Consider the following 72,089-nt stretch of genomic DNA (forward strand, 5'->3'; position numbering starts at 1 on the left):
TCTTCACAAGGCAAACAAAATCCTCCTTTGTGCTCTACCACCTCATGAATGTAGAAGCAAGAAGAGAAAGTACAAGAAAAAATCTAAATGTGGCTGAATACTTCAGAAATCTGTTAAGATATTTTCTTAGAAGATATCATCCTCTTTTTCCTCTTTACCTCTGACAAACACAATGATTATTTAATGAAGTGTATCAGGCATGAAATTTTAAATAAAGTTTAATTCACATCTTCCTTTGATAACCCAGAGGTTCTTCGATTTTATGAACACTGTCGCTTGCTAATTCTAAAAATCCAGATTAATATTTTAAAAGTTTATCAAATGGAAGAGAATGAATGTTCACACCAGGGATTAAACTATTCATATTTAAAATGTGTGCATTAAAAGATGCTTTTTTCAATCAACACCATAGGTTGAAAAGTACAAAATAAAAAATGGTACAAATGGAGCTTCAGGTTTTCAGAGCCTTCCCTGGAGAAATTTCCAGCTAAAATGAAAGCTACTCTCAGTAAATACCTGCAGTGCAAATAATGTTTAACAGGATTAAGGAATAGGAGTTGAAAAGTGTATATAAAATGCCTAATCACAGAAATCCACATGTGCCCAGATTGCTTTCTCTTTCTCCTACTTTTCAAGCTTTTCAGGATAGAAATGAGAACAAATTATGAAAATGTCAGACCTTTTCTTCTTAGATTCCTTACTTGAATGGGGCTTCTTTATGCATTCTGTGTAAAGAAATGTTTCCCAGGAGGTGACCAGGATCATTTGTAAAAGCAGAATGATTTTGCTGTATTGAGACACTTCATTGATGATTATGAAAATGAAATTAGTTTGGAAAAACACAAATCCTTCACAAAATGCTTAAGGTCCACAGAAAGATTGCCATTCAATTTTGCTGAAGATGTTGCTCATGAATGCACTTTACAGCAGTCAGTCCCTTCTGGCAATTGGAAATCACTCAGTGAATAAGAGACTAATCTTGCCCTCACAGATTGAGCTATTGTGCTATTACTGCTTTATTCCTTATCACAGAAAGCTGTTTTTCAAAACCTATGAGAATTTTGGTAAGGTGGATACAGCAATTCTGACAAAAAGCTCAGGTTTTGTGTAAATAGAAGCAGCTAGATTTAATACTGACACAAACTAAACTTCTGAATTGCCCCTTGATATATTCAGAAATTGTATGTAACTTATATTTAGTACCCTATGTTATTCTGTGAGATCCTGCGACAAAAAAATTGCAAATTAGCTCCAAATAATGTTGTTTGGGGGGGAAAAGAGTGACTTTCATAATATAGTCGAAAGGTGGAATTTTTTTTCTTCATATCAATGATATCACTTGGTTATTGATTCCTGGAAAAACATAGGGTTAGCCTAAAAACTAAACCTTAATCTAAACCCATTTTTCTTAATAATAAGTCAGCTCTTACTAACTGAAAGTGGCTTTGCTTCAGGCCTCATGTAAATAAAATATAACTAATTTGAGATCTGAGAAGAAATTAAAGTCACAAAAAGTTTTCCAGTTCTTTTAATTTGATGTGACATAAACCCATACACAGTATAGCAGCAGGGAATTGCAAGCAAAAGCATAAGAAAACACAGAAATTACACAAATTGGAGTATTTTATATAAGACAATTAGTCATGGATAATTTTGAGATTAAAATGCCAATGGAAATCAATTGGCAAAATTATTTTTTATTATGTTATTGTTGTAATGTTGTTTCAAAGTGAGACATATCATATAATGCTACTCACAGTCTCAGGGTTGTTGAAGACTTACAGCAATATATATCAAATTTTGTTTTCTCCTACGCTATATATAGCTTTGAGCTTGCATCATATATAGATTCTTATACTGAGAATTCTGACTATACAATTACATACTTTAAATTTACTAAGTTTAAAAATGGGAGGAAGATTCTCATAACCTAATATGTAGTTATTAATGAGATCCCTAGAGACTGGTCAAGAGTAAAAAACATTGGAAATAGATTGATGAAATTTAAGTTAATTGTCTGAAGAATACCCCTAAGAAAAAGTTTCACAGGGTATCTTTTCCTTGATAATGTGACATATTTGTGCAATTTCAGCCTAGGAGGAAAACTACTATTAAACAGATTCTTTCTGACCAAAATATGCAGCTTTCAGAGTAACTACAAGTTGGATCATAAATCATACCTTTTAAACAAAGGCTAGTTAATATTTTAACCCGTTCATTATCAGTTTTTAGCCTTGCAGGCAAAATGGAAGCATGCAAATATTTGACATAATTCAGGAGTGGAAATGTTCAATATGGAAAGAAATACCTAAACAGCTATAGGGAGGAATGGTACAGGAATACCCAAAACAGCAATTGAAAAGTGAATTAATGTCACCTAAGAAAATTATGTTGATGAATTCTTTGCTATGCAACGTTTTCTTTATTTTTGCTGAACCGCTGGCTTTTTATAAAGCACAGGCACAAACAGGAAAAAAACCTGAAAAAACCAAACTCAGACCAGAATTTTCTGTGCAAAATTTCTGAACAGTTGTAACTTCTGTGGATGGGTAGCAATCTCAGGATATGCTCAGTTTTTTACATAATCTGTCAAAAGGGCTGGATTATAGCATGCAGTAGAATACTGCATTAATTCTGAACCCTGATGAGCATCTTTGGAGTTATAAATGGGTTTTCTATATCAGCCTATATAAATATGTTTATTATATTAGTACCAAAGATGAGTGCCTCGGGTACTGGCATGATCAGCAGCAGGGCATTCTAGCATGGTGCTCTCAGGGGGTTTCCTGAGGTGGGAGAACCTCAGGAGGAGCCATGGGAGCTGTCAGGAGCCACATGCTAACATGCTGGATGAGACCTGGCTGGAGCCAGCAGCAGCCGAGCCTCCCACATGCATAGAAGGAGGCCTGAGGTGTTTAGCTACCAGGAGTGCCACCCACAGGGTGAGCAAACAGGGCATGTCATGGCACTGTGCCCAGCTGGGCAGGAGCTGTGCCCTGCCAGCCCCAGCAGTGAGCAGTGGTGCCCACTCAGGAGAAATCCACGGCACCTCGGGGCTCTGCAGCAGTACAGGCACCATGTGCACTGTGTGGCTGTGCTGCCAGGACCTGCTGGCTGCAGTCAGCACAGAGTGGGGGTGAGCCCATGTAAAGGGGCTCCTCTGCCCCAGGAGGAGGTGAGTGGGAATACTGGGGACAGTGAGAGACAGACCCTATTCCCCGGGGTCCAGAACTGGGCTCTGTTCTGTTTAACATCTTGCTATGGTACAGATCAGGAGTTGAATGCACTTTCAGTCAGTTCACATTAAATTGGGTGGAAGTGTTGATCTGCTGGAGGGTAGGAAGGCACAACACAGTGACATGGACAGGCTGGATCAACGGGCCAAGGCCACTTGCATGAGGTTATAAATATGGTTATGTGTAAATACTACATTCATTTCTGACCCCTCAAGTCACTGAGGTGCTGGAGCATATCCCAGGAAGGGCAATGAAGGTGGCAAAGTCTGGAGCACAAATCTCATGAAGAGCATCTGTGGGAGCTGGGGTTGTTTAGCCTGGAGAAAACCAGCCTGAAGGGAGACCCTCATGTTCTCTACAGCCACCTGAAAGGAGGTCATAGGCAGGTAAGGGTCACTCCCTTCTCCCAAGTAACAAGTGATGGGACAAGAGGAAAGTGCCTCAAGTCAAGCAAGGGAAGGTTTAGATTGGATATTAGGAAAAATTTATTCACCCATAAAATGGTCAATTATTGGCTATTTGTCAAGTCTAGTTCAATGCAGTAAACAAAGTTCATATGTACTTTTATCATACTGAAATCATTAGAGGATCTCAGAATTTGTGGAGGTGTTTTGGTTTTTGTAATCTACCCACTGAAGAGTTAATGTTTCAATTGTTTAGAAATCCAAAATCATCAAATACTAAATAGTCTCACTCTTCTTTAGATACCATAGAAAATAGAGATCTTTCCTCTTAACAGTGAATGGAAATAAAGTCATTTATATTAGTCAAATAGGCTAATGAGTTCTAGAAAGTTTCTTCTACAGTATGTGATTATTAAAGATAGAGAGCTTTATTAACAGATTTAAATAGTGTAATATTTTTCATGGTCTAGAATGAAAAATCTGAAATGTGAAGACTGCCTATTGCAGATGACCCAGTAGCTGCAATACAAAATAGTTTTCAAGACAAAGACCAACCATTTTGCTTTATGATGTTTTATTATTCTGTCATGTATCTGATCTCTCAACATGGGCTTAGTTTCTAAAATTGTTTCCTGAAAACTTAAATAAACTTTGTGAGAGTTATTGTTGAAACTGCAGTGTTGCAGCCAATTTTTTACTGTTAAGAATTCTAAATGAGAAAAGCTGGATTAAGCCCTGCAGATACATTCTACAGCGTTTGTTGAACAGTTTAGATTTAATATGTGAGTTAGCAATAGATACATCACAGCACACTGGGGACACTTTTAAGAATTGTTATTATTCCTGTTTATTGGTGTGGTTTTTCTGCAGTTTAATGTACTGCACAGTGGAGTAATTGCTTTCAAGAAAACAGTAAGTATTAACCCCCAGTGAGGGTGTTCTATGGAAAAATATGTTGTCTAAAATTAACAGGCAATGATATATTTTTCCTCTAGGTTCACTTAGCTATGTCATTTTATCACATTTTATCCTTTTTATGCTTGAAGAAATCTTTTGTATTAACTTTGCTACTTGAACAGGCCCAAGCCATAAACTCAGGTAGATTTATTACTTCCTTCACCATTACATTTATCTGGCTTTTGTTAAGGGGAACAGCAAATATACACAAATATCTTATTACCTTACTTCCAAGAGGTGCAAGAACATCAAGTGGAATTCTTATCATATAATGAAATAAATATGGTGCCATTTAAAAAGCAATTGATTTTTTCAGCAGAAAAACCGGGCTAGGATGGAGTGCTTGTATCCAAAAGGCCATGGAATCGGCTCATGGAAAACTGAAGTGATACTTGTTCCTCATAACCAATAGTGTACAGGATGACTTGCATCATAATCTGCTGATTTTAACTTCCCTACACAAATTACTACATGCCAGCTGGATCATTGGGAAACCAGGCAAAGGTTGAAGTCATCCAGAGAAGTTCCTCTTTAACTGCTTTGTTAAGACAACTTCAAAGTATGATTAGTGCCTAAAACTACTTATTAACTAACTTTGCATCATTACTTGGAAAAGTAAAAAGCTTACCATAAATAAAATAAATAAATAAAAAGACCTTTTTGACAGTACAAAATTGCATCAACTGGTATTATCAACAGCATTATTTGATAAAAAGTAGTTTGACATTTCTGAGAAAGATGATATGTCAAAGAGTTTTGAATTATCTTTAATATTATATATTATGCTATTATAGAATATATATAATAGCATAATAATTATATAATATATTATGCTATATATATTAATAAAATGGTTGCTATTATTATTATGAGTATTACATCATGGAACTTTACATGGTATTGCTCATATAATGGTCTTTCACCACTATAAATTCAGCTCCTAAATTCCTTCCTATCTGTCAGATGATGCTTCCCACATAAAGACTCAGAAAACTCTGTGAAAGTTTAAATTTTGATTTGTTAGATGACCACATAGGTTATTCACAGACTATATTTACTTTGAAGACTGGATATCTAGCAACTAGGTTGTAAAAGAATAAAACAAATAATTGAAAACCTTTAATAAGCATCTGCTTATCTAGTTAAAAAAATGCCTTGTCAACAAGATCCTTAAGTGAGGTCACTTCAAGAGTGATTGTTAAATTTGATATTGAAAATCTAGAAACACATTCAGAGATTAAAAAATAATAATCTAAATATAGAACATTTGACAATTTAATGTATCTTAGAATTCAGGCACCCATTTACTCTTACTATCCAGTATCTTAACTCATTATTTAGAAAGAGTTTATCCTAAAATGTAAGATCTTTTAGTTGGAGATATTCTTATTTTATTTTCCAAAACTTTTTGAAATCAAATGCATCCAAATTTAAAAGAAAAGAAATGTTAAATTGTAGAAGAAAAATCTGTTTCGGGCAGCAAACAAACCAGAATATTTATATTTTCTTTCCAAAGTGGAACTGGTAATTTTAAAATCTATTTAATTTTTCACTTATCTTCAGTTTACCTAATTTTTATAAAAAAGAAAAACTTTACTAACTGGTATATATATATATATATATATATATATATATATATATATATATAAAACTGATATAATCTCTGCCTATTTTATGTCATTCATGCTTTTATTTTCCTTCACTGACAGCTACCTGAAAAGGGCAGTGCACACCATCACATTTTTAACAAACACACTAATACTTCATCTACTGAAATATATGCTTCAGTGATAATAGCTCTAAAATACTATCTGCAAGACTTCCCCCAGGAAATAGTTTAAAGGTTTACCAGTAACTTCACTTTCTTAGTTTTATTTTTAAAAAACATAAATTTGGTATGCCAAAATCCAAACATATAATAATAAAAGAACAGTTCAGGATGCATAAAAGAATTCATTAGGCAAATTGGGTTTTTTTAAACTATTGTGGTTAAGGTTTCAGTTTAGAAGCAGAACTACAAATCAGTCAATGAGGCCCAGACACTTACATTTTTTAAAAATTACTTTTATGGGATCAGCCAAAACTTTTTTTCCTCATGCAAGAAAAAGTTTTTGCAGTGAACAGTTTAGGACTGTTATGTTACATCTATTTAATTAAAGGAAGCTTTTTTGAAGAGTCTTAAAGGATCAGGAATTTAAGAATTACTCTTTTGTGTTTAGCTTAAGCCATTTCCCCAATTCCTTTAAGTAAAAATCAGTAAAAGTGTCTTCAGCTATTTTTTAGGATTTAAATATAATTTTCACTTTTAATTCAGTTGCTAACTCTCATCAAAAGGAAGAGGATATCTCTATTATAGCAAATCACTAACTTCAGTTACTTTAGGAAAACAGAAGTACAGAATTATTTTATTGTACTACACACAGGCAGAAAAATAGACAACTATTGCAGAATACATATTGATTTTGTATGCTCAATATTCCTAATGTGAAAGTATCCCAATAATTACTTCCATTAGATAAAATGCAAGTATGTCTCATTTGTCCATGACTAGAACAATGAAGACACCTCTCAAGAAACACAACTCCTGCTGCCTCTAAGACCAGAGATCCCTAAACCCAGAAACTCAAAACGATTAAACAGAAATATTTCCCATAAATCTACTGATAGCTATTACTGCTGCTTCATAACTAAATAAATACAACAACTTGCTCTAGTATGTCATCTCGTGCAAAATAATCAGCTAGGACAGTACTAGGGCACAAAGAAACACATAATAAATATTAAAATGTATTCCCTCAGACTGAAACATTGCATAAAATTTTCATAGACAACATAGAAACCAAATGATCAGATAAGTTCATGGCTTGAACATCTGCCAAAAGTGGATATTTAAAAGTATTCAGAGACTCTTCAGATCTGAGGATAATTTAATACACACTTTACACCAGGCAGAGGCAGCCCACAATCTGCCATCCTGTTGCCACTTGTTTTTGAAAGGTTCTTTACTTAGATTGTTTTTATTCACTGAACTTTGTAGCTGGGCTGCAGATGTTACTGTCACTACTTGCTATTTTCCTGCTATTGAAACTGTGAAGTTCCTCAGCCACACAGCAGGTGAACAGGGAAGGCATTGTGGATGAAAAAGCATGTAATGAAATAAATAATAATGGAAAAAAATTAAATATATAATACTATCACATAATAAAGATATGGGCTGTACTGTGCAGTAGGAGCACATTCATTGTGAAGTAAGGTGACTACAGAAGTCAAGGTGAGGTGACTTGCAGCTAACTAGGTGTGATCACATCTTGCAGTCACTTTTAGCTAATGAGAAATGAGGAAGGATGAAAATAATAATTTTGTATGCTGAGATTGCCATGTGATTCTACAGAAATAAATTTATGAAAAATTCGGATCAGGAGATTTTTGAGGTGCGCAAAAAAAAAATATAAGGATTTGACAGTACAAAATGCAGAAAATTTTAAGGCAACAGTAAGTGGAAGAATATTAATTGAAATATCATCTTCTAAAAAGAATACCAAATTCCCCTCATGCTGTGTATGAGTTGAGAGTCCTCAACAAAAGCACTTAGCATGGACAGATAATAAATGAGGCAAAAAGTTGGAAAGAGAATCCAGATTAATCACACAAATTCTCTATATTCTTTGAATGAAGAGGAAAAACCTCTATATTCTTTACAAATGATCCACTAATGAAATGGAACTAAGTTCATTACAAATGCAGAATCTATAAAAACATTACTTTATTAAAATCTCCTGTGATTATGTACCCTAGAGGAGTGAGAAAGATTTGGCATATGGAAGAAAATCAAGAATAGTACTGAAAAGAGGTAAAAGGGTCACTGCTTGAAAAATTAAAACAGCTCAGGTTTCTTACTCAGTTTTGTGAGCGTGTGAACAACACTGGAAGCAGCACAGCCAGAGTGTGTAATTCTCCAAGGGCTAGACTGAACTTGTGTTCCCCAGTAATCTTGCTTTGTATCTACTCTGTCTGGATATAAATTGATGCTAGGAACAGCTTCAAGGAGTGAGCTCCCTTCAGTTTAAAGCTGATACTTCCCTGGATCATGATCTTTTGTTAGAGTACCTTATCAGTATGGAATGAATGGCTGCACTAGAAATATCCGCTACTTTCAATCTCATTCACACATGCAGCACCAATATAGAAAGCAGAAACGTCCTGCAGCTTTGCAGCAATTGAAACCATGATGTTATAAGACCTTTTTAATGAATACAATTGTTCACAGATAGTTCCCTATTCAGCCCATCAGATTAACGATGGGTTGACAGGGTCTGCTTTTCTCAAAGTATATGACTAAAACGAGCTAATGAAGTGATAAAGACCCTAAATAATGTTGACTGCATCAAAACAGATAAAAAACCATACAATACTTTTATGGCCCTGATATGAGCTCAAGGACACTGTCAATTTCTTACATATACTAAATTGCTCCTTTTTATTATTCCTTCTTGTGTGGATTACCAGAATTTTATCAGTCACTTCTCAACTCTCCTGTTTATTTTCACTGAATATATTTACCTGAATATATAAGGTACAGTGAGCTAAATGAATACACATTGTATAAATTCTTTTGACTTGAATCTTGAAATTTTTTCCCATTTTGAAGACACTTTCTTTATGTTTTGCCAATGCATATTTATGCAATGTCTTTTTAGAAATCTTCCAGAATGCTTAGAAATTTCCACTTCATGACAGTTATCTGAACCTACTCCAGTGTTTCATTATCTTTCTTTTGGAAAGATTTTCCCAATAGCTTGAATTTCTTCTTCATTGAAACCTGCAGCTTTTTGTCTTAGCCATAGCAAATTATTGTTTCTTACTGTAGCATCAGCAATGCTGGAATGCATTCCTCATGTGATTTAAGTCAAATCATTGACGAAAAGCAATTAACCAACAATCTCTGAATTATACATACAGAATCAATTTGGGACATCACAAATTGTTTGTAAACATCTACAGATTTCATTATAAGTAATCCCCAGAAATCCTCACCCTCTTCTGCTCCCTCACTCACTAAATATTCTTGGTTATGTGCCCTTCTCTGTTACTGTCTCACAGGACCTGGATTACTAATTCTACCCACCACTTCCAGGAGTACCTTCTCTTATTTATCTACACTTTTTGTTGGAGATGGAAGGGCGGCTTCTAACTTTGTGTGCAGCCATGCTGCTCCCCACAACCCACTAATCCACACACCAGGGAGGAAGCACCCTGTGAGGTCACATACACAAGCCTGATTTGTGAGCCCCTGCTTGTTCCCTTCCTTAGCCTCAAAAGCACATTTAGATTTAAACACATCATGGCATTCAAAGGGAAATATGTTCAGACAGACCTAGGAAAACGCTCACATGGAGCCCAGACAGATTACTGTGCTGTTGAGCAATATCCACTATCACAAATTTCTGTGCTTCTTTTATGAGTCTTTTTAAGATGAATTATTTTCTCAGAAGTCTCAACCTACGAACCCTACTTTCCCTTCAGAGATTGTAATTAAATTTCTTTGACCTGGATATTTTTTTGAAAAACTCAACGCGACTCTTCCTGATCCATTTTTCCTATTTGGTTACATATAGCTATTTGATTATATCCTTCTTTAAAGCATGTTTGAATTTTCCATTACTCATAGATGTTATAGTCAAAGTCTTGTTATGGGTAAAAGAAAAGACATGGCATTAAGAATCATTATTTGGCCAATTATGGCCTAATTAAACATATCAAAATTTTCTGATATAATATGAAGGAGTCCTATACAACTGTAAAAGTTGTATAAACACTTCCAGCTATATACCCCCTTTCTCTGGTGTAAAAGTCATTCTCCCAAAAATTGTCTGGTCCTAATTCTGTCACTTCGGTTTTGTTCAAAGAGAAGGAAGAAGAAGTCACTAAAAGCAATTAGTATGCTAAGAAGACTGCTGTGACCTCATGGTGATGACTTCTCCCTCCTCTCTCTGGGAGGAGTGTGATATAGAAGTTCCTTTCATATCACTTGTACCCTGCCTGGATTTCCCTCTTTCCCTGTTTTTGTCCTGAGGGAAAAGGTGCTGAAGAGCATGCTTCTTAGAGTTACAGCTCTAACTCATATGTGACACATATACATATGTGCTAGCCCATCTGAACACTACTTGCTCCTCAGATTCATAAATCTGAACTCTATTGAACAATGTTAAATTGCAGCAATTTGAAAATATTTAGCCCCTGTGTTAGGCTGTGTAGAAAATAGGGCGGCATCAAAAAAGGGGTGATATTTTTCTAGGTCACAGTCATTAATAAAGAGGAAAGTCTATACTTCATGAAGGGTAGTTTATGTGGCATGAAGAGCTACATGTGTGCACGCTATATGATACTGTGTTCATTAGGCTATGCTGTCTCACTACTTGGGAAAAATTCTTCAGAGTAATTGGTTTATTTTAGGACAACATGAAGGAACCTTAAACCAGTCTCTTCCCTATAAAAAGGCCAGACCCAGGAGAAATCAGTAGTGTTATTGAAAAGAACTGCACAGGATACTGAAGAATCACAGAAATCTTCTATTGAGAAATGATAAATAAATTTTACTCTCCAAAGCATAAATCTAAAGAGTGTGTCAGCTGTTTATATGACTCCTACATGCTCCATTTCTTACTAATATTTAAGCACCAACACACCTGAAGAAATATTTAGGATTAGGAAACACATTTTAACTAATAACAAGGGAAATAATTAAGTTGAATGGTGGAACAAATTTACAGACAGTGAGATTCCCTTGCGTGTGGACTCCCTTAAAGAGCACTGCAGGAGCACCAATGTCTTTGGAAACTTAAAACTAGTGAAGACAAAGAATTTAAAATTGTGTTTAGGGAATAATTTTTCATTATTAGTAAGATGAGCTGCATTAGACCTTGATGGAATTCTTCCATCTATGATTCAAATTATCCTAAAAACACTCCCTGCAGGTATCATGTGCATATAAAATATCACTAAGTGTTGAAGAGTATTTGTATATACGATGCAGGATCTTAGTTTCTCTTGGTTTACTTTTTATTCTATTCTATATAAACAGAACTCTTATTTTACAGTCTATCCATAAGGACAAAACTGCAGTTTTTAATTAAATTCAATCCAATAAATTCTTCTTTCCCTGTCAGAATATAATTTTTTATTTTGAACTCGCTGTTAAAATTTGTTGTTACTTAAAAAATAGAATCTCAGTTTATGACTAAGTTAAGTTTATAATTCGAGATACAAGACCCACTTTTCTAGTAGAATATATTATTAATATTTTATTAGCTTTTCCAAGTGTCTGGCAACAGACCAGGGAGCATTTCTATATAAATTATAGTTTCTGGCATTCAGACAGTTTTGCCTATTGTCTTTTGAGCAATGATTATAAGCAGAGTGCGAGATGAGAACAAACCTGTTTAGCTGCTAGAAATAACTACCAACTCATATTTGTAAATTAGGGACTATATTTTTTGTTCTGAACTAAACCATAGAGGCATGGAATAACAGAGTATTTTAAGTTGATTTATTAATCTGAAATGTGGACTTAATTGACTCTTAATCTATCTGTAAAGCACTCTACAAAGACCTTTCCCTCAAGAATCTTAAAGTAACATTATCAGTAGCAGATAGTAGCAATGTACACACATGGTTAAGATAATAAACTAGTTTGACTTTATCAGAGGAAAAAGTATTGCTTTAGCACTGGTCACTGAAACATGCACTCCTACAGGCTATGACATAATTGCATTTATGCAGCTGGACAGATTTTCTTATCGTTAGCCCCTGTTTACAATTGTAATAAATTTTCCTTCACTCAGCCAAATCTTGCAGCACATGGAAGGACTAGAGGTATTGTCTATGACCTGACTGGAAAAAATAGTTACCATAGAGCAACAAAAATCTTACCAATTAGAATAAATTATTTTTAAAAGGGTAGCCTTTTGGGAGCTTGAACAGACGTCCTGTTATTCAGAGGTGACTTATTGTAGTAAATGAAAAAAATCTAAATTTTCTAAATAGATGGGGATTTCTGAAATTTTGCAAACCACTTTCTGAACTACAGGATTTTGAAACCATGTATGCCTTCCTTCAGAGGGAAAAAATTATTCTACAAAAAACAAGGCATGGTGCAGAGTGAAGGGAGAATCTTTTTGGTTGCTCTACCAGCTCTCCCTGCATTGCACAGAACCTAAAGATGCTCTCTCCTTATAGATAAAGAGAGATCTCTCTCTGTCCATAACCAAGGAGACTTTTCTTGCATTTTCTGTCCTTTGTCCAGCTGAGGAGGGGAAGGATAGAGCAGCTTTGTTGGGCATTTGGATCCCATCTGGGGCAAACCCACCACCGGCCTTTCAGTAGCCCCAATTCCTTGAACTCATATAGTCATTTACTACATCCCTGTAGATTCTAGTATTAGATGTGAACCAGATTATACTTTTTTAGCACACTATTTATATTCCATAAGGCTGCAAAATTTTTCCATAGCTAAACAGCTAAGTATTCTCTTTGTAGTTCTTTCCAGAATATGTTTCATATTGGACATTCAGTCAGGGACAATAGATTCTTCAGTTTGTTTTTATTTGCTCTGTCCTCTCCTCAGCTTCTGACATTTTTAGCTTCTAAGTTTATGTATTAGTAACAAAACCAAGATGTCAAAAGTACATTTCAGTCTAGAACAGGCACAACTAGAAACATTTCCATTGTTATGGGTTTTTTTTCAAATGGAAGGAAAAAATCTTCTCAAGATGGGATTAAAAAACCAACAACAAACTTTGGACATTAATTTTTGCTTTTAGAGAATTTGCAATAAAATCAAAGCAGTCATAGAATCGCAGAGTGTCTAGGGTTGACAGCAACCTTAAAGATCAACCACCCTGCTGTGAGCAGAGACACCTTTCATTAGATCATCTTACTCAGAGCTCCATCCAACATAGCTTTGGATAATTCTGAGACTGGGACACTCACAGCCCTGAGCAGAAGTGGTGAGCTGTAATTTTTTCCCTCATATGAGAAGAAAGTATTGTTAGACTGTTTTCACATAAGTTTTTTATTTAAGAAAAGTGGAAAAGGAATTTCTTCTGCATTTGGGGACATGCCAGAGCATCTTAACCACATACATCCCTAGTTTGTTGTATGAATATTGCATGGGTAGATGATAGCTTTTTAAAAGATTTTTGAGAACTCTGTAAATAGGGAAATCTTGGCTTAAAATTTTGTTTACTGCAAGAAAATGAACTGAATTCCTTATGTCAGGTAAGTTCCTTATACATTATGTTACCTCAAAAAATTTTACCTAGTTTGAAGAAAAACAGTATTTATTCTATTCCTTCTCCTCTGTACTACTCCTTCTGTCTGTTTGTACTACTCTTTCTGTACTTCTTTATCTACCTTCAGATTTTGTTTTCTCCACAGGACAATTAGTATCCCTAATAATATATGAACTGGAAAACAGTGTCTAGATTTGGAGTCAGTATGCATAGTTTGCTGGGTTCTTTAGTGATAAATCTGTGCACATATTTTGTCACAGAAATTACTATGAAGTGATTGTTTCCAGTGGACCTTGCTAATCTTCAGAACATCTGCTCTTTTCATAATTCCCACATAAAATTCTGTAATGAACAAAGAAATCTGTATGATATATAAGTTACATAGGAATACTATTCATTTTAGTGTGTTTCTGTGCTTCTTCATTTTGGGTAGAAACAAAGACAACCACAGCAGCAGACATTCGGTGTCCTTGCAGTCTCATTCCACCCAAGATCACACTTGCATGATCCATTCAGATGTGTGAAAGGTAAGCTCTTCCTCGTCACTCTTGCGCTTCCCACAGGAGAGCAAAAATTTAAACAACATTATACAAAATCATTCTCTATTATCTCATCTTTATCCCTCTGATCAGTCCTGCATATACTTTATGTCTCCCAACATGAAAATCTTAATCGCTGCTCAAAAAACCCCATGTTTGATGCACTATAAGGTATCTAATTTGCATTTTTTCCAGACACAGTGCATTGGTAGCTCATGGTCAACTAATAAGCCGAGGTTTCTGTCTTCCTCTCTTTACAAATAGTAGAAACTGTTCTTAGTCCCCAAGTGAATGACCCTGCCCCTTGTGCTATTGCGTTATATTCTACCTCTGCTTCTTCTATCCTCATTTATATCAATAGCAATGTGCTGAAAATATTTCCCTATGGAGACTTGGTTTCCTTTTGTGTTATTAACTTTATCAAAACCAAGGAAATACTTACAAAATTTGCTTTGGTTTACATATCAAAATTAATTTGATATCACATTTGTCAATTTCCTCTATGCATAATTCCAAATTTTGCAAGGATCATATAGACATTATAAGTTTTTGGATTCATTTAATTATCTCGACTCACAAAACCCCATATCCTCTCTGCCTCCCACTAAAAGCCTGGTGCTTGCATAAAACACTTATCTAAGGAGTTTCAGGCTATAAAAAAGACCATTCACATCTGATGTGCTAATTTATGTACTTTATTTCCCTTGTTCTGCTCATCTGTTCACCAAAAAGCAGGAAGAAAATCAGCTTCATTTGATGCCTTAATAACGTCATTTAGGACCAGACAATAAATATTTTCCCATCCAAATGCATGCTGATATGAAATTAATTTTCAGCTGTTGTTATTTAATGAATGAAAGAAATGAGACCTTTAGAGGGAAACAGACAAAAACCCGAAAGAGATTCGTGTTTATGTTTACATTATTATATGTCTGACTAATTGCTGAACAACAAATGAATTTTTCATTCAGGTGATATAACCCAGCTGAAGCAGTCCAAAGCAGAGAGCAGTACTAGTGAACAGTCAGCAGGAACTGCTCCTGTAGGCTCTGCAATGGTTACCCAGGTGCTTTAGCATGCTCTTTAGGACAGTAGCAGCAGGCACTGTGCATGGGTCCAAGGATGCTGCTCAACAGCAGCTGAACATGAGCCAGCTGCGCCCAGGTGGCCAAGAAGGCCGGTGGCATCCCAGCCTGCGTCAGCAACAGTGTGGCCAGCAGGAGCAGGGCAGGGATTGTGTCCCTGTACTCACCACTGGTAGGGCTGCTGCAGCGAGCTGGCCTTTGGCAGAGAGTCCAGCTAGCAGGAGGGGCGGCCAACTGCCCACTGCAACTGGACGAGCGCCCCTCGGCGTCTGTGGCCTCGGGCTGCACCCATGGCGGACAGGATCGCTGCTGTGTTGACGAGAGGAAAGAGTCTGGACACTCACTGGGGACCGTCAGATTCATTGAACCTAACTATGCCAGCCAGGGAGTGATCCCGAACAAGGGGCACAGCAGGGTTATGAAGGGGGGAGGGATTCAAGGGAGGGGTTTACAAGGAACCAATAGGGGAAGGCAAGGGAGTGGACTTAAGATAATAAGCATAAGGGAATACCCAATAGATACAATGTAAGGGAGGGGCCCCGGTGCCACAGCCTATCATGTCTCCCTGAGTGTAGAAGATTCTGGCAAAGAAGGAGGAGAAGGGAGTGATAGACTGGGCCCAGAGAGGAGAAACAAATCTACATAAAAGGGAATGAGGGGAGGGGAAATTACATAACAGAGGGGATTGGCATAACAAGTGGCGGGAGTCGCCATGGGAACAGAATAATTGACAGGGCTAAGGCGGGAAAACTGGGAGGGCCGAACCATTACAGAACAAAAGGGAGAGAAAGTGAACAAACTAACAAAACACACTACAACAGGCTGCACCTTGAGTGATGGGTCCAGCTCTGGGCTACTCACTTCAGGAACATTCAGGGGTCCAGAGAAGGGCAAGGGACCTAGGGAAGGGTGTGGGGCACAAGTCTTATGAGAAGCAGCTGATGGGATGTTTAGCCTGGAAAAAAGGAGCTTGGGGGGGACCCAATCACTCTCTACAACTCCCAGAAAGGAGGGTGTAGCCAGGTGGGGGTGGGCTGGTCTCCCAGGTAGCAAGTAACAGTACGAGAGAACACAGTCCTAAGTCATGCCAGGGAATGATTAAGTTGGACATTAGGAGGAATTTCTTCAGAGAAGGGATGATGAGACATTGGAATGGGCTGCCCAGGGAGGTGGTGGAGTCACTGTCCCTGGAGGTGTTTAAAAAAGACTGGATGTGGCACTCAGTACCATGATCTAGTTGACAAGGTGGTGCAATGTCACAAGTGGGACTCAATGATGTCAATTTTTTTTCCCATCTCATTGATCCTGTAATTCCAAGTGGTCCGCTACCTATATAGGCAGATTTGCAGGGAGATTCATCCTATCCAGTCTGAGAAACCTTTGTGACTGCCCTTCAACACACAGATTGGGACACACAACCCTGTTCAAAGATTCAGTTCTGTGCAAAAGTTTCACCTTTATGCAAAGAAGTCCATTAAACTGGAATGCTTGGGTTTGGGTTTTCTTTACTGATCTCCTGTAGCATCTCTGTAGTAAGGCTGGTACACTTAGCTAGTATCTCCTAACCAGTTTTGAGAACACTTTACCTCAGTTAATGTTACCAGAGAGCAAAATAGGTAGTTAATGCAGATTTTGAATGAAACAGAGAGGAGAGTACTCCTGTGGTCTGAATTCAGTCTGGCCCACTTTTGCCTAGGTGTCTTAGGCTAATATATCTATATCAAACTGGTTCTGTTCAGGGTTGGGTTTTTTTTTTTTTTTTTTTTTTTTTTTTTTGTTTTGTTTTGTTTTGTTTTTTTTTGGTTTTTTTTTTGGTTTTTTTGGTTTTTTTTTGTTTTTTGGTTTTTTTTGTTGTTGTTGTTGGGTTTTTTTTGTTTTGTTTTGTTTTTTTGTTTTTTTTTTTTAATTTTTTTAGTCTGGATAAAATTAATCTGATTCAGCAAGGAATCTGGCAGTATATCTAGGAAAAAATATATATGCAAATATGTATACCATGGAAAAATTATCAGCAAATGCCACATTCTGGAATAAGATGTTTTTTTTCCTAGGACTAGTTTCAGAAATATGTCTTTGAGAGGTTAGCTTAATCCATATCATATTGAGGATGCTGTCCGCAGCAGTTAGGAGTGGTCCAGTGTAAATGAAGCTGAGTTGCAGATTGTGGAACAATTTTGTCAGAAATTTAAAACTAAAGACTTGAATTTTTACTACACACAGTGATTCATAATAACCCCCTATAACCTTTAAATATTTTGTTGGCTTTTAGAAACAACAGAAGTCAAAATTAAGTAGCTCCTTCATCTACTCTAAATTGTTAATAATTTGTAACTGATTTGTCAGGGAGGCAGATAATTTGCTAGTGTTATCCACAGAGTGAAATTATACATTTCATTTCCCTTAAGTTCCAAAGCTATAATAGAGTCCATTAAAAATAATAGTTTAATATATTGCTTATTTACAACTAGAAAATATACATAGAGGGAAAACTCTGCATCAGGGAGCAGAATGCATATAGGACTTACAGCCAGCCATACTTGGGAAAGTCAGACCATTTTAATTTCTAGTAGCAATTCAAGCAATCCTTAAACTTTGTCTGAACTATGATTTCACGCAGTTTTAAAAAAGGAAAAAAAAATTAAAAGGCAGCTAAACTAACTTGCTAACAGAGTAATCTTTCACTACTACAAAATTTTAGGAGATAACTCTATGACAGCCCAAATGCACCGCCAAAATATGTTTCTGAACAACAGTTTGATAACTGTTGATTTTATTTAATTAATATTTTCAGTAAAAAACTTTGTCAATAATGTCAGTAATAAATATAAATATATCCACCATAAGACATATTTAAGGATATATTTGTTGTTTAGTCACATACCTGTCATTCTATGCAGCATTTCAAATTACATTACTGCTTCTTAATAATACCAAAATTAATGCCAAATGTTCTCTAAACTGTGCTCTTATTTCTCTGTTTCTTATATCAATTATTCTTTGCTCTGTGTCAGCTCAGTGTAATTTTAGAATGAGTAGCTATATGCAAGAAAAGAAAATCTTAGTCTCATTGCTCCTCTTTAGGTTGGAACAGCTTGCAGTTAATTTTGTCATAGTTTGTTTTCAGTTTTCAGTCATGATCAGTAATGTTGTCTGTACTGAAATATTAATCACGTGTAATCCATAGAGTTCAGCTCTATCTTTTTCTGTTCGAAATAATATTTTTAATTCTTTGGTCCTAAATAAGGAAATACTTGCAGGATTTAGGAGGGATTTTGTTTGATTTGGTTAGTTGAAGTTTTTGTTGGTATATGTTCAAGTATTTACTGCTGTTTATTTATAGAGTAGACCCCTTAGCAGATGCCAATTCAATTACCTTAATCTTGCTGTGTTGTGAAAGGTGATCAGAGCTAAACCTAGAAAGGAAACATAAACATGCTTTCCACTAAAGCTATAATTTAAGCACCCAAGTGATCAATATTTTGTTTGTAGACATGTTTGTGTGGGTTTTCTCCAAGTCCATTTAAAACTATAAAGAAAGAGAAATTTATCTGCTATAGTCTAATGTTATTTGCTGATAACATGGATGAAGTTCTTGTATCATAGTGGGAGAAAAAAAAACCCTAAAAAACCAAACCAAAGATCAAGGAATAGTTTATCTGTAAAATGTTAGATCCACACTTTAAACTGGATGCTATCTAAACAGTGGAATTTGTATAGGGCCTTAATTGCCCATATAAAACCATGTGAGGATTTCTCAGATAACCATATTACCTGAAAGATAAAGTAATTCAGAATGATATAAGGATGTGTCACTAGCCTCACATCCACCTGTCCTCAAGATGGTCCCAGAAGCAGTTCTATGTTCAGTAGTGCCGCAAACTCATCAGCCAGTTTCTAATAAGCTAAGGAAAAAGAACTGTTCCTTGAAAATATTAAAAAGCTTACAGGATTCTATGCTTTGGAAAGCCTATTTTTTAGAATAATTACCAGCATGTCATAGTGTAAAAATTGATCTCTCCTAAGCACTTGTGCCATTTGTCAGATGCTGGAAGACTGAATAACTTTTGCCATGTAGGAAAAGTCACTGCAATGAAATGGCAGTAAAGTGGGCTGTGAGCAGTGAAGATACTCACAACACTTGAGGAAAATTTTATAAAGGTGCATGTAGAGCCAACACCAACAGAAAACTTCCCCAAAGAGAGATTGAAGACTAATGAATGAACACTGTATAATTTTTGGAAAGATCTTTCAATAGAAAAAAAAGAAAAAGTAAAGCAATAACAAATCTAGAATTACAGACACAAGGAACCTCTGTAAGAATAACACAGTCATGGCCAGCTAGTGACTATGGATATAGCTGGAGAGCAAAATTCAGAAGAGGCTGTGTTTTCAGTTTTGTTTTGTTTTGTATTGTTGGCCAGGGGGGAGGAAATGGCAGGGGGAGGAAGGGAGGGGATGGTTTATGAACATGATCCCTTCTGTAAAAAAAAAAAAAAAAAAATTAAGACTTTCTCTGCCCTGTTGTCCCCAAAAATGAACAAAGTTATCACATGTGGGAAAATAAAGTATAACAAATAAATTTGTGGCAGGGTGATCATTAAGGTAATTAAAAAAAAAAATCACCAGATATAATTTATTGAAAGATAAAAGACCACTTGTGGGAGCCTATCAACATCATATCCTTTAAGTTGTATGTTTGTGTCACTCAAGAGAATTAAACCCTTACTCCATTTTTATTACTAATCTTACTAATAAATAAAGTATTTATTTTAGAAATAATTTCTTTTATTTGCTTCTTGTTTTTATAATAAGTCATTCTAAAAAGTACACTAATTAACAGAGTAAGATTTATTCTGGATACTAATGAACTGAATATTTGGCAATGTAGTAGTGGATCAAGGCTTGTAGGGTCATCCATCACCTTCACAGTAATGAGTTTATTCTTAATAAGACCATGACTTTCATTATATTGTAAAATTATAGTATTTTTACCCAGAAAGAATAAGAAAAAAATCCTTAAATTTTGAATTCTGTTCTTAGTTGAGAGAGTATAAATAAATATCTTTGCGAAACAGCAGATGCAGATTTCATTATTTATGTTTTGATTTATGTTTTTTTATTACAAATTTGTAAAATAAGACCTCATAGATTGTGGCTTAAATTAATAAACCACATGAAGCATTCTGTACCTCTTTGATGTGGGAAAACAAATCCTCATTCAAACACATAGATCTTCAGAATGGGAAATGCAGACCAAACAGAGTGACACTGCTCTTTATGGAGTGGGGAATCAATGTCAGACTCTCATAATTATATCAACATGAGCACAACAGCTACCCTGTGTATCACTCACTTCTACAAAGCTGCTATTAACACTGAATGAACTCCTCAGAACCCCTTAGCAGCTGAGATCTCTTTGGATGTTCCTTTTATTTTTTTCATCATTTATCCCAGATTGCTGTAGGTCAGCAGCAGAACAGAAATGAGAATGGTGAGCTTGCCAATTATTCTTCTGTGCAAGAAAAGTGTTCTTATCTGAGTACAGGAAGTGTTATATCAGTAAAGGTGGTGAGGTTGAGGCACTCAATAGGGCTTTTTCTTAATTCAGCAAACAAAAAGACAAGGCATATTCTACTGACTGCCAGATAATTCCTCTGTGGCATTCTCTGTGTAACAAAGAATGTATACAACAGAAATTGCAACTTATTGCAAATTATTTTAGACTGTAATGCTGGAAATCCAAGAATGCAGGCAAAATTTTATTCTTATAAGAATGACAGAATTGTAGGGATAGAAACCAACTCTGCACATGTCAAAAGGTAACTCCATACGTCACTGAGAACATTAATTTTTTTCCCCTTTCAAGAACTTTCCTGTTCAAAATTTCTGGATGAGTATGCCTTGTTTTAGAATACCTACTGGGATTCCATGAAGATTTTGCAAAGTCAAAGACTGCATTAAGAAACCTTGCTTACACCATGATTAGAACCGTTTTAATATAGCTTCCCTACCCTTCCCGTCCCAAACAGAAAAGTGAATAAGACATCCCACAGAACTGATAGTTTAATGAGCTTATTTAAAATACTATGCTGAACTTATTCAGTCCATCCCCTTTGGGCCTGTATTTGTCCATTTTGGGGCAGACAGAATGAAAATTGAGAGCTGGATTCACAATTATTAGTTACCAATGGCATTTATCATGTCTAGAAACTCTACATTATCATAATCTATATTTCTAAAACTGTGTTTTCATTTTATTATTTAATCAGGCATTACTTTAGAATTTAAGTGAAACAAAATTTTCATTTGTTTAATGAAATAGAACTATTGTTCTAGCCATATATTTTATGTACAGATAGGCTGATAAACCCTTTTCGCCATCAATAATCTGCCTGTATAACTAGGCACCATACATAGGCAGGAGTTCATTGTAAAGTAGCCAGGCTGAGTATAACAATAACAAATATTATTTTGCAAAATTCTGCACCAATCAAGTCTCCTGTCCCTCACCCCTGCATGACTGAGTACAAATATAACACAATATATGATCTGTACTTATCTTCTTTAAATCATACACAATTAGCCAGAGTACCCACAAAGGAAGGCATCTGTTTCATAAACCCATGAGCATATGGAATGGTGTTTTTAGTTTCATTGAACTCAAAAGTTTTATGTATTATTAAATGTAAAAAGTCTGACAGATAAAGAATCAGAGAAATTGTCTTCATCAATACAGGCAAGCATCCTAGTACCTGGAATAGTCTAAATACTGGACGCAGGTTGCATAAATATAATTTCCTTACTAACAGCCTTTTCAGCAATTTTTTATTACAGTGCAGCCCAAGTGAAGCCAATAATTTAATAATTTCGAAATATATCACACAGTTTACTTATTTTTGAAGAATATCTATTACTTTCACAGAAGTAGTCATTGTCTTTACAGTTGTGAACAATAGTATTTTTTGGGCAAAGCTTGAGACAGACACTAGTTAACAGATTCAATATTAACATCTGAGTAGAAATTGTTGGTTGTATATTACATGCTTGGCCACTGTTATCAATTTGTTGTAATAAGAATATTTTTTTAGGAATAACTCCAAACATTTATCAAGTGTTTTATGCTCTAAAGCAAATCCAAGATAACAGACAAAAGACTTTATTTTAAAATTACCTTTAATAGACAACAGATTACAATTTTAAAGTCACCAAACCAATGGTTCAAAGAATGGATTTTTAAAATTTAATACTGATCATTAAGTAAATCAGAGGAAAATCATAAAAAGAATGTAAGCCAGGGAATCAAATTTGACCGTAAATTGTGCTACTTGAGCTTATGGTTATTTATTACTATGTCCTTCTGAAGAATTTAAAGTGGTCTGTTATCCTTATTTCTTCAAATATTGGGAGCTTTTAAACTTGTGAACTATTGCACATCAGCAAGTGGGAAACAGACAATTTATGGCAGACAGGAGAATTTAGGAACACTTTATTAATTCACTTACTTATATCTTTATTGTACTTCAGACTTCAGTCTTCATGGTCTTCTCCTCCCCTCTTTTCCTTCCCTAGTTTTTTAATGAATGTCCTTAAAGCCCAGATAAAGAAAAGTGTTTGAGCTGAGATTCTCTTAAAGATCAGAAAATTGTTAAAGCTGACCCAAATTCACCTCAGTTTCCCAAATTTAATAGCATGTATTTAAAAATTTAAACAGCCAGTGACTAAACAGGAAACAAATTAGACCAATCATAAACATGTTATTACAGTCAATGTCCTAAATACTGAAAATGTACAACATGCAGAGAACTTCTTCCACTTCTTCCACTTCTTCCACTCATATTTGATTCCTATCTCCAGAGATCTGCCTCCACAGATGTATATGGAAGACTGGGAGAAACACAGGTTTTAAGCCAATAGAAATTTTTTTTTATACTTCCAGTGAGTTATGGAAGAATATTAAGAAGTTTTGAAGTTAATATGGGATTGAAATTCTTACAGGATGTAATTCTTACATCCTTTCAACAGATGGAAGTACAGAGTAATCAGTGGGAAAGAAAAGCTGATGAGATGATTGTACAAGAGATTTGCTCTGTATTATACAGAAAGTGGAAGAAACTCTTTGATTGCAGAAGGCACAGAAAACCTGATCAGATAAAGTCTAGCAGTTAAAAGTTTTGTCTCTTCATTGCTTCAAAGTCCTGATCTAATCAGTCTTTCTACAGATCACGTCCTTCTCCTGCAAAGCTTCATGAGAGATTGCGCGAAGGTATCCAGGACATATTTGATTCTCTTTGAGACACAGCCTGGAAGAATTTAATTACCGAGAGTTACACATGGATCAAAATAGTACAGTTAGTCTTGAACAATGGCAAAATGGCTGCCCTCACTTAAGTCACATTGATGTCTAACAAGATGATTGAAGACTCTCGTCATGTAGTTATGGCAAAATTCAAGTTTGTTGACCTCACCATATTTTTGCAGTTTTAACTGGGTCAGAACATACATCTTCCATATTTTTATTTAGTAGTACAAGTGCAAATTGTCCTACACCCCTCTGTTAACAAAGTAGCTGACAGAAATGGATTTTTTTTGAAAATGGGCTTTACTTACAGCTTAAAATGTGACAGGTTGAATAGTGTATGTTGTCATAAGATCTAAACATTTACCTATGGTTTATGAGTAGAGTCTCTTTACAGAGACTTATCTACAGTTTATGCAACAATCTGCTGCCAGTAAGATTTACCTGAAAGCTCCTTAAGAAATCCAAGAAAACAGTAGCAACCATAAACTTGGAAACCCTATTAACATAAAATGGATTGGGATCCTAAGGGAGGTATTTCAAAGAGTTAGATATTTTACCCTAATTAGTGTCACTAGCAGAAAAATGCCAAAAGGGCCTTACCATCTATGAAGAAATGCAAACTTATAGCACATGTCATGTAAATGAAATAAAAAAAAATTCTTACTTACCTATTTAGAGACCAGAGGAGAAATGGAGTCTGGAAGGGGGCTTGATTTTGACTTTTTTACCTTTTTTTAGTTTGTGGGAGCTGTAAAACATCAAGAAAAAGACAAGTATGAGGAAAGTGCTCTAGTAGGGAAGGATTGCATCTCTATTAAAAACAAACAAGTATCCATAGCAGACAAAACCAGAGAGATTATAAGCTTCAAGACACTTTACAATGAGTGACACTCCTTTTGCATTATTGTTTAAAACAATTATCAGTAATGCTTCTTTTGTACAGAATTGAGCACAGATCTGCGGGATCATAGAATCCTGGAATGCTAGGGGTTGGAAGGGACCTTAAAGAGCATGTAGTTGCAACCCCCAGCCATGGGCAGTGACACCTCCCACTAAACCAGGCCTCATCCAAACTGGTTTGATCGCCGCCAGGGCTGGGGCATCTGTAGCTTTCCTTGACAACCTGTTCCACTGTCTCACCACACTCATAGTAAAATATTTTTTTCAGAATATCTAAACTACCTTTCCCCTCTTTCTATTTTTACCCTTTATTCCTGATCCTATGGTTACGTTTCCTGACAAGGAATCCCTCTCTGTGTGCCCTGTAAGCCTCTTCAGCTACAGGAATGTTGTTATGAGGTGCCCATGAAACCTTCTCTTGTCTGGGCTGAACGGCCCCAATTTCCTTAGCCTGTCGTCATAGAGAAGGTGCTTCAGCCCTCTTTTCAACTTTGTGGGCCTCTTCTGGACTTGTTCCAAGTGTTCCATGTCCTCCTGATGTTAGGGGCACCAGAACTGTGCACAGTACTCCAGGTGGGAGCTCACAACATCACATGGACATTAATATCCTCTTCTTTTTTGAGTAATGTTACTGCATGGGCCTAGTTCCCTTAATTTACATGATTATTGGAGGTGTTTTACTGTAAACTCAGCACAGATTTATTTCTTTATCTCAAACATCTCAGTTTTTTCACTTCATTTTAGTGAAAATAAGCATTTGATATAATAACTGGTACCTTATATCTTTAAAACAAATTCACTCTCCTAAACTATCCCACTGCTGAGACTTTGGTGGCATGAACTACTTTATACTAGTAATAGTTCCTTGAAAAGGAAATATTTGTGTTCCTTTTCCCAGGACATTTAATTAGCTCTTTAATTCACTTTTAGCTATAAAACATAGTTTATAAGTTTTTCTTAAAATCACTCTTTTGGCCATGTCTGTACCGCACAAATTCAGTGTTATGTTAAAGATTACCTGCTCAACCAGCATATTTACCCAGGGAAGTCAGGAATATGGGTACAAGTGTGGGCCACAGTAAAACTGGATTAGCCTGGTAGTTAGTGGCCAGGCTGATTGACTCCATCTGAAGGCAGCTCTAATGACCTGATTCCCAGCAATAGGCTGAACTGTACTGCTCTCCTACACTTTCCCCAGTTCCTGAGCAACTTCAGCTGGAAGCAACTCAAGCGCTTTGTCCTACAGTGTACACACACCCTGAGGCAAAATGTACTGAGCTGCATGACCTCCAGAGTTACTCCATAACGCTCCTTTTCCACTATCAAGCAACTAGCAATTTCAACATATAGCAAATAATCAGATAAATATAGACCAGCCTTCAGGCAGGGTTCCTTTCCTAAACATGGGCTGCTCTGCACTGCCAATTTTCAAAATATCCTCTGAGATTTGTGTAAAGATGAATGAAATGTATTTCACTTAATGATTAAAGACAATGTAATTCTCACCAGTGGACCCATTTTATCTATATGCTTTTCTTAGTCTTATTAAACAAATCTGTTGATATTCATCCACTTGAGGGCTTTTTATGGGATCAGAGATCAAACTCTTTATGTATTCTTGGGTGGTATTTTTGCTGCAACTTTTTTTTTTTTTTTATTTAGAGTTAGTTACTCCTGATATTGTGACATGCGGCTCACTAATGTCTGTTACCTGAAAATTTAAAAAAAAAAAACAAAAAATGTTTTTACAAAAACCAGTCTGTGTCACAGATTTATTTGAGATCAGAGCCATTTTACTAAGCCTGAGAAGCTTCCCATAGTCAGTATACTTCAGATTAATATTAATTTAGATGTTTTAAATCACCTTTTATGCAAACAATATGCAATCTGACATAACTAATGGCACTACACTCCAAAAATAGAGATATAACAATTTTCTAAAGTGCTTCCCATATTGTATTAATAAGCTGATAGACTGAGCTGGTTATCTGGCATTACAAACGTTTTCAAAACTTTCTAAATCCAGATCAAAAGTCCAATGAAAATATATGTCCACCCCTCAACACCAAGTAAGTAGGTCTAATATAAGTAAGTAGGTCTAATAAAAAAACAGATCCATTTATTCCACTGAGGGTTCACTTTTAGCTGGATCTGTAGATGCAATTAAATTATCAGAATGACCAGGTTTTCATTGCATTGCACTACTGCCTCTCCCAGTGGAGATTATTTTCTTTGCATAAAACAATTAAACTTTCCAAAGTAAAAGTTAATGTTAGAGTTACAACAAGCAACCCAGTCAAAACTGGAAGCTCAGCAAAACATGGTATGTCAGAAAGAATAAAAAAAGAAATAATGGATTTTGATAGGTTTATAATTTTAACAAAATAATGTCATTATAACTTTTGATGAAATACCTTTTAAAGATAGTGTAAAAGACAAGTGGATTAAATAGAATTAAATTAAACTTGCAGGCTTCGTATATTTATGTTTGTTACTTTGAGAGACTGTTTTGTTAAAATACTTTCTGCGCATTCCATGTTTTTACAATTATTTAAAAAACTTTACTTGAATAATTATTTCATGAATATTGTATTTAAAACAAATAATGATGAAAAAATTACTTAAAGTTTAATTTAAAGTAGTTGCCCAATTCTTTCAATTAGAAGGCATATTTCATATTGATATTTTTGAGAGAGATAGCTTGTGAGACAAAAAAAGCCTGAAGACAGATAGGGATTCCAGTTATTAGTCACCTTATTCGCCTGACTAGGGAAACTTCAGTATTAGAATTCTGATGTAGAAAATTTTATTCCAAAAATTCAGCCATGTCTTTTACTTCAATAGCACTTCAGGAAGCATAATGTCATTTGTGTTGGTAAATAAAGGATCTTGAACTGTAAGTAATATCTAGTATTTCTATATGCTCCTTGACTTTTATCAAGGTGTTTTTAATGTTGGCAATCTAATTATTTTGGTCAAAAAGGCCAAATACAATATAAGAACAAATTTATGTTCTGCTTTTGTGATCTTTATAACTACAATTGCAGTTACATTTTGAAAAATAGCCTCCAAACACTGTTAAAATCAGTAGAGACAAAAAGGCATATAAAATCTTATGCATTATGGATCTCTTTTGAGAAGCAATAGCTGTACTTATACATAGATACAATTCTCATTTTCTGACAATTTTCTCAACATGACAGTCTGATTGATTCTGAGTGGGGTTGCTTGAAAATGTTCTAGTGAAACACTTTCAGATAAATGCCTTCATTTTGGGCTTTTGTTTAAAACACGTAGTAGATTGGTTTGTTTGGAGGGTCATTTGGTTTTGACAGCATGTGCGGGGAAGAAGCTTTCATGGCATTTAAAGAATCACAAGGACTTGTGTTTTTGAAAGGTTTACTCAAAGGGCAAAAACTGATTGCATATCTGCCTCTCCACAGAAGAAAATTCTTTTCGCTAAAAAAGATATTCTTGCAGTTTCATTGTTGCTAACATGGCCAGGAAGAGGTATTTCAATGAAGAACTGCATGTTTCATGATTGCCAGAAGCTCGAAATTTTGGTCTAGCCCAATTTCAGGAGGAGGGGGAAGGGGAAGCCAAATCTGAAAACATGAAAATTCAAAGCTTTCAAAAATCTTTCCTTTGATCCAATTTCTTCAAAAAGCAATATTTTTCCCCAAATTTTTAGCATTTTATGGAATAAGATGATAGGAACCTGCTCCAAAGTCTGTCATCAATGGTGGGACTTTAACTGATGTCACTAAATTTTGTAGTAGTCTCCCAAAGTACTCCCCTGAAAAGATGCCCTTGAAATCTGTGTGTTCCAAAGAAAAGCTACTCAGTTTTCATATACTAGTTTCAAATTACTTGTAATTGGTTCAGTACATGTACTACGAACTTGCTGGGAAAAAAAGCGGGATCCTACCTGCCTATGGGCAGTGGAATTAGATGGAAAAAATGGGATTTTTTTCCTCATGTGCACTGTACTCTAGTTTACTGCCACCAAGAAGTATATATACATTTACTCTCTTTCAGTCTGAACTTATTTGGTCTTGAATATAGGTAAGCAACCTAGTGATGGATATTGGTGTAGATACCATGGGTGTTAAAACTCTGGAGGTTTGTGGATCATCAGCCTGATCTAAAAATGTTTCTAATTCATTCATAGAGGAACATGGCAAGGAGACTTTACCACAAATTCTCTCATACAGAGGAAGTGCAAAATGCTATTTTATGTACAACAGATGGCTAAAGGTAACAGCACTTTGGATATACATTACATTAGAAATCTTTCTGCCTCCTTCTTTTGAAGAAAATTAGAACAAAATAACGTCTGATTCTTTCCTAAAATGCTATCTGGCTTAGTATATTGCAAGTATGGTAAGGCAAAATGCCCAAAATTTAAATTCTCTGCTTATTTTCTTTATAACCATGTAGGTTGTTTTCCATGAAATCAACAATTCTGCTTAAGTGGTTTTCAGCAATTTCAGTTCTGTGTGTATTCCTGCTGTGCCTAGAGTTCAGGGACTCAAGGTATCCCTGAAACTAGCACTGAAGCAGAAACCATCTCTCACACTAATTTACTCTGTACATGTCACTTCCCGCTGTCCTCTTTCTTTTTTTGGCTTGAGAAACCCATAACATATTATCTTTGGCAATTGCTCAGGAACCATAAGCAAAGCATCTATTCCAGGCCTATCCCTTGGTATTTGAAATTTGCATGTTATTCCCAATCTTTCCATTACTGCTCAGAACACTTGCCAAAATAGGAGTAATGTATAAATCATCGAAAATCAAAGATGGAACCGAAGCACCATCAAACATTTTTCTTTCTTCCTGAGTTTTAGGGTTGAAAAGTCTTAAAATAACAACTTTAATTGGGTCCTCATAACTAAGTACCTCTCCAAATACAGCTAGGTATAGAACTTGCTAGGGTAGAGGGGTCTTGATCTTGTATGTATAAGAGGCTGTTTGGATGCAAACCCTGTGGATTATACTACACTTCGTGATAGTTTCATTTAAATTAAAATTTAGAAATAGGATATAAACCAAGACATTGATGGTGGAGAGTGGATGATCAGACCAGATGACTTTTAGAAGTCACCTTTAACCATAAGTGTTCAGTAATTTATTATTGATATGTATAGGACTTACCAGTGGATGTTTCTAAGTGCTGTTTCTAACTCCATTAGTTTTATGCAACAGGAGTGGGTCACAAAGATAAGTAGAGATATATACAAAATAAAGATATGTACAAAAACATTTTCCTATTATGTCAAGAGACAAATGGAAAGCACCTTGCAGCTAGTTGTCTTTATGAATTTCTGAATACTTCCCACTGGTCACACTATTATATGTTTGAACTTTATTCTCATCAAAAAGTTATAAGTAAATCATTCAAATTTTGAAAGACTCTATTATACTTTGTTACACTTACAAAAATCTGGATATGACTGAAATATGTGAAGGGGATCTAATGATTAAGATAAAAGATAATAGGTTTCCAACAACCAATGTTAAATTGTTCATGTATATTTTTATCTGTAGAAATTATGGTTTCATCACTAACTTTTGATATTTTAGCATTACTTTCCATTAATTGAATGGCAAGACATCTGACCACAACCTGTTGTTAATTAAAATCTCCATGGAAGATCTTATGCAAGCAAGTTCTCATCAGGCCTAAGAGAAACTCATGAGTTACATTGGCTCACTTAAGTGCAGTAATTGTCCCAGTTTTCTGCTTTGATTGAACCTGTGGAGTTAATTGTGTGTTTCAACTTCTGACTGACACAACAGAATTGCTTTTCTTTGAAACTTAGGGTCATGATTCTGTGCATAAACTAGAATAGCTGATATCTGCACATCGTGCTTCAGCTGGTGTGATAGGCTTGTACATTTAAGGTTCTGGTCCTACCTACTCTGTACAATTACCCCTCTGCCTGTTACACAGGTTATAATGACATCCTTGGGAATCACAGCAGACAAGGCACAAAAATGTGTGAGGGTTTTTCAAAGATCTTGTGACACCCTTCATTCTGCTGCATATACATATTACCAGCAAAATGTTGCATCGGCCAAACACAAGAACAAAGTGTTGGCAATAAACAACAGTTTAGGATGTTCTCCTAATTCTTGTGTGCAGCTCTGCTTCAAGAGGAGAATGAGGCAGAAAACACGGCATAGGCTGTGCCACCACTCTCAGAATGGGGCCCCACAGGGCCTGAGCAATGCCAGCAGAGCTGGGAGCTGGCAGTAGTGCTTAATGACAGCCCCAGAAGGGGTGAAGGGATAAATCAAGTCCATCATTCCTCCAGGGTCCAAACTGGAAGCCCAATGAGCAGGAGCTGGAGACAGGATCGTGGCTGATGCAACGTGGATCACCCCTTGGGCTGGAGACAGCAGTGCCTCTGCGCAGAGCTGAGCTGAAGGGGGGATCCTGGGACCATGAGCAGGGTTGGGAGCACTCAGAGACATTAAAGCCTTTCTGTTCACTCAAGGCCTGATAAATATTTGCCCCTATTTCTCATGTCTAGAAAGGTTTTATATTCTGCACATCTGTACTCTTTTATATTTACTTAAGCTGAAAGTACAAAGGACTAGTCTTGGCTTCTCTTAGAGTTTACATTTAAACCCACAGGAAAAAAAGTTTTACACCCAAGCTATAGCTGTAAGCATTACTACAGGGTCCCCAGGTAATTTTTGGGCAAGTTTCATTCTAAATTATCTTGCTAGGTTGCTGAAATGCTGTCTTTTTCCTCTGTATGTGCTGTTTCAGCAATAGTGGCTCAACAGGCTGATAAAGTTTCCTGTGTCCTGTTTACCTTGACTCAGTCTAAGATGAAAAAGTAGTGTTTTGCATAAAGAAAAAAGGTATAAAATCCCTCAGACTTCAAGCAGACTGTAGTTTATAAATTTATTCTTACCAGTGAGACCTGAAGACCCCATGTTTTATGAAAAATCACTTGTACATGCTCCTTTGCTGTTAAACTAAGAACAATTTAAAAATTATATTAAATGCCAAGAAGTGTATCTGCCATTGAGTTATAGCAGTATTCTAAATTTGCTTTGAATACCTCAAATGCTTACCTAATTAGTTTCTAGTAAATTATATGCATACGTTCCCTTTGACTCAGACACATAAACAATGGAAACATTTTTACTTTAAAAAAAGTGGGAATAATTTTTCACATTCCTTGTTAAAAAGTTTTTGCTAGCCAAAGAGTTTTCCCAGAAATTGTGAATTTCCCTCATCTTGAACCACTATATTTCAATTATAATGTGGGTTCTGATAATCATATGGTAATGAGTTTGGAGGCTTGGGCCTTTGCTTTGTTTTTTCTCTTGCTTGGTTGTTTTTTCTTGTGTTTGGTTGGTCTGGGGTTTTTTTGTGTTCCACTTTTACAAATGCATAAAACGTAATGAATTTTTCATAGTATCCATAATGAATCTTTCATAGATAGACTCAAAATATAACATCCCCATTAGATATACACTGCAATACCCTACAGGAGTTCTTGAATGGTCAGTACAACTGCATCTCTTCAGAATGATCTATAGGACATAAGACCTCAATCTGCTAAAGGACATCAATAAAAAGACTCAGTGTACACACCTACATCAAGAGTAGTATCCCAGGGACCTTTTAAAACACATGGAAGTAAATTCATATTTTCAGACACAACTATATTTGACTTATTCTGTGTAGCTGGCCTGAACACAAATGACAATTCACCTACTTAAAACTGGTTCTCTAGAACCAATTCAGGCACCTGAAGAGTCCCAGAGTTTCCTCCACAAGGATGCATTACATAAAGACATGTCTTTTGCAGCAACAGCTGAAGACCAGATTGGGTGCTGTATTGTGTCTAAAATGGCTATTGAAAATTTGCTTAGGTAGGTGATATTTGCTTCCTAGATTCCAAGCAGGGAAATATTTAGGACCTCAAAAAGGGATTTCTTGTCAGATCTTTTTCACTGATCTATATTTAAATAAGTTGTAGCTTTATTTTCAGGAGGTGAATCAAAAAAAGAGGAAGATATAGGCATCTTGGAATATAAAGTATAACACACAAAAATGTAACATCTTTTTGTTTTTCAAAGCATAAATTTATGTTGGCTGTGATGGAATCCACTCTGTAAGTAATTTTTTTTAAGGACGATACAAATTAGTTGTTAAAACTGCCATTTCAAGTTAATGCCTTTCTAGGATTCATGTATCTTAGTTCTTTTCAGAAGTATTTTTTTGACCTTGTATATTAGATGTTTTTTGTCAATGGCAGCAATCAATCTCAGATTCTGTTTCTCTTGTAATTCTTTTTATCTTTAATGAGCCTGGCTTCCACTCCACTGAGAAGCAGCTGCTCCTCTCCAGCTTTCTAAATCTATTGCCTTCTGGGGAGCTAGTATCCACTTGACAAAATCACAGTCAGTTATGGTAGGTTTCCATTAGGCCTCAGTGGAACAGTAAATTTTGTAAAACTTCTCTCCCAGAAAAGCAATTTGAATACTTAGGTGTTCTTCCCTCCCAATAGTATTTACCACAGTTGAAAATATTAACTATTAGACCTGTTCTGGACGGACGGAAAAAGATGAATTTTAATGCTATTAAATAAAGATTTTAATGAAAAGTTGTCACACAAATGGTTTTAAATCTCTTCATGGTTCCTTCACATTTAGAATGAAAGCATCCTTTAATTTTACTTCTTGGGTTTCAAGTCTCTACTGCTAATTGTGATGTTCCCATATAACAAATTGTAATTTAAACTGTATCAAAATATGGGCTGATAATAACTTCTGTGTCTTCATTCACAGTTCCTATAAAGTAATTTTAAAGTGTGATAATTTGTTTGTAGCCCCAGTGAATGTTCCTTTGTCATTACTGGCAATAGCCGCAGGCTTCTGTGGTCATTTGGGCTCCTGAGTGCAGGGCTTAAGTGGGCTTGACCTTGTTTTACCTTCCTTTAACTGCTGCGCTTCTGCCAAGTGCCTGTCACCCTGAGTATTTTAGCTGAAAACCTGTGAATGCCTTATGGCAAAGGTGTGGCAAAGCCCAGAAAAGATGACTGCAAAGCAAAGAGTATCCTTTTGCCTCCTCTGAGACTGGGGGATAGGATTCCAGCCTTTGAGGTAAGAGCTGTGTAGGAAGCAGCCTTTGTGAAGGAAATGTATAAGGGAGACTCAGGCAGAACTCAAGAGTGTTGTGGAAAAAAGCTTCTACATCACATTCCTCCCAGAGAGGAGGGCAAAGTCCTCAACAGGAGCTCCCAGTAGAGACCTTTGTCTCCCAAAGCTTGTCTCAAGTAATTTGACTTGGAGTGAAAGTCTTTGGTAATACTGGGGGACTTGGTCATAATTTTCATCTCATATTGCTGAACATGGTTCTGTCACTGCAGTCAGTGTTTAGTTATCTGTCAAATTTCCAGTTGTATGTCAGTGGCTTGAAAATATCTCCTTTTTTTGCCCACAACACATTTATTTGCTGGATTCATATAAGCAGTAATGATAATATCCTTGACAAAATTATTTTTATAATGTTGGCTTTGGACATTAATAATTTTCAACAATGTTTTGTGAATTAAAAAAAAATTAGGTTTAACCAAATTTAGATTGGTTAATCATGATTCCTCAAACATCAGTTTTCCTTTTACTCTCAGCCCCGTCTTCAGTCCTTTTTATGGAGAAATCCTCTTTATTCAAGGTCCCAAAGTTAGTTTTTAAAATCCCTTGACATTCTTGTTCCTTTTATAGTTATATTGTGTCATGGATAAATTACCAAATAATCAAAGACAGATACTGAAAGTCTCAAATGATCATAAGATTTCAGGATTTTAATTGATTTTGACAGGTACATGAGGATTATTATTTTCTTTCCTCACTTTGTCTTCAAATATCTGAGTTATGAAGTAATATTCTTTTAATATTTGATCTATATATCTGTTAATACATTTTAAGATCTAGGTATTAGTCTCTCCAAACATCAACCATCAAATACTTTCTATAAGAATAAAAATACACCATGCAGAAATCCAGAAATATAATTTAAAAAAAATATGTCAAAGATTATCAGGATAATAAAGAATGTATAAAAGACATGTGTGCTCTCTCTCTGAGTTTCGCTTCTCTCATAAATTGCATAACTTTAATGAAATTTGTACTAAAATCTTGCCTGTTTTTATTAAGACATCAGTGATTTGTTTGTAGAAGATAAATAGCTGTTTTCTATGAAACTGTACAAATAACAATCTGTAACTGCTGATATCTACATCAAAAGCTGCCAAGATATTAAATTTCAAGCAGCACTCCACATTGTTTATTAAACTGATAGTTTCATAACAAACATAATGCCAAAAGATACGTAAAATAAAGAGTGGCCTCAGCTCTTTGCAAACTACAGGAGCAAAAACAAAAGCTCTGTGAATAGCGCTCTTCCTATAAATACAAAACCTCTCAGTTTGTGGGGTTTTCCCCAGTTATGTGGGTAGAATCAAGGGTCCTTTGGGGTCACATGACCCAGTGATAGGATTTGATTAGTGAGAGATGCCTCTGTCCATATCAAGGTGCAAACAGGATCGTATACTGAAGTCAATGACATGGATTTAATTTAACAATAAATGTGAGGTAGAGATAAAGAAATAGAAGTGGGGGGAGAGGCAAGAGAGAGAGAGAGAGAAAGAGACACCTTGAGATATCAAGGAGAAGAGAGTCATCACCCATATATCCAGCAGAATTCTTTTGGCTCTTCTCCAGTCTAGCTTTCTCAGTGGTGGGGGTCCCAATGAGATTCAAAATTTTCACTATTTACACATTAGCAAACAAAGGAACTAATGCTCATTGGCTACACTGTTCTCTTATTTTGTTGGTTAAATGATTCCCCCACTTCCAGGGCTAATTAGTCCCATGCTCAATCTTTCTCTTGAGTCAGTGGACTGTGAGTGGGTCACTATCTGCCCTTGATGGAACTACCTCTTCCCCAGTCCAAGCTGTTTTCAGCACAGTTGCTGAATTTGCTTTCCTTGTGACCCATAAATTCTGCATTCTTTATGTCCATTATCAGTGATAGATTCCTCTCCCCCAGCCTGTTAACCTCCCCCTAGGTCTGAGATAACACTCAGACAATAGGGTACCACCTTTTTCCTATCTCAGTTTCCCAGCTGGGTCCTTTCAGAGATTTATTTTGATCTCACATAAAAAGGGTTTATTCAGGGTGAGGGAGTTATTTGGGAAAGAATTTCATTGGAAGAGGGAGAGCAACTATGTGGTGCTTTGTCCTGACAGCTTTATCATTTTCCAACTCGCAGCTATATGGAAGGCAAGGTACAGAAGAAACAAATGTGCTGCCTTACTTTGCTTTTTGAAGGAAGTTCCTTATGAAAATACTCATCCCTGGGCGACAGCTTTCAATTGTGTCTTTCTTTCCTTTTGTAGGTGTCATCCCAACACAGGCATATTTCTGATGCCTACTGTCTTACATAAATGAGAAATATTATAAGAATAAGAATAACCAATATGTTACTGTCAAAATGTTTTTCAAATGTCCTTTCAAAGCAAGATTTAAATAAAGGTTTGTCTGCTGAATGCTGTGTAATTACAGTTGTTTGGTTTGCCTTTTACTGTGAGTGAAAAGTTCTCCTTTTCTACTTTCTAAAAAATATAATTTATAGTTATATAAATAATTGCTTACTTATGTAATTCAGTCTCCATTTAATAATTGTTTTCACATCTTTGTACTTGCTACAACTAAGTATCGCTTAGCCAGAAAGCCATAAAATTAAAATTATTTATAATTTATACTCAATCTGTTTAGATTCACATTAGTACCAGTAAACTACCTCTTTATGGCCTCTTTATGAAGTTTATCTCTAAATACTAAATGCTTAGTTACAGCTTCCTGGTTCTTCTATATCTTTCAGATATCACTCCAAAAAGACCTTCTAACTAAAATATTTAATAGTTTGCATCTGGATCATGAACCCCCACCTAGCATCTCTTCTCCTGAGACCCTGTACATACCATTTTCCTTCCTTTACTGCTATTGAAAATGTCCTCTGATGAGTAAGTCTCTAATGCTGGAAAAGGACTACAATTTTCAAGGCAGCTTGTCCCTATCAGTCTCCCAAATTATTTGTGCAGTCAAAATAAGGTAAAAGTTACTTTTGTAACAGTAGCTTCCAGCACTTCACACACTGAAATAGGATAAGAAGACACTACACATTGCATCCTGTATGGATTCTCATCTTCTGCAATAAAAATCTGTTTTCTTGTCTTAATTTTCCCCCTCCTTGAACCAACGTTTTTGAGAGAAAAAAAACTCACTTTACTTTTGATATCAAATGGGGTTTCCTTGTAATATTTTTTTCATATTATGTCTTCAGAAAGTCTAACTTGAAAAAGCTTTTTTTTGAGTTTCCCAAAAGAGTCCTGTGGTGCACACTTGTAGTAATTTTGAGATTTTGAGTAAAGTTAGACTTTTTTACATTGAATCTTCACTGTTTCCTATTAACCTGTCAAATTTAGCTATGGTAAAAACATCTCAATGGACTTCGTTGTACAGCAGGGCTTTTTTATTTTAGTGTTACTAATACACCATTTGCTAACATGAATCTGCAATCTAAAAAGTATTTGTTTTGCTTCTCAGATGTGGAAATTTCAGATTTCTGTGGTGTCTCCATGGGTTAGGGCTTGGTTTCGTGCATTATAAGTAAATTCCTCACTGCCTATTATGATTTATTACATTGAGAGGTGTTGAAAGTTGAATCATGAAATCTGAAGTCTGGATTTGGACCAAAAACACCACAGGCATATATTTTGCACTAGGGATGCTATGAAAATAGGCCATTCTATTGCCAAACATATATTAAGAAGCCCCCCCAAAATGTTAACTGTCATAATTTCACACTCCAAAGGTTAAGAACTTCTATGCTAACTATCAAGAGATGTTTAACTTGGAGTTTGCTTATTTTACATTGTGCTTTGGTTCTCTGACTCTCTGTTGTTTTATTCTGACATATTTCCATTGTGTAAAATTCTAACACTTGAACTACAATGACAACCAGAGTAAAACAGTGAATACAGTTATGTTGGGTTTTTTGTTTTGAAGTATTTTAATTGTTTGAAGAATAAGAATTACTTCTTGCATTTAATTAAATGTAGGTTAAAGAAAGCAAAAAAAATTTAGAAATGCCACACTGACAATTTTTCACTGCCTTTATGTAGCTCTGTATCAGAACCACAAAGTGTTATTTTTAATACACCCAGTAAAATGTATCATTCATTTCTTAGCATTACTACACACCACTATATAATTTATATGGATGATACATTCACATTTCAGCTTGCATGCTTAGACATTTTGAAAAAAGACCACATGTTAAAATTTGAAAAATACTTTTCTCACACAAGACAATTTAAAGCTGTTGAAAACTCTGTACAATGTTTATTGAAATATGAACTAATTTGATTAGCCAATGCTATACATATCACAGAGTCACAATTACTTGATAGATTTTATAGCTAAGAAAGCATTCCAAATGCTAATGTACCTCAAGCACTGGCTTACATTATTTGCATAGGTGAAAAAACTGAAAGTTGTGTTAATTATCCAAATTATCCTGTTCTCACCTACTGAAATACACAACTAAGATCATTGTTGTAATTTTATGCAGCGGGAACTTGATTAACTTTGTTGTACTTAAATCCATGACACAAACAGAAAAACCAGCATGACTATTCACATGAACCAGAATAACATCATAAAAAATCAGGATTTGAAGATATTAACAGCACTTGTGATATAAATGAAGAATATAACCACTTTTAATTCTCTTTTAATCCAGACTTCAGACTTTCAGCAATTTAAAAAAAAAGTAAAATAATCTTATAAAATGACTATTTAAAAATATATAAATATATATTAAATATATATTTAATTATTTATTATTAAATTTAATTTAATATTTAATTATTTAAATATTCAATTATTTATATTAAATAAATATATAAATATATATTAAATATATAAATGATATCATTCTATAGGCTTCTTAAAAATTTTTAAATATTTTAAAATTTAAATATTTCCTACATTCACCATGAAGGTTATTTGATCTAAATCAGAAGTGGGTTTTTTTTACCCTTTTGAAATTTGCCATGAATTATATAGAATGAATATTTTAAAGTGCAATATATTTTAAGTGATTACTCTTCATGATGAAATTAAAGATTGTTGAATAAAAATCCACAAACTGTGCAGTAAACTTCCGAGATTGTGGTGACATGGGTGTATGGTGTAGAAAGGAACTGAAGGATTAATATTTTGACACAGTTCCCATTAAAAAAAAAACAAAAAAAGAAGCAATGAAATGAACCCAACACATAAGTGCAAAACCTCTGACCACTATTGTCAGTAGTAAAAAATACTTTTCATATAGAGAATAATTATACATGTAAGTGTGTGTATGGCCTGCAGTGTGTGTACATGTCTGCATTCAACATTTCACATATATAAGTTTTACAATGATGTTTATTTTTTAGGGTAGAATGGATATCTGGGGGGGGAAAGGGGGAAAAGTATTTTGACTTTTTAGAAAGGAAACATTAATGGAGAAAACAAAAATATAAGAATCTTTGCAGATATAGTGGATTATCCACTATATATTTCGTACCAAAAATTACATTCTGAATGAATGACATCTGCATGTTCTTTTGCCTTTCCAGGACAAATATACTGTTTTATTGAAATAGCTTTAGGAACCCAGCATCACTTCTGTGTAGTTGAATTCTCTCATGGAGAATTCTGATATTGAGTAGTGGATTATGGATAGAGACCTAGAGGCTGAATTTGTACTAATAAATTAAATAGCATCTAGAAATGTCACCAAGTACCCAAATATGACCATCTGTAGTTTTAAATTATTATCATGGTCCTTAGCAGACTTGTGGCCCATGTCAGGCACCATTCTCCCAGCAGTGGCCAAGCAGAGCTGCATTGCAAAGGTCATTCCCAGCAGAATGCACTCACCCTGCTCTAAGAGCCAGGGGAGTTTAGTGGTGCCACGATGGATGGGCCCCTCACAGGCAGCTGGCCTGAGAACCAGCCAGCACTCCTGGGCACACCTGGGGCCTCCCTTGTAGCCATGGACTCCTTGTCCAGGATGGAATCCTTTCTGATCCTTTTGCCAATCTCAGCAGTGCACAATATGTGTCCTCATCAGTTAAATAACCATCACTGGTTTGCTATGTGCAATACATTCCGGCAAACAGAAGGATTTCGTTTTTGACTACTACACACTCAGTTGTTTTCACAAAATCTCATCTTTTTTAACCATATTAATTCTGGTAAAGCCTTCTCTCCGTTTGGAATAGTTGGGGTTTTTTTCACCTATGTATAAAGCATCTACTTAAAAAGCATATAATAACTGTTAAGCTATAAAATTGCTGAAGAAAAATCACAGAAACTATCTGTATATGGGGAAATCTATGCAGCAGCTTGGTTCTGCTCTCTACACTGTCTGTCACAGGTTTACAGGACCCAATACACATTCTTATTATGCAACTATGTTTTCTTTTGAAAATGAGCTAAAGATTTTAGGCAAAGCTACCTATTTGTTTCTCTTCTTTTTAGAAGTCAACAAGGAAGATCCACTCTGCTTAAAAATGGTAATGTCTTTTATAGATTTTTTGTATTGGTTTTGAAAAAGAAAATGACATTAATTCACCCTTTCTGTCCCATTTCCTATAATGCCATTTGAATTATTTTATAATGTTTTAAAAAGATATAGGTTTGTTGTGACTTTTTGTGCTTGATAAGCAAAAATCAGATAGAAAATCTACATATATAACATTAGACATTTCATATTTAGTTCATTGACCAGAAATCTCATCTGTTCTGCAAATGAAGGAATTCCTTAAAGGGAGCATAAAGTAGAAGTTCTTGCTTTACATATTGTGTCTTCCCTATTCTGCTTTTCCATTGTTTTCTTACTTAGCAATGTAGTTGTTATGCTCAGTATGTTTTCCAGCTAGAAAAAGAGCTTGCATCATATTCAGCTGTCATTTTAACATCTCTCTCTCTCACAGATTCAGATTAATTCTACCTATAGCTCTGCACTAAATTGGTCACAGAGGAGCATAGCCCAGGGATATCACTTGCAGCCCAACCCCACATGCATTAGAGAATTCTCCAGGGGAAATCAGCTGTGGGGCTGGGATAAGTGCTTCCCCCTCCTCCATTGCCCTCCCCTGGTTTTGGAATTGGTTGGAGTAATGTTGTTTATCTTTATTTGGTTTAGTGGTTGGAAGTGTCCTTTTCCTATAGTTTTAGTAAAATACTCAATCCCTTCTGTGGTTCCCTTGGGTGCATTACCTGTTGTTTTAGTACAGCTTGAACTGCTGTGAAGATTATATTCTCTGTGTCATTGTAGAAAGACACTTCCTCTTAAAGGAATAAAGTAATCAGCAAAATGTATCTGCAAAAACCTGCAGCACCAAACTCTTGTTAAGTCAAAAGGAACGAAGGAGGAAATATGAACAGCATCTATCAAGTAATGCAGCAGCTCAGCATGTCTTTTGAATTAAGGCTTATGTGCAGGTGCACTTGAAAAATATCCTTTTCAAGCACAAGCTGTTAAAGGATGGGAGTTCAGAGGCCACCTGTCCTTCTGTGGGAGTAAATCTTTTCAGACAACAGCTGAATCAACTGCCCTTAGAATCCATGTACCACAGGCTCATAAATCACATTCCTAGGGAATCATCATGTTGTCACCACTGATGTCAGCCTCAGCTCTCTGAAAAAAAATCACCGTGCCCATGTGCATGTATTCCATTACCCAAATAGAATGATATTTAATGTTCTTCAAATTATGTATATATATATTAATGTAATATATCTAACAATACTACATTATCAAGAATATACTACATTCTTCAAAGTCAAAATACACTTTATCCACTTTCCACTATGTACCATATATTTTATGACTGCAGACCTATCCACTACACAGCTTTGTCCTGACAAGAATTTTTATTTTTCTCCATGTAATAACTGAAATCACGAATTCAGAGGCATTGGCAGTGTTAGTTGCATCCTGAAACTTTTCATGACAATTGTTTTAACAGAATTAGTCACAAAAACTAATGAATTTCAGAGTGGCTAAGTTAAGCCAATTAACTATTTACATCATGTTCTTGTTCAGTTTTAAAGTTACTTAAAAGGATTTTAACTTAATTCACTTCTAATGAGGATCTACAAGTACATATTAGTATTTAATTTTATAAATTTTATTTGCAATAGGAGCCATAGAGAGGTTTCTGTTTGTGGTTGAGATCTTCACAATTATTAGGATAGACTTGAGTACAAGACACTAAATTATATTAAGCATTATTTTATTCTAAATGGGAAGGACCATTAAAGAGATTTAACCCAGTTTCTGCAAAGTTGTTTCAATTATGTAATTATTTAATTGAGACTAAAGACTTTCCTACCAGGCCCCTACAGAATGTGTTTAATAATTCTTAATATTTTAGGAATGGCCTATTCACTTCTCCCCTTGGAATTTTTCTCTTTTCCAACTCTTTGCCTTTTGAAAATTAACAAAAGCCCATGGAAATGAGGCAAAAAATCTGCATAAAGGCACATTTTATGAGAAAATAAGGAGCTAAATTAAAATACAAACATTAGAACATCATTTGTGCATATTAAAGTTGATAATAATGTTGCTTATTTTTGCAACACTGTCCAAGGTATTTACAAATCAGAAGCATCAATACTCACACATGGTTGTGAAATATCTGAACAAGTAAATATTTCTTTAGACAGTCATTATAGCCTGAGTGGTTTTTGAGTTTTTTTTCAGTTTTTCATCTGACTTAAACAAAATTTTTCACTTTAGGGACCAATGTCAAGTTTTTTTCAAATGGCTTTAGGTGCTCATTTTTATGGGATATATACTGAGAGACCTTTCAAGTTGGCATCTTTTAAAAATCAGGGCTATTAAATTGTTTCAAGCTGGACAAAAATTCCTAGGATTTTTTTATCAGTCCTGACCTGAAATCTTTGCCTTTATAAACATAACAAAACTCCTGAATGTGGAATAGATTATCTCCAGTGGCTATCTAGACATGTATTACATGCTCTTTACTGTAATCTTAGGATGATGGAGCTCCAAGTATAATATATTCAAGTACCATACATTATTCCTGATGAGGTTTCAAGCGAATTATTCTGAGCAGGGAATGTCATGCTTCACATGCATCTGCTCTAGATTTGGAGTAGAAGCAAGAATGTCTCTTGGTTAGAATGCTAATGTATACATTTTTTCTACTCAGTAAAAGGGAGTACCCCTAATTACAATAGTTCTCCTGTTCTAACAAGTGCAGAATCTCCACAGCCAAAAGCAGAAAACTGTTCCAGCACAGTACATATTTGAAATACACACCATTCCAGGACAGTGCAAACAAGCCTGCATCAGATTTAACACAGGGAAGAACTGCAACCACTAATTGGGTATCATTATAGAGGCTATATCCTGTCTGGATTTGGGTACAGAACCTTGAATCCAAAAGAAGCTGTCAGTCATGGAAATGCTTATACCAAGTCCCTGTGCTTAAAGTTATACAGGAGGTGACAGAAGGTGCTAACATTTTCTCCTCACAGGAAATTAGGCCAGCAGCTGAAACTTTTGAACCTTTTTTCAGTATAAAACCATTTTAAAGATGATTATTTTCAGCAGTGAGCCTATCCATCACTATGTTCTGACAGAAATATACTGAAGTACTGTGCAGTGGGATAAGGATGTTCCATCTACCTAAACTTAATCTCATTGAACCTGAAACAATACTTGGTATTATTACAGTCATCACAGACATTTAAAAAAACTCTACCCAAACTACCAGTTATGACTTCCCTTTTTCTGCCTCTTCCTCATGGCAAGTTGCATTTAATATGAGACATAACACCGTGAAACTTGCAACTGATTAGGCTGTGGCTCGGTGGCTTACTTGTGAATTAAGGTGAAAAGTTTGCTGTGTGACCAATTTCTAACTGCTTCAGAACATGATTTTTGTCACTGAGCAGCAGGCAGGATAATGTATAAAACTGAATTTTTGACAGGTGATGCCAATGTGTAAAGCCAATATGGCCTTTGTCACGAATTCAAGGAAGATAACATCTTTTCCTAAGGACTGTTTTGTGCTTTGACTGTCTTTTCATTCATTGTGTTCCCTAAAAAGAATTTTAAAATATTTATAGAATTCAATATGTATTCTTAGAAAGCTGAACTGTCTTCTTTTTTTTTTCTTTGTTTTTTTTCACTCGTTTCTTTCTCCTGCTACAAAATATCCATGTTTTCTATAGAAATTCTTCTTTACCTTGGACCTTATTAGCCAATATGTAAAAATCTCAGTTATGACAGGCATGGTGTATGACTACCAGAGATGCACAGAAAAACACTTTTGTGATTATTACACATAGTCAAAGTACACTTTCAGTATGCCATTGCTGTAAAAAATTGAGTGAAAGAGCTTTTAGACTTGCTTAGTACTTTGCACTGCTTCATCATTTTTTCAGAATTTTTGATCAGTTTCGCACAGTAAGTAATTTTTATGCCTACAAAGATTCTTTTGTTTGCTATTAAGACGATACCAAGCCACAAAACTTCAAGGGACCATCTCTTTGGGATGCTATAACAAAATAATTTTGTATTGCATTCAGAAATTTTGTGGGACACTGATCACATACACCAAATCTTTGCTCTTGTCAAATATGAAACACTTGAGTGTGGTACAGTAGTAAGTTATCTTTGATTGCAGAGAATGCAAGTCTGCTCTAGCTGCTGAAGCGGAATGTCCTTGTTCAAGAAGCAATGAGTTGCCTGGAATGAAGTTTTGTAGGAGACAGCTATAAATATCAAAGACAACAAATTCACAGCTCTTCGATAAAATAGGTCATGGACTTGGGAGGAAAAAAAATTAAACAAGTACATATAGAGCTTCCAACCTGGAATTTAGTTTGTTACCTACTAGAAATACCTCATTCATTTGTTAATCACTGAGATAATTTATAGAAAAGGGATCAAAAGAAAGTCTTTTAGAAGTCAATAGAAGAAAAGAATATATAGACTCCTTGTCTGTGTTTCCTGAACTTCTTACACGTTATTTCAGCAGTTATCCTGTGAAGTTTCAACTCCTCACTGCACTATAAATATGATTTTTCAGCAATTTGAAGGACATTTTTTTCTACTCCCAAAGTAGTTGTCCACAGCATCTGTGCAGAGCTGGCAGCATAGAAAGCAGGTTTTCATTACCTTAGCAGCTGCTTAAAAGATCACAAAGACATGACTTGGGCTGATGTGATATTTGGAAAAGAGATCCATCTTCATTTAAAAAAAATAAATAAATTATGGCACTCACCTGAACCAGTACAGATGTTAGTAATCACATTAGCTTTATTCCAGATGAGAAAATCTATTTGCTGAATGTCCTGCATGAGGTTGTGCTAAAAAAATCCCCATATCCAATACTGAACAGTTCATGTGCAGTCAGTGAAATCCTTCCATCAGCTAATTTAAAAATTGCAATGTACAGAATTGAGGTAACCTGAGAATTTCATGCACAGGGGGATATTCAGACAGTAACAATCAGAACAGGAACTAGAGAAACAAAATGTAAAATTCATGATAATGAGATCCTAAAAGAATACTGCAAAGTCATTAAAGGCTGAAAATATGAAGAGTAAAACCCTCTAAATAATATCAGTAAAACTTTTCTGCAAGAGAAAAGGGTCACTGTGGAAGAATGAATGAGAAAAGAAAAATAAATTTTCTTGCATTTGCTTAGGAGCTATTAAAAATATTCACTGTTTTGAAACATTTGTGAGACATTTTTGAGACATTTGTCCTTTTCAAGACATTTCTTTTCTAGATGGTTATTGGTGCAGATGCAGGCTGGTTTTTGGTTTTGTTTTTTTTTCTTTTCTCCCTCCTGTTTTGTTTCTGACCTCTTGCAAGAGACAGCCCCTGACAAATTGGAACTACTTCAGAAACACTACTGAGCCTTGATTTCAGTGTGTCTGGTCCCTGGGCGCAGCACAGAACTCTGTACTGCTGCATTGGGAGGTTCAAGCCACCATTTGAACATAAACTCCCTCCTTCCATGCTCCATCATGCTCTGCCTCTGATATGCAAGAGGGTCCGACTTGATCTTGAAGTTGAGCACTTGAGACAGATGCTGAAGAACAGAAAAGTCTTGATCCAAGACCTGAAGGCAGCTGCACCACAGTATAGATGTAAACAAACAATTTTTTGTTAAATTAGTCTTGTTATTCCTCCCCTGGTGGTAGCATCTATCTCTAGAAGCCATTGGACAGAAATTCTGTCCTCAAATCAGAGTTCCCATAGTAGTTGAAAGTCACAGTATTTTCTGAAATCCTATCTAAAAGCCCAATTATAGTGTTTCAAACTTCTCCACATGGAAATTAATCACAAAAACATTCAAAAGAAGATATTAACAGAATTTTAACAATGAAACAAACAAAAGGTCCAGATGGACTAATTTAATATCATTCCCCTGAAATTTTCATAAATAGTTGTATTTTATTTTTTTTTTAATCCATGTGTACCAAGTTTCTATTAGATGTGAGAAAAGCCATCAGCTTTTAAGCGTTCAGACTTACATATCTGTCTTCTGGAAGGCAAATATTTCTGTCAGAGCAGGCTTAATACAAGATGATTTTCTTATTTTTTCCTTTTTCTTATTTAACCAAAATTGCAGTTCTAATCAAGGTAAAGATATCCAATGACAAAACTCTTTAAATCCTTTTCTTATATTTACAGTTTGCTTTGGTACAAGAGTATTCTTTTCTTTATATTCTTTCTGTTTTCCCACCTTATACTGAGCAAGCAGTTCTGTATTAACAATTCATTTGGGCTTAGATATGGATCTTAATTACAGAAAAAATTGTGAACAGGCACTAAATCCCTGCCCAGGAATAGAAAAGAGTCCCAATGGCACAGGTTTTCCCAGCAACAATTTAATGAACTGCCACTATCTAAATACACCAGATGACCAGGAGAGGATATGTCTTTATTAGACATACTGCTCGAAATATGCTGTGTGACTAAAAAAAATTAATCATCATATTCTATCCTTTAGGAAGGACGTGAGCTCATACTCAAAGAAGACCGTAGAAAATTAGTCATACTATTGTCTTTAACAAGAGCAAATGATAAAAAAGACTGTAGTAAGATCTGACTGATAATCCAGCCTAAACATTTTTTCCCTTTCTATTTTGAGGCAAGATCAAAATCTTCTATATTTTGTTTACTTGCTTTTTCAGTCCAATTCCAATATCTATTCACAGAGTGAGCTGTATAATTAACTTCAACAGTCAACAGTCTGATGGTTGAACTTTGTCATTCTGTGAATTCTGTGAATTCATTTTGTTTCCACTTAGGATGGCAAATGAAAGAAATCAAGTTCAAATTAGGAGAAAGAGAAATTTAAAATACTGGCCTTCTATGCAAGGGACCTAAAAACTTATCTGTTGAGGTATTACTCGCTTCAGAAACACAATAAAGTAAAATAAATTCATCACAGCTTTGAGACATTTCCAGGAAAAAAACCCCAAACCAAACCAAAATAAAAATAAAAACAAAACAAACAAATAAACAAACAAACAAAAAACCCTAAAAACCCAAAAACCCCTGAAAACCAAACAAGCAAGAAAAAACCCACCAAAATGTAAACCAGAACAGAAACCAAAACTAAAACCATAATCGAAACCAAAACTAAAACAAAGACTGACCTAAGAATTTTTCCATGAGAAGATTTGCTGTCTCAATCTGACATTTTCTGACTGAAATTGAAGTATAAGCATGAGGAGGGACCATCCAATCTACCAGAACTGCCTATAGTGTGAATTATTGTTTGTACTATACAGAGCCTTAGTCACAAGTAAGGTTTCTTTGTGCTGATATATAAGACAATTTAGCTGTGCTTTCCTAAGGTAAAAGTACTTTAGATAGATTAATTCAATTTATCACACAAGGAAAATAATAAATTCTACTTCCATTATTACATTTATCAAAGTTGAATTATCAGTGCAAATCAAACTATTATGCCCAGTCTGAATATCCACACAATTTTTCTCTTTTTGATTTAGAGTACTAACATGTCCCCAGCCAGCAAAAAATTTGCATTATTTTAAAAGTGTTGGTTCTTTCCCATTCTTATGTAATCTTCCACTGCCACTTGTTTTGTAAAAGTTGCTGATAAGCTTTTGCTGATGTAAGTTGGGCGCTTGTTTGTGTTACTTTGCTAAAAGGACCAGATTCTACAATAGGAACCTGATTTGGAGAAGTGTTTTCTTATCAATTCTTCTAGTGTACCCCTTTTCTTCAAATAAAAATGTTTTCTGTAGCTTAGTTTTTTTTTCTTTGTAAATTAAACTTGGATTTTTATCTGAATTTGCTTACATTTTATCCCCCACTATTAAGAAATATTATATCATATTGAGGTCAGGAAACTCTGTTCTTTTTAACCCACTTTCCCCATAATTTTTCTTTTATTGTAAAAGAGCAAGACTCTTATCTGAGACCTGGACTGAATAAATTTTCCAGATATTGTATATTTGCAACTTTTTCTCACAGTTCTTGGAAATTTTGTGATATAGAATACTTGACTTTAATAGCAGAAGCACACAATTTTGTTTGAGTTTTCACTGTTACATGTAGCTTTCAATTCTTCACTTTTGTCTAGTAATGGACATTTCCATACAAATCTCTTGCAAAATATTCCTCTATTTTTAGGAGCACTGAGAAATTATAATTTTTATGATAATTCTTTTCCTTTAAGTTAGGTAGTTTTAAAAATTGCTGTTTTACCCACGGTTTTCTTGGTTTTGTAATCAATTTCTAAAGCTAAGGAGGTTTTGCTTTTAATTTTTTCTGCAGGGTCTGACTCCTCTAAACTTCTTGACCTCTGACCCTGAAGGCAGACTCTTCTTTGCTGGTTTTTAATACCTTTTCTGAAGTCCTGTTCTACAGTATGTCCCCTTTGTCTGAGATACCAATTCTAATTAGTCTTTTATCATGAATGTTTTAAATAAATTCCTATCTTAGTTTAATTCTCTAATCTCAAATCAATTGATTCACTTGAGTTAGTAAATTACTTCCCTTATTTTCTAGAGGGGGCTAGCCTTTTGAATGCAAAACTGCAAGTCCTACTTGATTGAATTGGTAAGTCTTAAATAAGACTGATTCTTTGATTACTCAGCTTAATAATTTTCAATTATTTTGTCAAACATATATATATATATATATTCTGTCATCTCAAAAATGAAATTACACACTTATGTTTTGGTTCTTAGTTTTGATTTCATTGATGTCACTACTAGCAAAATAATCTAAGAATAAACTTTGTAAATTCTTTGGATATTCATCTGCATTAGAACTTGAGCGAAGTATTTCTGAACAGTCAGATATTATTTTATGGCCGTAGACCTTTATCATAAAAAATCAAATTTCCCTGTCAGAATCTGTAACATCACCCCTTTTTCTTCTCTTTTTTATTTCTAACTTTTCTACAATTATAATTGTATAAATACAGTTTCAGGGGGGAAAAAAAGAAGTAGAGCTGCTGAAATAAATTATGAATAACATTTTGTTTGTGGAGATGAAAGATCTGTGAGCATCTGTGAGATGCTCATTGTACTGCATATAAGGAAAATGAAAGACACCACAACAATGTTGAAACTGATCATTGGAAGATTCTAACTGTGACAATAGACAAAACTATGCCTCTCATTTCACGGGCTTCCAAAAAGAAATAATTTCAAATTAGAAAGCATGAACACTTCTCTGTGTTATCTCCACATTAGTTTCTCTGCAATTCCTATTGAAAAGTGGACTCCCGGGGACAGCTTACTCTGCATACTGTCAACATTATGTCAAAGGCTTGAGCTACAGAAACATACCATCATCTTCTTGAGCCTGGCCTTCTTAAGACATATTCAATCTCTGTGACGGAATTCAGAGCAAGATAAATGAATGCTTTCAGATGCTTCCTCTGTTAGAGATCTTTCTTAAATTTAATTGTGACTAAAAGAAAATTAGATTCCATAAGCAAAAAAGTCTTGTCTGCTGGGAAGTGAATGCAGCAGAAGCCTACTAACCTACTTATAAAAGCCACCAAAAACAGTCTATTATGGTTCTTACTTTTAAGTATTCATGGTTCATACTTTCAAAACTAAGATAGGGTGTACAGTCCTGCTTTGAAGTGAAAACAAATAAGTCTTGTAGCAGACCATTACTTAATTTATTAGTTTAAAATATATGAATAATATTTGTTTTAGATGTAAATGTGTGAAACAAGATAGACTGATAATAGTTTTTGATTCCTTGGCTAATTACAAAATGATGTTATAGTTTTTAGCTGGGATTCCCTAGAAGTATAATACCAAAAAACTGCAAGCCTTTCTCGTGATGAAAGGTTGATTCAGTCTCCAAACACAATCATTCCTGGCATTGCTCTTGCAGACACTGCCAACAGTATCAAAAGGTATTTTAGTTTTAGTCTTTAGTTTTTCTGCTCCCCTGGGACCTTGGATGTTTCAAACACTTCTCATTTATTCTTGAAGTAAAATTAAATCCTTTCAAAGGAGGAAAGCTGTTTAGATAAATCCACTGAGTTACCTTGTGCTGTTTTCTCATTTAGCTCACTTTTGGAGCAGTTTCCAAAGCTGTGAGCTTTTAATCCTGTAAGACTTCTAAAAAGAACTGAATCTTATTTTGTGTAAAGAAGCTGAAAACACATCTCACTCTGAGATTAACCTCCTGCTTTGCAAGTTTGAGAAGAATGCTTTAAAGTCAGAAAAAGCTAAAGGTTTACTCAAGTGGAAATGAGAAAACAGTGCAGAAAAATCCTGAGGTGAGGAAGAGGTCAAGAGGTAAAAAAAAAAAAAAAGTATTTTGTTAAGATATGGCAGGTTAAGCAGTATTTCCTTTCCATCAGAAATACTTCTATCTTATCTGTTCTTAAGTACCTAACTATGTACACACAGAAACTTTGAGAAATTATTTATCATTTCAAATTACTCTAATTCTGAATAGGTGTGAGAAATCATCTCCTTATCAGGCACAATATTCCTGAGGCTTTTTTTTTTTTTTTTTTTTTTTTTTTTTTTTTTTTTTTTTTTTTTGTGGTGTACTGTTTAGGATTAATATAACAAAATATTCTGTACCCCAACTCAAAGTCAACCAAAATCATTGAGGTCGAACATTTAATTTCTTATGTCAACAAATGTGCTTCACCAGGAGGCATTCATAAAAGTTCATCCTAGAATTCCAACAGCCAGTGGAAAATGTAGAAGCTGCAGAAAAATACAAAGGGCCAGAGATGCAGGTTCAAGCTATTTCTCTGTATATCTCCAGACTGTACCCTGAGCAGTCAATTAATGACTGTGCTATGGTGTCTCCCCCACACTAGAATTTAGGCCTTTTAAGTGAAAAAGAGATAATAATTTTCACTGAAGAGTAACACTTACCTGAATTTATTTCTTCTGGGAAGTAACCTGTAAGTTATTCACCTCCACTGATATTTGTATTATTCTGTAGTTTCAACTGGTTCTTGAAAAATATGTGACTGGTAATATTTCTGTGTCTTGATCCATTAGCTTTCAAATTCATCAAGTGTGTTCTGAATAACTGTTCAAACAGTTCTTTATCGTAGGTAACTGGAAAGACAGTTGATTTTGTTTGAATTTTAAATGGAGGAAGATTCAGTCTTGCTTCATTTAGGGAATTGTGACAGATCATAATCAATGTACCTTAATCTTGTCCTACAAAAAAGAATATTGGTCTATTTCATAGGTTATTATTAAATAAAAATTGGGGTCATTAGACACTGCAATTATGAGAAATTCATAGACTGCCTTCGCTAGATATTTATTGCTGTTCATTGTATGCAACATCCAGTTTTATTCACCAAACTCAACAAAATACATTTCATAACTGATTACTTTAAAAATAGGCATGCTTTCACTTTTTATTAGAATATTAGCTTAGCTTCTGCAATAGGCATTAATCTATGTAATTTTTTTCATAAATACATTCAGTCTCAATTCAAATCTGAAAAACATCTGTAAAACAGCATAATTGAATTTCAAGATATGCCTTTGCATTCTAAATCTCTTTTAAAATTAGTTTGAAAATATCCATCTTATGTATTCATATATATGATGAAACATGAAATTAATGTCAAATATGAAAAGATACACAGGAAAGTTTAAAAAATGAACAGTATGCAACTCAGTTACACTAGGTTCTCTGTTTGTTTTTTTTTTTTTAAATACTGTAGTATCACTGATAAAGAATTACAAAACCATAGATGAAGTTAAGAATTCTGAAAGTTGCTTCTTCAGTCAATCTAAGATAAGTAATCACATGGGCAGGCAAACACACAGGGAGCAGAGAAGAGAAAAATTCTCAGTTTACAGTCTTATTTTTCTGGGAATACATAGGAGGAATTAAAAATAAGAGTGCAACATGAAAACAAGACACACCTTCAGATTTAAACATGTTTTTGGTTATGCAAGACAGAAGTGTCAAGCTGATCCGGAAGAAGGGTGCAACAACAGCAACGATAAAATTGACTCCAAATAGCCAAAAGGAGGTGTCACAATAAGTGTCATCACTGGACAGTATTGTCCTCTCCAGCTGTTTAATTACATCAGAACATTACCAACAGACCAGTCAAGTCATTTTTATGTCATGATATTCTATAAATATATCAACTATGGAAATAAGTCAGTTTGAAGTGTCATCATTTTAACCAATATTCCAGGTTAAGAGATCATGTTCAAGCTGTTAATACTTCACATACACTCTACTGAAAGTTAATCAATGCACTCAAAAATAAGACTCTCAGTCTGTAAGTTTGTCATTGATTATAAATTAGAACTTGTAGGTTCTATAAAATACTTTAACAAATTGAATAAAGTAACAATCTGTGCCAACATCTCTCTCTTCCCATAGACTTAGCTCCTGATCCATTTAATGATTTGCTTCAATTACTTAGTAATACACTATGAAAGGTTGTCAATCCAAGCATCTTCATAAAACATACTTTATATTACTTTTTACTTACTGACATATCTTTAGCAGTAAGGTCTAATGTAAAGATCTAAGGATAAAAAAAATGAAACATCTAACTTTGGACTTTGTAAATTTGTGAACACGACTCAATATTTTTGCACCCTTTGATCCAATTATCAACTATCTAGTGTGAAAATACAATTTCAGTTTTAAGAAGTGCTCTTTGTTACTGCTGTGTAGTTTAGTTTCAAGATAAACCTTGCAAAGGGTTATCTAACTTTAAATTCAGACCTCAACCAAATTTCAGGTCTAGCAGAAGAAAACTGTCTTTCAATCACCTCATAGATAAGAAATGTATCAAATAAAAACACATTTTGAGAATAAATAGAAGTAAATTTAATAGGAAGAAATTACTATTTCTAGAATTCTACTTTATGCTTAAGGGGGAAAAAAAGTGCTTCCGTATGGGAATTATCCTGTACTTTATTGAGCAGATTAAGCTATTTTAAACTCTTCTGTTAATTACATTTGATATTAAAACCTATTATGTTGTTCAAAATGTCAGTGGTATGACTTGTCATGACTTGTCAAACTTTCATATTTAGTAAGATTTGGTGATGAAACTCGGAATTAGCTTTGAACAGAAACATTAAGAACAGAAACTCTGAATCACAGCAATCTACTTGTAATTCCTTTTGAAATTTCCGTGTGCAGGCAAATTATGGAACACAAAAATGCTCAAGTCTGCTTTCAGACTACAAACCTGAGGCAAAATTGTGTGATTAAGATGAGACATCATAAATGAAATTGGAGAAAACATATGCAAAAGAGTAGCTCTCTTTTGCACCGCATCATAGAGCCATAGCACGTATAACAATCACCTTTCTTGGTGTTTCCAATATACACATAACATCAGGATTGAAGAAGAAATTGTTCTTCCACTGCAGCAGACACACAAACTCAGTAGCCATTCTTAATCCTTGTTTCTAAGACAGTTTAAGAATATTGTTTTCAGATCCTCTACCCGGTTCTGTATAGAAGATTGCAGCAATATTTTGTACCCTTTTCCCCTTCCTCTGGTTTAAGGTATCATATGACATAAGGCATGCTTCATTTGACCAAACCTTTTAATTTTGCATTTTTTCTACTATGCTTACTTCTAGAATTGCATTGCATAGATGGATGAAGTAGTTGTGTAGTTTCAGTCCATGGGAAAGTTATTAAATTCACAGTTTTCTTTTCTCACTTGTAATTGATTCCAGAGAGAAAACACACACATTAATACATATTATCTCATTTGCTGTACAGATGTCTGATCACGAAGTCATTCCCTGTGTGCAACTCCCATTGAAGCCAGTCAGAGTCATGCCTGCAAGTGGACAGCAGGTCAGAAGCAGATTTACTTTCATAAAATTTTTATGCATTGACAGAGTGTGTTTACATTCTAATACATTACAAGGAGTGATGGGTAAACCAGAAAGTTTCTCAATACTTGGAAAAACACCAAAAACTGTGGATGCTCTTTTGAACTGTTTTCCAACCGTCTAAAGCCACTTGATTCTCCACATCTGGGCTGGAAGATTTACAAGATTAGATATTTCAGCACTTCTGCTTCCCATCCTAGCCAAGCAAAGACAGTTTAAATTTGAAAAGAAGGAGGTGAGGAAGGGGGAGAGTTGAGAACAAGACCATGGCAAGCAGTATATATGAACTTGATTTTCATATATTTCCATATTCTTAATGTGGATATCCCAGTGACTCTGGCCCCAGATCATGCGACTCTTTGCTTTCTCACTTACATAACCTGTAGAATATTCATTTATACTCTAGGTTGTGGATTTAGATCCCAACCAATTTGGTCTGATAGTGACAGCAGGATGTCTAGAGTCAGTGAACTCATAACTAACAGACAGACTCCCAATGATGCTGTAATCATGGCAGAAATAAGACCCACTCTCAAATTCATCTTAGTTCCCCTGAAAGTAAAACAGAAGAAAGTGGAAACTTTATTCACCTTTCTTACTAAGGATAGTATTCTTCTAGATACTGGAAAATAATATGGCTCCTAGAGTAAGCTTTGTTGAATTTTTCATGGAACCCACTGTATCAATCACTTTGAATCTCTTATTTTCACATTCACATATTAATCAACCTGAAGTTTAAACAAGCCAAACTAAGTCATATCTGAATTGATATTTTAATACTGATTTTTCTTCATGACAGAACTATGCATCAGATGCCATGTGAAAATAAATATTGCACTAGATTATAACTCTGTTTCTAAATTATATTGTACTGTTTCTTGGACAGATGTTAGGAGAGGCTTATCCTAGCAGATACTGATGATTTTATTCATAACACTTAGACAAGCAATCTGGCTGGCTGCTTTAAAATTTCATAACAGATATAGGAAAAGTTCATAGTTAGAACAGTTGCTTTTTCTGCTCCATTGCCATCAATTAGAATATTTCAATAGCATGAAAAACTAAAATCCCAGAATACATACCCACTAATTATGTCTTTTTATACCTAAGCTCTTATACTAAATATTTTTGTGAAAGTGCTAGTAGCATTAATAGATTAATAGATTAAAAAAAAGGGATGCTTGGGTAATTGATTTATATATGTTTACTTTGAAAATAATTTCTTCAGAAAAAGTATTCCAGCTGTCAGGGAGCAGTGGGAGTGGGGCTGCTCTCAGACAGAGATGAGCCAGGAACCATTATTGCCTCAGCACTTCAGGCTGGGCAGTGATGCTTCCACGGGCTGCCATCCAATGGTTCTGGGGTGGAGGTATCAAGGGATCCAAGTGACAAATCCAGATAAGATAAGGCAATGTGTCAGCACGTCCAGGAGGACCAGTCAAAAATGGCAGGAGACTGGACTGGAGGCAGGAATAGAGATAAGATTATATGCAAATTGAGTCCAAGCTCCATCCTACAAGTGCAGCCAGGAGGGTAGGACTGTAGGTAGCAGAACATGTCTACTTACAGCATCACTTGGGAAGGTGAGAGTGTCAAGACCTTAGCTTAAATTCAGCCCACAAATCCATAGGCAGGTCCCAAGTGAGGGTCAGTGCACATGTGGCCTTTTGGTGCCCTCTGGGCCCTAGCAGTTTTCATTACAATGCAGTGAAAGAAGAAGCAGATCCCATATCCTTGAACGCTTGTGAAAAGTATCTCGATAGTTGGAGAAGGGGCTATATTGGGGTACCATACTAGGCAGAAAGGGAATCTAAGCACTTCTGAAAAGGTCTTCTGACACTGCCCAATCCTCACTAACAAAATCTTGATGAGCTACTCTGCGACAGTGTTCACAGGGGATTTCAGGTGAGGGAAGAGACGAGAATGTTGACTCCATGTTCAGAAGGCTTGATTTATTATTTTATGATATACATTACACTAAAACTATACTAAAAAGAATAGAAGAAAAAGTCTCATCTCAGAAGGCTAGCTGAGCTAAGAATAGAAAAGAATACATAATAAAGGTTTGTGTCTCAGACAGAGAGTCCGAGCTAACTGTGCTGTGGTTGGCCATTAATTGTAAACATCCAAGGTGGGCCAGTCACAGGTGCGCCTGTTGCATTCCACAGCAGCAGATGACCACTGTTTACATTTTGTTCCTGATGCCCCAGCTTCTCAGGAAGAAAAATCCTAAGAAAGGATTTTCATGAAAAGATGTCCGCGACACTACTCCTGCTGTCTCTCCAGTTATTTGATTCTACAGACAGTCACTGAATAAGTCATGGCAGTTTCAGCACAGTTATAGAATGACTGAACCTCAAAACATCACCTTCTCACCTAGGCTGGGAGGGCATTTTCCCACCTAGAGCAGATGAAGCTGTCTCAGGCATATTCAGAGGTAAGTAAAAGTATGGGATAGAAATGAAGAATACTGAAAGAAAAAAAAAAACCAAATGTTGAAAATTAAATATTTTTACATAAAAAACTAATACAAGGCATAAGTACAAAACAAAGTAATGGCATCTGAGTTCAAAGCTTGCCTTAAATATCATTCTATCAATTAATTAAGAAATATTTCCTTGAATAAATTATCTTAGGATGAATTTATTTGAGATTTTCCTACAGTATGAATTTCAGTTTAAACTTTTCCCACATAGGTCTCTAGCTGCAATGTAACTGGACTCCCCAGTGTCAGCTCATGCTATCATTTTTCTCCAGTGTGGGAGCCTTAATAAGGTTTCTTTCCTTTATTTAGTTATCTAGCTGCCCAAAACTTGCAGGATTTTTTATGTTTGAATTTCCCATCTCTCACTCACATGGGAACTGAAACTGGCCAAAGGCCTCACACATTACTGAATACACACCTTAAGAACAACATGAGTGTATAAGCATTGTTTCCATTGAAAACCAGGTAAAATTATCTGATAACAATACCTAGAATGTTCACTTAACTATTACCATCAAAATAGCAGTGGTTTGGGTTCTTTTTTAGAGCCACATCTTCATAGGCCTGTTACTCTTTTCCAGAAATTTGATATTTGGCAGCTCAGATAAACTGTTTCTACTTAACAGATGTATCTCAAAACACTCCTATATCTCCAATTTATAATGGTTTAAATAATTTTGTGGCTTTTATACATTTGTGTATATAAAACATTCTCTATGTTTATAATCAGAAACATGGATAGAAAGAAATTAATCCTTGAGTTTAGAAACAGGAATATACTCTTTGGTTGTTGCAAGATGCTATGTTCTGTGCTGTACTCATTAAATACATTTTGGATGTAAACTGACATAAACTAAGTCTATTATTACCTTCCATTTTTGTGGCTAAGTCATTTCCCTTAGGTACTTCTACCAGCTCAGTTACATAACATTCCAGCTTCAGGAAGAAAAACATTGACCAATTACTGTCCTAGGATGCAAAGAAGACCCAGAATAATGAAGCATTTGGTTCAGTCAACATAATTCATCGTGTTATTTAAATCAAAGTGAATAGTGCAGACTAAAGGATCCTAAAAGAAAAAATTCAGTGACAGAGTGAAAATTTTGGAAATTGCAAGATTTATTTCAGCCAACACCAAAATCTTTTATTATCATATTAAATCTTTTCATCCAACTGGAAATTTGGCCAAATTATTATTAAAATTTTTAGAGTAAAGACAAGATTTTTTTTTGATTTGTTCAAACACCCAGTCAGTATTTGTAAGATTCCAATTGCTGTCGAGTTACTACAGTAATGAAAATAGAATAAATTTGGAAGTGAATGGAAATAATTAAAGGAATACTGCAAAATGCTTCTGCTAGATAAAGATAGGCAAAACAATTTTAAATTTTTAATCTGCCTGAAAATTCTGGGCTTGAAAGGTCAGCTAAGGCTTGAGTGATTTGGTTTGGTCTTTTCTAGGTAAAGAATGAGATTAAAGGAGGAATGACAGGCTAAAAACTTGGGAAAACTGTATATTGGGAGCTGGAAAGAAAACAGTAGGCACAGTAACAATATGGATGCATTTTACAGGTTTTTAAAAGAAAAAGATTCTGCACAGAACAGTATTTCTAGTGAAAGCATTAAGTTCCACCTAAACTGAGATTGAAGTTGGCTCATTTACATGCTCATCTCTATCTCAGCTTTCCTCCAACTAAATCTCAATTTTCCCAGGCATTTTTGAACAGCATATGGGAAATGTATTTAAAATTACTTACACACAATGTAAGCATCCTTCTTTGCATAAATCTTTTCACTTTTGAGTAAGGATATCTCAGTAACTACTGTTGTAAAACTTTTAGTCGTTTCATACCTCTTTTTTTTGGTATTTACATCTTGGCATTTATTTGCATAATTAAAAAGAAATTTTACTGTTGTGTTTTAACCAGTTTGTGCACTGACTTTTTTTGTTTTGGAATCTGGTCAATGCAAAAAGCAGTGACATTCTTAACAAAAAAAAAACCAAACAAACAAAAAAAAACCCCACCAAACACAAAAAACCAAAAACCCAAAAAAACATAAAACCTAAAACCAAAAAAAAACCAAAAAAAACCCCCACCATATTTTTTCTACTAGACTGCTTTCCCAGTTCATGCTCAGATGTAGAGGAATTTAAATTAGGTTCAAGCAAAACCTAACACCTAGGATAAGTTTCACAATTCGACAAAGAATCCTAATATTTTGTAATATTACCAAAGATCTAAGAAGAAATCTAACATTCAAGACATTTAGCTTTTGACCTAATACTTCTAAAATTTGCTTCTGCAATCAGTTAAGGGTCTCAGATTCTCATCTCAAATAAACAAGAGGAAGTCTGAAGTTTCTCAGATATGCTTGGGAGCCTATTACAGGCTTTTAACTGCAGTACTTGGTTTTAACATGTCTTTTACTTCAACAGAGGGTCTCAATTGTGCTTTGATATCTTTCATACTAGGTTAGGGGAGTTTCAGTGAATACAGGTCATTAAAACCTCTAAGCTTTTATTTCCATACTGATATGCAGATGAAAGCAATTTTTTTTTACTGTTTCTTACATCCCTGTCTCTAAAAATCTTGGCACTTTAACTTTCACATAGAGCAAAATACCGTGATGACTTTTTTTCCATTTTTACTTCATTCAATTGAATGGAAAGTAAGTTTCTTGACCAAAAAATATATATAAAAACCCCAGCCTATGTTTTCCCTTCATTTCCTTTCTCTGGCAGGCATTTAACAATCTAGGCAATATTGTAGGTTAAGATAACATTTATTAAATCATTTTTACAGAAGCTACTTTACTTGCTTAAAACTTTCAAGTGTCAAGCTATTCCTGAGTGATCAAACTTGGATAACACAGTTTTAGTTTCAGTTCCGAGTTTGGGGGTTTGGGGTTTGTTTGTTTAGACAGATTTCAGAAGGGACCGAACCATACCAAAGGGTACGAACAGATCTCAAATGGCAATCCACCCATCCCAGAAGGACAAAGTGACTCACCAGTGGGCCCAAAAAAGAACCAATAAGATAATGGGCAGACTCTTCCCTCAGATGCGATACCTGGAACAATCAAGTTAGCTAGGTGACCCCCATAGAAGTCTAAGGTCTCACACAGTGGTTTTGCAGGGCTCAGACTGCACAGGAAGGGAAAAGTATGATAGAGAGAGTGAAAAGGGGCTTCATTTCAGGGAAACAAAAATAAATCCCTCTTATAGCATGAAGTCATACATGGATATAGGACATCCTACTTTAAACAGCCTACTTCAATACTGTTCACTCCTATATTTCACCTGTAACAGTTAATACTCAATGGTATTTCCTGGACTTTTAGTCCAATTCTGTTTTCCACCTTCTCAGGCAATAAGTTGCCATTACAGTTGTGTTTTCCCTTTTCAGTGGTATCTTAGGATACCACAACTTTCTGTGTATCCTGGGTGCACTTTGAAGAGGGCAGCCGAAATTTTCAAGGCTATTTCTGGCTCCAAGGCCAGCTTGTCAGGTTCACAGTTCCAAGTGTTTCTGTCGGTACTTTCAGCAGACATTTTCTTCTTCATCCTTTTAGTAATTGTCTCCTTCTTGTCTGGTCACTGTTACATGTGCTCACATCAATGTTCTCCACGGTCAGCAATTCCATTGAGGATGTCATGGAGCGCCTCCTTCACTCCCTGGCCTGCTTTTCATTTTTCCTAGTGTTTACCAGTTTTATTCAAGACATTTTTCTATATGAGGCTGAGCCATGGTGGGACTGTGTGGAACTGGCTGTGATGGACCCAGAGCAGCCCTGGCTTGTTCTCACCATGCCCTGCAGCCCCTCAGCTCAAAGGCACTGTATGTGCATACATATATAAATATGTGTGTGTGTGTGTGTGTGTGTGTATGCACATAAATGTACATATATACCCAGTGCCTTGGTCCATCAGCTTTTGATTACTGAAACTGCTGGTGATACCTCAGAAAACTGTATTCCCGCAGAACATAAGGATCTAATTCAGTGTGTTTACAACAGGAAAACCCAGTGCAAAGATAGCCACCAATGTGCTAGTTTAAGAGAAAAAGTATTCACATGCTGCAATGTGTTCTTCCCTTGAGACTGGGTCTCAAAAGAAAAACTGTTTCTCACAGACACACAGACACACACATAGAAAAAAAAATAAAATTCCAGCTTATTACACATATAATAAGAAAAACAGAAATCCAAACCCCTATACCAATGAGGACAGTTTTTGTCTACTTGCTGTCTAGTTCTGGCAAACTATTCTGCTCAGTAACATTTCCTTATTACATAATGCAATGAAAAAATTCCAAAACTTGGAACAATTTTTAATTTATACTGTGCACATTACTGTTCTATGTCTTAGCGTCTTAGCCTAGCACCAAGCAAAAGGTGCTTTTTGTATATGTTTTTTAAAGCAGTTTTAAGTTGAAATCCGGAAGAAAAATCTAGACATTAATATAGTTTGCCATTTATGACCACATCTGCAATGTGCCATTAGATTGTTAAATTATAAATGACACTGATGATACAACATGCCCTATTAATATAATATCACTTTAAACTAAGTGTTCATTAGGACAAAACTTGGCATTACATTGGTGACTTCATCGTTTATCAAATCTCATTTTTAACACTATATTTTACTGATAATTATGCACTCCCAAACTAAGATACTCTGACTTAATAACCCCATTTTAGAGTAAATAATTCATAGTTATTTCTTGTAAAAACATTAAAGCTCTTTTTGGAAAATGACATAATTGAACGCAAGGTTTCATGTAGTGCTAACCACTTAATGTCACATATAGTCCAGTTCTGGACTATAGTCCAGAAGAGAGATGTTCTTTTCAATTTATACAGACCCTTGCTGAAGAAAGTCAAGAGAGATTAAACAGTTCCATGTTTTCCTGTCTTCTATTTCTATATTCTCATTCCCGTTTTTTTGTAACAAGCTAAATGTAGCTGCTAATAGAGTTCTGCTGAAAGGTAAAGTGTCCTTTCTAACTTGAATCTATTTGTTGGCAAAAGAAAAAAAAATCTTTTGACAATGATTTACGATGGAAAAATGCACGACAAGTCAGTTAATGAGCTGAACCATTTGTTATTTCCTCAAGAATACATACTTTCAAGGTTGAGTTTTTTAGAGTATTTTTCACTCTTTTTGTTGAACAAAATAAGATTTGTATTAATTAAATCCTATGAAGCATTGCAAATCTTAAAGGATAGATATATCTTCCTGAAGATTCCTGCACAGAACAATCACATCTGATTTCATAAAAAGAATAATATTGCTGTCAGTTGACTCTAATTAACACTGTAACCACTTCATAGGTATTTAGAAATAATCTTTTGTTCTGTCATAGTGTGGTATAACTATAGTGTGCAGGTCAATAGAGTGTCTGTTGCTGTAGTTAAAGAGTTAAGTTAAGGAGTTAATTAGTTAAGGAATAGGATAAGCTGAAAGAAAAGGAAGTATTACAAATCAAAATAAGGCAAAAATCCTGCGCTTTGGTCCACTATTAACTGTCTCAGACTGCCTTAAATATGACCCTTTGCATGCAGCTGTGATCAAGCTCTGTCTAAGCAACTAATTCCATACACTCTCTGAATATCCTGATGTCTAGACCATTCCTGAAAGTGATTTAAATTTGTCTGTTTTATTTTGCTGTAAAATGTCTAGTTTCTTGAGACTGTTCTAGTATCTTCCCCAATGATTATTATTTGAACACAAAAAGGCCACACCTGACACGGTGCATTTACCTCTTGCTTGATTCTTTCAGCAGCTTGGATACAGGAGGGGAAAGAGAAGAAAAAGGTGCCTTGTCTCCCCACACATTCAGATGCCATGTATGTGTAAGTGCCTCACTGGGATGTGATGGTTTCCATTACACTAGGACCTGTTTCCGCCAAAGTGAGGAAATTAGGGAGTATCAAGAACAAGGCAAAGTTTATTGGCTGGATAATTGTTTTTCAAAGAAAAATTTCAGTTGGCCAAGGGTTCATATGAAAAGCATCAACATCTTTTAAACAACCAAAAGCGCAGATTTATAATGACTTCACATCAATAGAACATTTAAATCTCTTGCAATTCTCCCATTCTCACATAGCAGTAAGGATAATCTATTAAGAAAATGAACACAGGTAATGTTACTCTTCATAAAAACCTAACAATCTGATCATACACAAATATAAAGGAATGAGAAAACATTTGTGACATATTTTACTACTGGTTATGCATGACAGTGAAGTGGATGAGCAAATAAACATTTTGACTAAAGATCAAAACAGGCTGTCTGGAAAAACACTTTGGAAACCAGAATATTACTTTTGAAAATGTAAAGATTTATATATATTGAAATCACTGCCAATTTCAACCATTCAAAATTATGAGTCAAACTTCAGATAATCATAGGATCAGCTTTCAAATAGAAACACAAAAATAAATACCCTGCATTTCTTTTTACTAACCCTTTGCTTTCTGAGATCATACAAATCGCTCAGTACGCCCTGCCCCTGGTGGTATGAGGAGAAGAATCTGAAAAAGGTAAAACCTGTGGATTGAGAGAAGAAAATTATAATAATAATAACAATAATGGTGTAAAGAGAGATAAAAGAAAGTGGGACAGGGATAGTGTGGCACAATAAAACTGTTTACCACACACTGACCCTGTCCATTCCTGAGCAGGGATCAGCGCTCCCATTTCTACACTGAACATGAGGTTTTATGGTTTGGTCACCTGTCCTGGCCATGCTCCCTCCCAGCTTCTTGTGCACCTTCTCATTGACAGAACATGGAAATTGCGTAAAAAGAATAAGTACTACTTAACAACAACTCCAACACAAAACAGTGGTTGGACTCAGTAATATTAAGGGTCTTTTCCAATCTAAACAATTCTATGATCAGCGTGGCATCAACATTATGCCCATATTAAATCCAAGCCAGAGCACTGTACCAGCTACCCAGAAGAAAATTAACTCTATCCCAGCCAAAGCTTGTTATCTCTCAATTTCTGCTACGGTGACTTTATGAAATGACACAACATCATCAGGCTTCTGTTATATATCTATCTATCTATCTATCTATCTATCTATCTATCTATCTATCTATCTATCTATCTATCATCTATCTATCTATCTATCTATCTATCTATCTATCTATAAAACAAGGGCTGGTAATGCAGAAAATTAACCAACAACTTTGAAGACACACATTGACAAGAGAAATTATAAAAGAATACATTCTTAAAACTGTTTACAAAATTTTTCACACTGGAGAGATTCAAGGCTCTTTCAAGGCTGACTCCTTAATTACTGGGAAACAGCTAGAAGTGATGGCAACTTTACTGAACTGGTAGAGGAATAGATAGGCAGTAGATAGACAAAAGTAGCCCCTCTGCCAGAAGCAAGGAATCCAGATTGAAACCACAATCTTCATGTCATAGTCTTGCATTACTCTGATTTACTACAGCTGCTGTCAGTGGACCTGTGAGGTCACAGGTCCCAGCACACACTGCACACCAGCCTTGCTTCACCCAAAACACACTTCAGACTAAATGTAGCATAAGTGATCTCTGGCAAATCAGGCAAACTCTCGTTCCTAACTGTCCTCCTTCTTCCCCATCCCCGTCCACCACCATCCTTCACTTTATTGAGAAGCTTTCTACACAGTAAGTTATAATGGTATAATGTCACAGTGGTCACAAGGGTTTTCAGGGTGAGAGAGAGACGAGAATGTTGACCTCATGTTCAGAAGGCTTGATTTATTATTTTATGCTACATATACTACATTATGACTATGCTAAAAGAAATAGAAGTTCTCAGAAGGCTAGCTAAGCTAAGAACAGAAAAGGAATGAATAACAAAGTTCTGTGTCCCAACAGAAAGTGAGAACAGCTCTGCTGAGAGTGGTCAGTAAATCCAAACATTCACCTGAGACCAATCACAGATCCACCTGTTGCATTCCACAGCAGCAGATAACCATTGTTTACACTTTGTTGCTGAAACTTCTCTGCTTCAGCAGGAAAAATCCTAATGAAAGGATTTTAATGAAAAGATGTCAGTGACAGTATAACAACAATGTAATTTTAAATACAAGTTTTCAGGCATCAGCTAAACCCCGATAGCTCAGTTTTAGAGCAGCATGACAGAGTATAGCCACAGAATATTGGAGGAAAATACAAGCCTTTAAGCATTTAGACAGTAAGATCTCTAGAGCAAAGACTTAAGAATCTTGAACAACTAAGTCTTGAATATATCACTGAATATATCACTGAATATTCCTAGATGGTATTCTAATAATAGTAATAGTAACTGTTGACAATATACATTGGAAAAAGAAGCAACTCTGTTTTGTTTTCCATTACATTGTAGTGGAAGAGAGTTGATATTTCGCCCCATTTTTTTGCAATCAAAATTTCAAAGATGAAAACTTTGGGAAACCATTTCTCTGCCAGTGCTGTCACTAACATATAAAATTCTTCAAATGGATGACAGAAATGAAGGCAGTCATCATGGACAGTTTGGGATATTATCTTGATCTACAATTTCTGATATATGTGCAGACCTTGAAATTACAGTCAGCTCTATCACTTGGAAAGCCACTTACATGTGAATAAATGCAATTTTATTACTATTTTCCAAACTGCAGAAGAAATTAGAGAATTGGCCTTCTTGTCATATCTCAACATACATAAAAATAATGAGAATATTGATTCATTGGCTATATATTTCAACACTTCCTCATACAATAGTTGAAATACAGTAAGATAAAATTTCATTATTAAAAAATAGCTAAACAACAAAGTCAAAATTATGAACACAGTAGAAGTGCAATATCTTCTCTGTCACTTGCCATCTTAGGTAAAATACTCTAATTTATCCTGTTCCTGTTTTAATTTGTATGGTTTTTCATTTCTCTGTTCTCCCTCCAATTATTTTCTGAGTTATCTTGTCATTCCATTTACCTGACATACACACAGATGTCTCCTTTGTCCCAAATATAGAAAATTTTGATTTAGTTTTTTTTTTTTGTCATGCTGGTTGTGTCTTAGTATTTTGAAAAGGCAAAGGAAGAAAAGAACTTTATAAACAAGATTATTAGTGTTATATCACAACTGTGAAAATGCATATCAATGACAATAGTGGAGAAATTCGTATTAGCACTCCAGCCAAATACCACTGTGGAAGCTTTTTTCTGTGAAAAGGCTGATGTGGCAACTGCATAAATGGAGAGATTAATGTCACACAGCTGTTATTACAGTCACATGTCACATTATGTCATAGAAGTTACATTATGTCTGGATGAGTTTTTAATCAGACAGTGCCCATGAACACTAATGAGTTCTTTCAAAATCACATAAATCTAAGAAATGTTGCTGGTACTGGAATTTATGATGCCCCAGACTGAACACATTTCAGTTGTTCAAGATGAAATTGAGAACACTGCAATGTGGAAATTCAGAATTTCATGTTGCAGGGCTAGAATGAGAGGAACAGCCACTAGTGGTGGGTGTAACATTCTTAGCAACATGTGGTTGGAGAACTGTGGTTTAATTCCTAAAAAGTGGTACATTCAGTCTTACTTCCCCACATCTGAAACAGGTTAGCTTGCAGCAGAGCAGTCACAGGATTATCAACAAAAAATCAGGCTGTATTTTGAGGTCTTTGGAGAGTTTATGAGGTTTTATCACATTTCTTCTAAGAGTTGTGATGAAGAAGGAGTCCTAAATGGGACTGGGTCATTCTATTCTGCAGCGGACAAGAAAACAATTTGTCAGTATCCATCAAGGAGGCAGCAGGAAAGGCAGACCAAGTCAGTCATTTCCTAATGGGTCAGTCCCTTATGTTCTTCCAAAGCGACTGTGATCATAGCTCATGACTGTTGTCATGAGGCCATTCAGAGTCTAACAAAAGATGTCAATACTGAAAATCTTTGGTGAAATTTCCAAAATTATCGGCAATAGTAAAGAGCTTTCTGATGTCATTGTCGTCATTCTTACTCTTACTTGTTGAATTCATTTTCATATCAACTAATTTAAGGTAAGGAAAGTACCCCTTTGATGAATATGTTTTCCAGAGAGCTTACACTGATTGGTACATTATTTCAAGCTAGACCTTGAAGCTCTCTTAGAGATTTTTCCTGTTCATATTTAGCTCTGTTAAAGCCCTTACACTAAGCATGTAATCAAGAGGTAGATGCAATGATTTGATGTTTTGTACTAATTGTTTTCCATCTACAGAGTTTTTCATCTTGAGAAGTACCAGTATAAATTAGATGGATAGACCATGTTGATGAATCTTTTAAACCCCAAGTTTATTATCTCCACATTTTGCTGTAGTGTATTATTTCAATATAGTGTAATAAGCACAGCTATTCCCTCTTTTATTGATGATAAAACCACAGCTTTATCACAGGACTTGTAAAGAAATTCTCTGAAATAGATCAGCAAGAGACAAAGTATACCAGTTCTTATGACAAAATATTTCAGAAAAATACCTATACTAATGGTAATAACTGGTAATTACATAAAGGAAGGCCAGTTGTTACAAGGAAGAACATACTTGGACTCTAATCAGTCTAGCATCTTGTAGAGTACATTCTGAGACAGGAAAAAAACCCATTATCCCTCTCATTTGTCCAGTGCAGTTTGTTACATTTCTCCTATTCTGGATAAGTAAAGGCTCTGTGGAAACCTAATTGTGGCCTTCCAGTACCTTAAGGGGGCTCTGCATTAGCTATCTAGAATACTTTTATAGTCACTGGAGGAAAAATAAGCTTTTCTACATTGTGAATCACCTGACCTGCTTTAGATTTATGGTTTTAACAGAAATAGATATCTCTCTAACAGTTACTTTCCTTCCACTGATAATAACAAAAGTCAAATGGCTTACTCAGACAAAAATGTGTGATGTAGATAGGTGAAATTTTATATATTGCTGTCTGAAAACTCAGTCAAGAATAATTTGCTGAGGCAGAGCAAGTGGTCAGTAAATGATTCATTTGCTGAAGTAAAACCAAAGTTATTACACTCTTAAAGTGCCAGCTGAGCTAAGGGTTATGGTTGGCTCTACAGCACAGTAACTTCAATTTAAAAATTGTCACTTAATACACCTAATTATGCAGATATGCATATCTCTGGTATGCTCATCCTCAGTGAATTGATGTTTTAATCCAATGGAGCGAGCAGTGGTAGGACTGGGCACAAGGAAAAGACCATCTCATAATGTCAAACAGTGGACAGAAGCTGTGGACAGAAGCTGTGGGATCTTGTTTGAGTCTATACCCTGACACATTGACACCAGCACCTCCTCACCACTCCACACCACAGCTTTTTTCTTTCCCTTTTGCTTGCTGTGGTTCAGTGAAGTGGCAGGGCACTCTGCAGCAAGTGCTCTAAGGACACCTCTGACTGCTAAGGAGGATGGATAAGGAGTTGGCCAAATCATTTTAATTTTTGCTAAATGTGATTTGACCTAACAAAAAGGTTCTAGCACACTTTTTAGACTTCAAATCCTTACTCCACTTCGAATTCTCTTCACTCATTTTCAGGTCAATAACTAAAAAAATTCGAATGGCATCACTCAAAGCCTGCATGCTACACATCTTAAGTCTTTTTTGTCCTTTCCTCTCCTTTTCCTGCTGTTACTATGCTGACCAAAAACAACTACAGAAGGCAGTCTGTAACAAAACACGCACCTGTCAGAGTTCAATTCCACTTGCAGCTTTTACTCAAATTGGTTTCCTATCTCTTCCAGGGAGCTCCTGGAGTCTTTCATTTTCTTATGCCAGGAGACTGTTCATGAAGTAATTTGCACAGCTATTTCCTGACCCAGCTGACCCTTTCACCCTGCACAATGTGACTTCTCACCTAAAGGAACTAGTCACAGCAAAGCACATCCCCAGAGTACTGGTATGTGAACTTAGCCCTGCAGAGTTCTTTTTAGCTGTTAGATATGCAGACTGTTTTTACAAATGCAGTGACTGAGGTGGCAGAGGTTTGCATGGTGAAAACACAAAATATAAAACATTCTTGGGTGGTTTATGGAAAACATGTCATATAACAAGAAAAACTATCAAACCTGAGACATTCAGTGAGTCTGAAAATTCCAATATCCCCTCTCTGCAAGTGGCCACTACTGCATGCTTTAAGGGAAACTAAGAAAAATTGTAGAAAAAGAACAACCTTTCCTCAGAAGAAATGCATTTTCTAACTCTCACTCTTGGATGACTGCTTATGCTCAGAATCACTGAATGTCTGTCAGAATAATAATAAAAAGGAAAGCATATCCTATGGTTAATTTTGTGGACAGTCCCATGGCTCACGTAAATGTCTGATTCATTTAAAGTCAGCTACAGTCTCAATCCCTCTAATAGGCTGTGTCATTCCTCCTGAAGGGAGGAATTCCAGAGGTTAATTATATATTATAAATTATATCCCTTTTCTGTTTAGCTGAATGCTGCTTTCCCCTAACCCCACAACCTTTCCTCCCCTTCACTGTTTTGTACTCTATCATATCTCTCTCTTTGTTTTCCTTATTCTTAGCATATTTTTCCATCTTACTTTTTGTTTTTATGGAAAGCTACAACAAGAAGAAAGTCTCTAGGCCTGCACTTTCACTAATTCTGGAGATATGGATGCAAAATACATATTTGGTCAATACAATCTTATAAATTTAAGTAAAATAGAAATTAAATCACATCCAGGCTGTGAAAACATTGACAAGGAGTTAATTCTAATTAATAAAACAGCCATGACAATAGCTAGCTCTGAAATAAAATTTTCTGGATCAATAAATTCATGAATTATGAGAAGATTTCTTTTCCAAACAATGCACAATGAAGTGATCACAGATGCATCTGGCAGAATCCCTAATGAGTGTTTTGTTCCCATCTACTAAGTACCAAACAAATTTTCTCTGTCCAGTGATGCTGTTAAGATTTAGAATATGGTCATTGTGTGCCATGTGAAATGTATCTTATTGCAATGTTGTCTGAATGAAGGTGAAATTTATACTATACTATCACAGCTATTACCTTTTTGCAAGGTCCAAATATAATAACATTTGCATTTATCAGTCTTGCAAAAGCATAGTGTAAAATCTTGGCTCCATTTTTTGATGAAAATATAGAAACCATTTAATTTTTTTTTTAACCTGACAGTGGTATATATTATTATGCCAATTTTCCATTTTAATTTGTAAGTGCTTAAGGCCTTGGGGTTTATCTTTTTAAAACTCATTCAGTAGTAATGACCTGGATACTAAATGAATGTTAACACATCAACCACTTCCCCTTCTCTTCCCTTTCTCTCAGTCCAATAAAGATTAAAGAATTAAAGCATGTTTTATTGTATGCTTACCTCTTAAAAACAAAAACAAACTAAACTAGATAGAGCTAAGTAATATACCAGGAAAAAAGCAGGGAAGTAAGTGAGCATAAAGGACAGAAGTAAATGTAAGAAAAAGTAAATGAAAGAAAAAAAGAATGCGAAAGAAGCAAACAAATGTCTTTTCTTTCATGACAAACATTCAAAATAATTATTACCTGAGAGAGCTATGTGTTGAAGCAGCATCCAGAATAGTTGCTAGACCTGAGAGAAATGAAGATTTTTCTCTTGCCATAACTGTCTTTCTCAAGGTCAGATAGCACAAAAGTAGGGTTTAGGCAATTACATGCCTGAGAATTGATATGATTTGGCATGATTTTATATGTTGTCATCACAGAGAGTATCTAATCAATTCTCTTAGTTCTATATTGTTAATGCAGTTATAATGTTCTCTGAAAAAGAGAAAGAATCGAATCCAGGTTAGCCTTGATTTTCACCCATATTCTGAATATTAATATCCATAACTTCACTGGCTGATAAACCAGAAGTAATTTGAAAGCATAAAACACATTACAGTGGTTATTGTAGCTTATTTCTCGTCTGTTTTTATCGCTTTCTCCTTTACATTGTAGAATTAGACTAATATTTGTTCCACAGTCATGTCCCACAGAGCAGAATGGAAAAACAGAATTTTACCAAGAAATAGAACATATTCACACATATTGCATAGGAAAAAATGGAATAACACTGTTATGGTTTTATGAGGTGTAAGTTGTGCCAAGTTCAGCTAGACAATGCATAAAGATCTAAAGCTTTAAAATGCTCCATCTTGCAGAAATGCATTTTATGTGAGTTTAGAGCTATTCAGTAGAACTGACCCTCCAAGGAACACAATTTCTTTTATGAAAAAGAAATTTTACTCTTGGAATTTTAAGCATAGTATAGTTTAAGAGAACTGAAACCTTTAGATAAGCACATAAAATCACAGTTGGAAAAGTCTAGAAGCAAAAGCATGAATAAAGAAAGAAAAAATTGCTAACATTCTTTGTGTTTTTAAACGTTAACTTTTCTGCCCTTATTACTATAACAGGAATCATTGAAACTTAAGATCTGTTCAATAGATATTGTTTTCTGTCATTTAAAATCACTGAATAAATTAGATCTGAACATATCCCTGGAGCCCATCTGATCCAAGGCCTTGCTGACATCATGACTAAATTTAATGTTTTATCAAATTGCTCTGGATCTTAACCCAACCTCACATTTTCTCTGTACTTCTAAAAATTCTTTATCACAATCTGAGAAGATTCTTTATCACAATCTTTTAGGTAGTTGAATGTAGCACCAAGACTGCACTAAACTTACTTCCTCAGACTGAAACAAAGAAAGAAAAATTCACCTATTTTCTCAAATTCTTCTCAGCAGGGTGTCAGGCACTGGAACAGGCTGCTGAGGGAAGTGGTTGGGTCATCTTTCCTAGAGGTATTTAACAGAAGTGTGGATGTAGCACTGAGGGACATGATTTTGTGATGGATGTAGTGCTGGGTTAATAGTTGAACTTGATGATCTTTAAGGTTTTTTCCAACATAAACAATTCTATTATTTCATTCTCCAGCCATTTTTTGTAGCTGTACCAGTAGCTCTCCATTTTGTGAGCGCCTTTCTTGTACTAGGGAGCCTAAATTTTAATGTAGCACTCAAAATCTGGTTTCAGAGGCCAAATAGATTGGAAGAATTCCTCTGGGGATAATTCCCTCTCTCACCTTGTTGTCTTTACTCTCACTAAAGCTGCTCAGTGAGCAGTTACCCCTCACAGCTGCGAGGATGCACTGCTGACTCAGGATTAACTCATGGCTTCCAGGACTTCCAGAGCCTTTCCCTCAAAGCTGCTTTCAAGCCAGTTAAGCCCTTTCTCTTGCAAGGGCTTTTTTTTACTCCAAAAATTGTTAAATTTCATGAGGTTTCTGTTAGTCCATTTTTCCCAGCACATTGAGATCCCTTTGTATGGGCACATTTTCCCCCGGCACATCAAGTACTGCTCCCCATTTGGTGTC

Source organism: Melospiza georgiana, chromosome 4 (genome assembly GCF_028018845.1).
Source record: "Melospiza georgiana isolate bMelGeo1 chromosome 4, bMelGeo1.pri, whole genome shotgun sequence".
NCBI lineage: Eukaryota > Metazoa > Chordata > Aves > Passeriformes > Passerellidae > Melospiza > Melospiza georgiana.